The sequence below is a fragment of the Mustela nigripes genome, chromosome 15, assembly GCF_022355385.1.
Source record: "Mustela nigripes isolate SB6536 chromosome 15, MUSNIG.SB6536, whole genome shotgun sequence".
NCBI lineage: Eukaryota > Metazoa > Chordata > Mammalia > Carnivora > Mustelidae > Mustela > Mustela nigripes.
Window position 1 is genome coordinate 74,047,468 of NC_081571.1, and position 61,980 is coordinate 74,109,447.

At 50.6% G+C, this 61,980-nt stretch overlaps 2 protein-coding genes and 1 pseudogene across 3 annotated transcripts; 1 reads left to right on the plus strand and 2 right to left on the minus strand.

The window, feature by feature from the left end:
- Positions 1-14,586: 14,586 nt before the first annotated feature.
- ZIC5 (Zic family member 5) lies at positions 14,587-24,448 on the minus strand. The gene is made up of 2 exons (XM_059377711.1): positions 21,764-24,448; positions 14,587-17,371 (listed from the first exon to the last, which is right to left on the minus strand). The coding sequence occupies exons 1-2, from the start codon at positions 23,310-23,312 to the stop codon at positions 16,929-16,931; spliced, it is 1,992 nt and encodes a 663-aa protein (XP_059233694.1). The 5' UTR covers positions 23,313-24,448; the 3' UTR covers positions 14,587-16,928.
- A 9,365-nt stretch (positions 24,449-33,813) lies between these two features.
- Positions 33,814-38,614, plus strand: ZIC2 (Zic family member 2). 2 transcript variants are annotated; one of them, XM_059377525.1, is made up of 3 exons: positions 33,814-34,971; positions 36,801-36,964; positions 37,190-38,614. In XM_059377525.1, exons 1-3 carry the CDS (start codon positions 33,900-33,902, stop codon positions 37,535-37,537), a joined length of 1,584 nt encoding a protein of 527 aa, XP_059233508.1. In that variant the 5' UTR covers positions 33,814-33,899; the 3' UTR covers positions 37,538-38,614. The 2 variants fall into 2 exon arrangements, with proteins under 2 accessions (XP_059233508.1, XP_059233509.1); XM_059377526.1 differs by having other exon boundaries at positions 37,153-37,283.
- An 11,250-nt stretch (positions 38,615-49,864) lies between these two features.
- Positions 49,865-61,980, minus strand: part of LOC132002692 (asparagine synthetase [glutamine-hydrolyzing]-like) — a 45,947-nt pseudogene continuing 33,831 nt past the window's right edge.

A 61,980-nucleotide genomic window follows, 5' to 3' on the forward strand; every position in this document is an offset into this window, starting at 1 on the left:
GATCCTGGGACTCCAGGATCATGACCTGAGCCGAAGGCAGTCGTCCAACCAACTGAGCCACCCAGGCGTCCCCTATTTTAATTTTTCAAATATGCTATCTGGTAGCTCTCTTGTTTTCTCTATTTATCATGTTTCTCTCTCTCACTAAAATTAAGTTTCTTTTTTTATTTTTTTGAATATTTTATTTATTTATTTATTTATTTGACAGAGAGAGAGAGAGAGAGAGAGGGAATACAAGCAGGGGGAATGACAGAGGGAGATGGAGAAGGAGAAGGAGGTTCTCTGATGAGCAGAGAGCCTGATGTGGGGCTCGATCCCAGAACCCTGGGATCATGACCTGAGCTGCCCAGGCACCCCCTCGCCCCCTTTTTTTGAAAGAGGGCCACTGATGGGACCATAGTCATCTGCTGATCCTATTATATCAGAAAACATGAGCGAACTGGTTGCTAAACCGCAATATCACTTCCTTCCTAGTTTTGTTTTGTTTTATTTTATGTATTTATTATCTTATTTTATTTTATTTCTGTCCATTATTTCTGTCCAAAAAAAAGGACTTGAACTCATTGGGTTCTACCCTTAATTTTAATGTAGAGGAATTAAAGAACTTGAACTTTGTTCAGCTACACGTTTCAGAGAGAAGGCAGGCCTGCCGCTAAGAGGCCAGGCCCAGAGCTGGTCGCAGAGGCGGCCACCCCAGTGTCAGGGACAGACGGACACTGCTTCTGTCCCGCGCCGCGGCTGCGTCCTTGGCCACCCGGAGCATCAGCGTCCACTCTTTTCAAAAGTGGAGCCAGACACAGGATCCGTCCCCAAAAGGAAATACCAACAACAATATATAGCCTCTCATTTCTTGAAAGGAAAAACTGATTTCCTTTGACTGTTTAGTCTAATGAGCAGGAACCTGGGAACCTCCGGCTCCATCCAGTGCCTCCTGAGGGTGGGGAGAATTCTGCAGGACTGGCAAGCCATCCAAGTCGAACGCGACAGGAGGTATGACTGAGAATTTCTTTAAGTTGCAGACAATTCGGGACATGTCGGTCTATTTTTAGGCCCCCCCCTTACATTGCTTTCGCCCCATGGACAGGACTGGAGGGCCAGAAGGCCCCCCGCCTACAGGAAGAGCTTCCGGGGCAACGAAGAAACCAGCAACCAGAGGACGAAGCCCGTCCTAGCCAAGGGGTGCTCTTGGCTGTCCTCCCAGAAAGGCTGCCTGAGCAAAATGGAGGCCGGAGGCAGCTTCTGGGCCTGAGGGCAGCTGGCTTCTAAGCCCTGGGTGGGGTGGAGCACCCCCCACCGCCGCCCGCCCCGACTTCTGTCCCTGGCAGGTGCACCAGACAGAGTTCCCCGGTACAGGGCAACTCAGCAGCGGCGGAGAGCAGAGGCCAAAGCTGGGCTTCGGGGCGAGGGGAGACCACCGCGGGGGAAGAAGATGGGGTTTGGGCTGGGAGGGACCGCCTCGGGCCCCGGAGCGGACTGACCCACGGAGGCCAAGGCTCCTGGTTTCTGATCACGAAAGAGGAAGAAGCTCTCTTTCTCCCAGCTGCGGGAGCTTGAGGGGAAAGGGAGATTGGAGGGGGGCGTCCTTTCGAAAAGATGGGGGAGTTAAAGAAAGTGTGGCAAGAACCAAAAAACCCACAAAAATTAAAAATCCCAGAGCCGGGAAGGGACAAAGAAGCAGGGAGGGCCGGGGGGGGGGGGGGGGGGGGGGGGGGGGCGCTGGCCACAGCCCAGAAACCTTCGCTCAAAGGACTCGTTTGAGTTTAATCCTCCCCCAGGACTGTGGAAGGGGGAAAAGAGGAAGGGAGAAACAAGTCAAAAGTCTCCAGAGGAAGGAGCTTTGTGTTGTAAAGGGCTACCTCTTGGGCCTGTCCCCAATTTTCTCGGTTTTGTTCCTGGTTTAAAAGAAGTTTTATGTCACCCATGAGAGTCTGCATTTTTGTGGGATTCAAGTATTCCTTAATTAGGTGTTGTCTCTTTACAGAAAGAAAAGACGCCTTTTATTTCATTTTACTTTGCCATTTTAATTTACTCCCTTTCGTGTTTAATAACTAGGTAGGGAAATGTTAAACAGCTGCTGTGAAATATTACCAACGCTGCTCCCTGGGAATGTTGAGAAGGAACTTTCTAGAACCATCTCCCTCCCAGAGAGGAGTCCCATGGGAGTGGACCCACAGGTCCCAGCTTCGGTAAAGGTGGAAGGAGGGGGGGGGTGCCTTTCGCTCCACCCCACCGGGTCAGCCCTCACTCCAAAGTGGGCTTCAGGGGCGGAGGTCTGAATGCAGGGGGAGCGTGAGGGGAGCTGAGAAACACAAACCCACCCCCTCCAGATGCCCTGTGCCTCCCTTTCCTCAGGCACCCCCTTCCGACGAGTGCGAACACAGACACTACCTATCCTACCTATCCGGATCTAGGGGATCTGCCCTGGGAGCCTCGGGGAAAATCAGGAAAGAAAAAAATCATCATAACAGAAAAGCAGAAGTGGCCAGGAAACATCTCTGCTTGGCTTGGTCTATTGGATGCTGCCTTTCTTATTCTGCCCTACGTCTGGGCAAGACAACATACAAGGGATGGGGCTGTAGTTTTTACACAGCTAGAAAAGTGGACGGGAGGGAGCGACCCTCTGGCCAGGGGTCAGTAGCTGGCTGCAAACGGCCCCGGCTTCCCCAGGGATCTGGAACACAAATTTGCAGGGCAGCACGGGGCACCGGTTTCCGTCCCCCGAGCTGTGTATGACGCTTATACGCTCATTTTGCTGGTAAAAGAGCCTGTCATAAAATGTAATACTGACTATAAAACAAATCAGCGCTTTGAAACGACTTGCTTCAGATGTTTTCATAAATCCCTCATGGCTCAGGCACTGCCTGCTATTGATAATATTAATGTGTTAATAGTTCCTCTGAAGCAGCAGCACTGGGTAGGGCTGGACACACACACGCACACGCGCGCGCACACACACACGCACGCACGTGGGAATACCATGTAACAGGAAGACACAAGGCTTTGGCTCTCCCTTGAATTCCAGCTGCACTTGGTTGAACTCTTTGGAAAGCCAGATCCAAGTGAGAAACACGTTATTTAAAATTATTGGCCGGAGCTCCCCTTTGGTTTACAGTGTTTTCCATCGGTTCATAAAAAGCTGTATTATATAGGCATATACGAACATATAAAAGCATGCAAGCACACCTGTGTTCCCAGCAGCATCGCTCACAACAGCAAAAGGCGAGAACAACCCAAACGTCCGTTGACAGAAGAACAGATAAAGCAAATGTCATCGAGCCACGTGCCGGAGTATCACTCAGCCATGAAAAGGAAAGGAGATCTGACACCTGCTACAACACGGATGCAGCCAGTCACAGGAGAGGGCCACCGGCTCCACTTCTGCAAGGAGCCGGCGGCGGCGAGACGGCACGGAGACACCAAGTAGATCGGACGGTATCAGTGGCTAGAGGAAGGGGCTAGACAGTCTCTTTGGGAAGATGACAAAGTTCTGGAGATGGGGGTTGCTGATGGGTACGCCACACTGTGAACGTGCTCGGTCCCACAGAACTGCATGCTTAGCCATGGTTCGCATGGAAATTTTCATGTTGTATTTATTTTACCAGAATTTTTTAAATGGGAGGAGAAAAGCATGTGAGTGATGGGTAGGAGGCTTCTCTCCAACCTCCCATGCCCTCCCTGCCTTGTAGCCCTCCGCACAGAGCCTACAGCTCTGTCCCCAGGCCCCGGAGCTGCCAGGGACACCGAGCCACGTTGGGATTCCTTTCCCCTTAAGAAAATGGCAAGTGTGGGGGCACCATCAGTGGATGGAACATTCGACTTTCCATGTCAAGGTTGCGAGTTTGAGCCCCACGCTGGGTGTGAAGATTACTTAAAAATAAAGTCTTTCTTTAAAAGATTTTATCTATTTATTAGAGAGAGAGAGAGAGAACACAAGCCGGGGGGAGCAACAGGCAAAGGGAGAGGAAGAAGCCGGCTCCCCACTGAGCAGAGAGCCCGATGCGGGGCTCAATCCCAGGACCCCAGGGTCATGACATGAGCCGAAAGCAGACCTTTAACTGAGCCACCCAAGTGCCCCTTAAAAATAAAATCTTTTAAAAAGAGAGCGAAGGGGGGAGGTTTTGTATTTACACTTCCCCAAGACACCCAAGCAGCCCAGGGAAGCCTCCCCATGAAAACCCCACTTCTACCTCAAAAGGAACTTAAGGAACCAAGAATGACATTTTTTCATGATGCCATTTCTCTGCTCCTCTCTAACAGGCATCACTCAGGTCGGAGAAATCTCAGAAAATCAACGCTCCCATCTCCCTGCCTGTGGCCACAGACACTGAAGTGTTTTCGAGGTACATTTCTGTGGGAGGCGGAAAGGGGTGGCCCAATCTGAAGCCAGCACTGACCCAGAAGTTTCCCTCAGTAACACAGCAGACACCAGACGCAGACCCCAGGTTTTGTTAACTTGTTCTTTGGGGTCGGTTTATTTAAGAAATGGCCAGAGCACGGGCGGCGGTGCGGCTAGCTCCGATGGTCAAACATGTGACTCATGATCTTGTGAGTTGGAGCTTCGCGTTGGGTGTAGAGATGACTTAAAAATGAACTCACAGGGGGCGCCTGGGTGGCTCAGTGGGTTAAGCCGCTGCCTTCGGCTCAGGTCATGATCTCAGGGTCCTGGGATCGAGCCCCACATCGGGCTCTCTGCTCAGCAGGGAGCCTGCTTCCCTTCCTCTCTCTCTGCCTGCCTCTCTGCCTACTTGTGATCTCTCGCTGTCAAATAAATAAATAAAATCTTTAAAAAAAAAAAAAAAAATGAACTCACAGGGGCGACTGGGCGGCTCAGATGGCGTCTGCCTTCAGCTCGGGCCGTGATCTCCGGGTCCTGGGATGGAGCCCCACGTCAGGCTCCTGGCCAGCTCAGCGGGGAGCCTGCTTCTCCCTCTGCCTCTCCCTCTGCTTCTGTGCTCTCTCTGTCTCTCTCTCAAATGAATAAATAGAAAAAAATTTTTTTAAATCTTTAGGGGGGGCGCCTAGGTGGCTCTGTTAAGCATCTGCCTTCAGCTCAGGGCATGATCTCAGGGTCATCAGATCGAGTCCGACGCCCGGCTTTTCCCTTGGCAGGGAGTCTGCTTCTCCCTCTCCCTCTGCCCCTCCCCACCAATCATGCTCTCTCTCTCTCTCTCTCAAATAAGTAAGTAAAATCTTAAGAAAAATCTTTAGAAAAAAATGGCCAGAGCAGGCAAACCCTCGCCCTCTCCCCCTGAAAGGAGAAAAACATGGGCATAATCCTTCTCATTAAAAGTCTCCCTGGGCTCGCCTTTCAATTTCCCTTATCCTCCATTACCCTGAGCCAGGCGGCCAAGAGCTCCTGGGTCCCCTTACACAGGCTTTGGCCCAGTTTGCATCTGCAACACGTCGGTGCCAGGTCCCCTGCAGGTCGGGAAGATGAAATCCACAGCTGGTAGGAGATGCGTGTTCAGAGCCTCCACAGAGATCAGGACAGCATGGAACACGGTGCCTATTAATTATAGGCTGATGGGCCCAATGGCAAGGACCCCCCCACACACACGAAACGGGGAGCCCACCAGAAGGGTCCTACACAGCCTACAGGGGGAGCCCCACAGGAAAGAGGTGGGGAGCAGAGCACAGGGCTCCCCCTATAGAGGGAGGGCCTCAAGTGGGATGGCCCTAGGCTTCAGCCCAATTGAGGCAGCCAGGACTTAGAGTAGGGAGAGAGATGCATAATGCGAGTATCACTAAGAAAACTTCATAGCCAGCATCCGGAATTTCTAAATCAACCACTTCACCAAATTCCCAGGCAGCCCATAAAATCCTTGCGTGATTTGCTTCCTTTCTCCAAATGATTTTATTAAACAGTGTTGGGGGGGGGCGGGGAGTAGAGAGAACTCAGGGGTGAATTACATTTTTATTTTATTTTATTTTATTTTAATTTTATTTTGTTTCCTTCAAGTCTGTCCCGAGCGTGGTTAGGTACAGGATGGGTAGATGTGTAGGCCCTAGTAACTTGCCACGTTGGATTTAAATGTGCTACAGTTGTGTGTGTGTGTGTGTGTGTGTGTGTGTGTGTGTGTGTGTAGACTTCTGTGATCTTAATATGCACAGGCACTCATTATACCAGAGTAGAAACATGACAACTCCAAGAAGTATTTGTGTCTACAGTATTTGCAGATAAATTCCAAAAAAACTGTATTTTGCTTTCTGCATACACTTTGTTTTTGGTTGTGATTCTTCTGGAAGCCTGACCATGTTAACAGCTTCGGCCTGGACTCGCTGGAGGGGCAGGGAGAGTATGCAAAGCTGCAAAGTGCTTTCATATTTAAAAGGATTCTCAGGGATTGCAGACCTGTAGGTTGATGGTTTTTTTCTGGATCCATTTCCTGTTTTTCAGGCTAACCCAAGGTCTGGGACTATTCCGGGGTGGGTTGGCAGCAGCTGGGGGTCTCAGCAGGATCTCTGCAATTCGAGGGGGCTATTCCCAGACAGGATCGGAGCCACCGCCCGCCTCTTTCTCATCCTGGTGTCCAGCAGTCACTAGGCTGCCCAACACCCAGGGACTGAGGCCCAAGTGACCTGCGAGTCAACTTTACAAAGAGGAGGCTGGGAAGAGAAACATAATGAGTTTAGGACGGTGAGACCCTAGGAAAGGAGAAAAAAAATGGGAGACTGAGGAAGCTGGAGGCTTAAGACACCCTCCTAGGAGCCCAAAGAAGGAGCTGGCATGGGTTTTGGCTTAGCAGACTGGAGGCCTGGGAAGAGCCCATGTCTGGGTCCCTGACAAGCTAAGCTGCCTGCCTCAGGAGCACAGCCCCAGCAGGCTGCGTCCAGTCCCCCCAGAACAGCCCCTGTCACCACGCAGCCACCCACTGACATGCTCTCTGAGCCCACAGAGCACAAACATTCCAAACAACTGATTGAGTCTGTGTAGAAACCACAGGCCAGAAGATGACCAACAAGGCAGCAAGCACCTTTACACGTTCACTATCTCCAAATATTTCACCGAATCAACCGTGCCTGGCCACAAAAACCAGGGGGAGAAATGTAAGACCTTCTCAAAACCACAGATACACGAGGGGCCCACCTAGGAGGGTAACCTCAAGGACCCCCCATGGACCCAGAGCTTCTGGAAGCCCAGTCGTGGGCTTTACCCACGGGCCTTTCCCTGACCTCGCAGGGGTCCCCACTGGTCCCCTTCCGGGAGAATCGGACCCTCATCAACCCTTCCTCTCCCCGGGCCTTCCCTGGCCTCGCCGTTTCCTGAGCTGGGATCTCCCGCAGAAGGCGAGCGTTTCCCGTGCAGGAGGGGCTTCTCCAACTGGGAGCGGAAACCGGGTGTGGGGCACGGATGCAGGGACGCAGGGGCGCACCGCCCCCCGTTTCTGGCCCAGGAGGCGACATCGCAAAGGTCCGTAGGGTGCTTGGCCGGCGCCGCGGCGCGTGGGGAAGAAGGTTACAAACGCGAAAGGCATCACGACTCCGCGTGCAGCCGCAGCTCGCGTCGCTCCGCACGCTGGGGCTCTGGCCCGGCTCTCAGCAGCTCCCCCTCCTCTCTAACGGCTCGGCTCCTAACGTGGGGGCCGGCGCGGAGCCGCGCCCCGGGCTGCAGCCCCCAAATTAGCGCGCTTCTGCAGCGGGGACACCCAGCGAGCTGCCTCCGCGCGCCAGGCCGGCACCTCCCGCCCGCGCTCGCCTCCCCGCCCCGGCAGCTGGGATGGATGTGATTTCACGCACATCCTGCGCACACACACGTGCGCACACACGCAGTCGCCCTCGGCGCCGCCCGCACACCGCACGAGCCTGGACGCTTTCCTTTTGTGCTCGCTTCGCAGGACGCGCTTCCCTGCCCCCGGCTTCCGCTTTTCGCCCCTTCCCCCCCCCGGCTGCGCCCCGGGGGGGCCCCCCCCCCCCCGCAAACACACCGCCCCGGGCCTGGCTCCTGCGCCCCCGCCCCCGCGGGGCCCCTCGCCCGCTCTGCCCCGGGAGAAGGGCGGCCGCGGAGTCGCCCCGCGCGCCCAGCGACGGCCGGGGTCGGCGGGCAGCTGGGGCCGCAGGGCTGGCCTCGGGCCTGCGCCCTGTTTGTTTTCCCTTCGCCCCCTGAATGCTAGATTAAGACGTAAAGATTACCCGCGCCGAATAATGCCGGGAGTCAACACTCGAGCAAACAAAAGTGCTTGCACAACTCCGCCAACCCCGCTGGGACCCGGGCCGCGGGCTGGGGGGAGAGAACGCGCTCCTCGCTGCTAATTACAAATAAATGATGATGTGCTCACTAAGTAATTGATTTAATGAAGTTCCTATGAAACTATTAAACCCGGGTGGAGGTCAGGCTGGAGGCGCCCCAGAGCGCCCATTGTGGGCTGTTTAACTCCACCAGGCTCCTCGGAAAGACATCGGGGCTAATAGGTGAAGTCACAGCTGCTCGCGCTGACTTCTCGGAGCGCCCGGCCGGCCGCGGGCACCCTCGCGCCCTCCTCCTGTCGCGCCCTCGTGCCCCGTCGCCCGCGCCCCGCGCCGGCCAGCTTACCCACGCCACTCCCAGCCCCGCCGCCGGCTCCCGAGGGCCTCTCCAAAGGGATCCCGGGTCTCGTTAAGAGCGGGAAGTTGAGCGCCGAACTTGTGCGCACCGCCGGCAGTCGGCGGCGTCCACCGCCGCCCACCCCTCCCTCCTCACCCCACCCCCGCCACTTCGTGCAGGAACTGCAGCCAGTGTGCCACGCAGGGTGCTCGCGCGCTCTTGGCAAGGTGCCTGGAACCCGAGCGTGTGCCCAGTGCACTGGCTGGGGCGGGGGCGGAGGGGGTTGAGTTGTACATGAGTGTGTGTGTGTGTGAGAGAGAGAGAAGAGAGAGAGAGAGAGAGAGAGAGAGTGTGTGTGTGTGTGTGTGTGTGTGTGTGTGTCTGTGCGCGCGCGCCCGCGCGCCCTTGCGTTTCAGGCCAAAAGGCCACGTTTTTACATCCCTTACCCTGGCCTGCGGCCTGTTCGTGCAAAAAAAGTAGAGGCAGGGAGAAGAGGACCGAAGAAAAAGGTGCAAAAAAGATCACTCAAGGGGGCAGTTGGGCAGCGGAGCCTTCGTCTCGGGGTTTGCAGACCTGCTGCGGGAGGAGGGGGCCGGTCTGGCACAGCCCTCTTGTCCCCACCTCCCACTTCTGCCAGCGCCCTGACCCGGCCCGGCGGTTCCGCCCCAGAGCGACGCCTCCGGTTCCCAGTGGGGCTGACTGTGTAGGCCGCAGGCCCGAGGCTCTGGCTGAGAGGCCCAAGCTACCTCCCTTCCCCTCGGGCACGGAGCTCAGTCCCTGCAGGAAGGTGGGATGGCTCTGGTGGGAACTGTAACCTCCCCTTATCCCCGAGCCTGGGGGGGGGGGACCCCTGAGGGGCCACGTCCCCTAGTGGAAAAACAGACATTGAGAACGGATCTAAAGTTAAGGATGCTAGGGGCGCCTGGGTGGCTCAGTGGGTTAAGCCTCTGCCTTGGGCTGGGGTCATGATCTCAGGGTCCTGGGCTCTCTGCTCAGCGGGGAGCCTGCTTCTCTTCCCTCACTGCCTGCCTCTCCGCCTACTTGTGATCTCTCTCTCTCTCTCTGTCAAATAAATAAATAAATAATTTTAAAAATTAATAATAATAATAATAAAGTTAAGGATGCTAACCCCAGCGCTCAGCAACGAGGGCACGACGAGCATTTGACCGCATCTCCCGACCCCTTCCGGGCACCTTGTAATGAAAGGGAAGGCCCAGGTCCATCTGGAACTCCACACCAGCAGACACGGCTTCCCGTGGGGGTTCTGGCCGCAGAAGTCAGTCGGACAGGATCCCCTGCACCCCTTTCCCCAGCTGAGTCTTGTCTCTCCTTGTCAAGAACAGAGTCCACAAAGTTTCTTAAAAGTACCCGTTTCACTTATGTCACAGTGAGTTAGCCGTAAGCTTTTTTTTTTTTTTAATGTTAGTAATTTCCAGCTGCTGAAATCAACTTCCATTTGATTTTGAGTCAAATGCTTGGCATTGGGGAGGAGGGGATGTTTTGGCGCAGTTCTTGGCGCCCTTAAAGAGGACTCCAGTGTGTCTGGGCCTTGGGTCTTCCCACCGCCTGGAGGGGATATTGACAAAAATCTTGCTTGAGGCCTCAGTTTCGCCATCTGTAAATTGGAGCGGAGATCCTTGGCAGAGCTTTGTGATCTGGGCAAGGGATCTTAAGGGAAAGAAGGAAGTCAGTAAAGAAGCCTGTTTGCACCAAGTTTTTGCCTTTCTTTGTATCAGCTAGGCCCTTTGTAAAATAAGGCCCGGCCTGACCGCCTAATGCATTTTTGCAGGACGCGCGGGGGTGCGGGGGGGGGGGTAAAAGAGCAGACCAAAGTGAGTGTCCCCACCCTGCGAGTCCCGCGTGACCCTCCTGTGCTAAACAGCACTCCCCCCCAAACGGGCCCGAAGTGGTGGGCGACGGCGCACTAACCTCCCCGGCCCAGGGCAGCTGTTCCCATTTTGTTCCCGCCTCCCCTCCCCTCCCCCCAGGCCCTCGTATTCCTTTAACGCCTGCTGAGGACGGCCTCCCCGCTGCCCTTCATGTAGGATGGGCCCTTCTCTTCAGCCTCCAAATGAGAAGTGACATTTGCACTCGGCTCAGCCAACGCGTGAGCACAGCGCGGGGACACAGGCCCATTGACCGAGCGCGGCCGAGGGGCCCGCGGGCTCGGCGGCATCCGAAGCTGCCTTAATTAATACCATCTTAAATAGTCCGGCAGCCACCGAAGACAAAGTTGAAGAAAGACTTTAAGGCTGAGTGCCCCTCGACAAGCTCTTTTTCCCCGTGTCATTCAATATTTAATGCGCCCGCTTCGAATGCTACTACTGGTGTTCCTTTCTCAGCAAGGACATTATTTTTTCACGGTGCCCATAGCCAGGGAAAGCCCTTTAGGCAAAGAAAATCAAAATGTTTGTTGTTTTGGATGACTTATAACTGTTGTTTAACACAAGCACTTTCAGCAAAGTGTAACAGGCGCAGCCTCCAAAGCAAACAACACAATCCTTGTGACAGAGTCGGACACAAAAAGCACATTGTCTTGCGGACTACCTCTTTTCTCTGGTGCTAGATGGGGGCCTGTCTCCGAGTGAACACCACGATGCCATTTCACTTTTGAACTATTGTTTCTGAGTTATGCCATGTGGCCAAAAGGAGCGAGAAGGGGGTTGTTTCCAGGCTCATAAGACAAACGAGTTGCCTTTTCATTGAAATCCCCCCGCGATCCTTGAAAACGGAGTTTAAATGTCACCTCCGCCTTTCTAATGGGCACAGGGCTGGAGGCGACCCTTCAAAGCGCCCGGGTGATAAACGACCCTTATTAAATATAGCGGGGACCGCTGGGAAAGTCCCGCGCCCGGGCCAGCACGTGGAAGAGCGCCCCTCGCTGGAGGGCCCCGGAGAGGCCCGGCCTCCCCTGCAGCCCGCGAGGCCCCCCGTGGCCGGCCGGGACCCGGCTCCGGCTCGGGGTGGGGGGTGGGGGGAGCCCGGGTGAGGGGGGCCAGTTGTAAGACAACTTCTTATCTGCCGCCCCCAACACGCCCGTGCGCCCCCATCCCCAAGAGGCTCGGCGTGAAAGCTCGGTGCGTTTCCCCCTGACTTCTTTTTGTCCGTTGCCGAGTGGCGTCTGCAAGTCTGAGCTGCAAAGTTACTGATTTGCAGGCTGCATGTTAAGGCAGCCCATGTAAGTAATTTCTCCGGGCACCCCAGCAAAGGAGAACAAATCGCTGACAAAGGCGAGCGCTTTCGATTCAGCGGCGTCGTTAAGGCAACCCCGAAGTATTCCTCCTATAATAAGTTCCACTTCAAAGGGTTTCTCATTCAGCGGTGACTGCTTCGCACTTTTATTAAGTCCGGGCTTTTTCACTCGGAGGAATCATCTGTTTGGTTATTTTTCATCGTGTTTATTTTTCACCATTCACACAGTACTTGTATTAAATAAACAAAGAACAATCGCTCTGCAAATAAAAGTACTTAGGTGGGGAGAGAAGGAAGAGGAACTGGAGCCCGGGCGCCCCTGGCTCGGTCCCCGCCTCTGAGCGCACCCACCCCACCCCCACCCGCCCGCTGTCGTCCTCTCCTCGCTCTCCCTCTCCACTTTCTCGCCGGCTAGGAGGATCCAGGGCAGATCGGAACAACAAGTGGGTGAAAGACCCATGGTATTAGGGGTCGTGCGTCTCCGATTAGACGGGCAGCGTTATATGTAATACAGATATTTCCGACGAAGTGAAAATTGAGCGCGCTAAGTTGGCATGGAAGTACAGGTCACTGCAAACTGTATCTTAATAGAGTGTCTCGAATCGCTGTCGAGCCTCTGCCAGCGAGTCCCCTGGCCCAGCCCATTGCCATAGCAATCCTGACGCTCCTGTGGGTGTACCAGAAAAGCAGTAGTTTGAATTTCAAAGAACATGCCTTTGAACTTCTCCCTGCCTGATTAGGCACTTGTGCCCTGTGTGAATGTGTGTGCCCGGGGAGTGTTTGGGCGTGGGCGTGGGCGTGGGGGGGTGCTGACTGTGAGTTCTCGTTGGCGCAGGGAAAGTGCTGGGCTGGAGACCCCAGTGCAGAGTCACCGTGGGTCTCCTTAGCCATCCCTCCAACTCGGGAGGCTGGGTTTTCCTGGCCTTGTGTCCGTTTTGGTAGATGGTGGGTAGCCTGACAGTATTGGTAAGTGTCTGGATTGTTTGTTTCTCTTGTATTCAGCTTCCTTTCCTCTCTGACTTAGATGATCACTGGAGGAACCAGTTTATCCTCCCCCTCGGCCCCCAGTCCTATTTCCTAACCAAACTGGGCTAAAAAAATAGTTCAGAGGGAACATCTCTCTCCCATTTCATAGGGAAAGAGATGACAGACCGATAGATTAGAAGCTGGTAGGTAGGTAGGCAGAAGGAACCACTATGATCTCAAATAACTTCCCCCAAATGCAAGATTTAGTAAATGACCAGGTTGCAGTACAGACCGGTAGGCTGATAGCTGGGCCTCACTTTCAAGGACTTCGGGCCTCCTCTCCTGTCCGGGGTGCGATCCCTCTTGTGTGGCCATCTCCAAACTCCTTGAAAGAATAGAATTCCCACCCTCAAGCTATTTCTCCGTGATTTAGATTTTTGGAGCAGGAGTTTTACCAAAGAAAATCCTGGATGGGGAAAAGATATATCTCCCCTACAAATAGCCACGTACTGGAAGATTCTCCTAGCCCGGAAAACAAAAGGTAGATGATTTAAAATGTTTGTGAGGGCCACAAGGGCGACGTTTTGCCGAGGAGAGATGAAGTCTTTGATGATAGCCAACGTAGTGTCAATAGTGGCTTTCTTTGAGACATATTCAGATGGGAACGTCTTGCTTGCCAATTGCCATAGAAATCTTAACACACCATGAAGATTGTCCAAGCGCCAAGCCTTCCGTTCTGGACTAAATTACTTTGAAGTGGCGCGGGACGGGCAGTGGTCAATTTTAACTCTATAGACTGGACAGAGAACTCTGGGAGTGGGAGATTGTGCGTTTTAAAGCAGAAAATAAGAAGGGGAAACTTGTTTTATACACTCTATACAAGGTTCTGCTCATTGTCAGATATCTTTTATCTTTTATATTTCCCATGAATGATTCATGTCTTGGTGGCTTTGTGTCACCCCTTTCACGAGAAACTTCATTAGAGAGCTATAAGTTTTCCCATTGATTGGGGCCCTTAGCCAGGAGTGTTTTTCACTTCGTGCACTGGTTATCGTCATCTGGCTTAAAACAACTCATTGCAACGTGTTTCACCTTCACTACATCGGGCAAAGCTGACTTTCAAAAACCACCATAACCTTATGGAGAACTGCTTATGGACGTGACTACCAATTGTTCTTTTCTTTTTTAAAACTAGGTGCCTTTTATCAGTTTTGTACCAGCTAAGTGAAAAAAAAAAAAACAAAAAAAAACCAAGCCCACAATCAAATCAGCCCTGTTCGTGTGGATATGTGGATAGCCAATTACAGGAGTTCAAGCCACTGGGATATTTTGTGGCCATGAGTCTAATTTCTAGCTACCACCTGCCTCAAAATGCTGAGCTAGGCTTCCCAGATCAGCTCCACTTGCAAATAAACCTGTCGAACTGGAAGCCGCCCCCCCCCCAACCCCCGCCCCCCATTACCTGATGGTGAGAGGCATTTGATGCCCACCATTCATACAGCCTGTTAAACTCCACACCTATCCCAGCTCCTGAGTTTACCTTCTTTGTGTCTGGAAGCCTCTCCCTGTCCCTGCCTCTTTTCTTCATTCTTTTTACCTTTTTACTTCTGAGGCTAGACACCAAAGAAATGCTCAGATTCACTTCCCAGGTTTTCAGTGATTAGGATCACTCAGGATATTATTAACCAATGAGTGCAGTAACCCCTAAGATTTATGCTGGTGTTACATGCAACTTACTCGGCTTAGTCTTCATAAATACACTGCATTTTCTAGATTAGATTGTAAAGTAAACCAAGCTATAAAAATGTTATGGAGCTCAGGAGAACCCACTGTCCTCTGTTTAGCAACCTGTTCTGTTTGTACGAGAATGGCAGAAGCACGCCATTAGGTAAAACATAAACCAGACATAGGAAGAATACCTTTATTAAATTTTTAACTTCATAATCATTCTTGCTTTCTTTCTAGTGGAGGTACACATTTTTAAGTTTTCATTTTCGGTGTATTGGGAACCAATAAATCTGTGGCAGAGCGACCCTAGGCATGGCAAAATACATAAAATACATATTCCTTTGTTTCATAATAAATAAACCTGTAGCATAATAAAGAATAGTGCAAACTACCATTGAAGAAGTTGTATAAATAAAACAACTCATTATAAATCAGGAATATTTTGTTCTAATAAGTTTACGATACATAAATTATCCCCCCGAAGTCCATATCTACTTTGTCTATTTGAAAGAGCTCTGAAAGTGGGTATATGAAAAGCAAATAAACTTTAAAAATGTAGAATTATTTTATATTCAAGTTTTATGGTCTTTTTCTTTATAAAGGAGGGTCTGCATGTTTCATAGTCACTGTAACAATCTGAAGACAACATTGAAAGGCTTTCAAAGTGACAGCACCATGCACTGTACTAGTAATATAATATATCTATAAACTATATATAATCTCGTCAACACAATGCAAAAAAGACATGCAGGAAGAGTCCTGGTTTTCACATTACGTTGTTCATTCAAGTAAGCTTAAAAATATATTTCCCCATTTTCTTTCCTTTTTTCTTCTTTTTTTTTCCTTAAATAAACCGTGGGTCTTAAACGACAATCTTTCACCAAAATGTATAACAGAATTCTTTGGTGTGCTTTGAACTCTTCCAGGAAAAAAACAAAGGATGATGTCTGAAAATAAATTAATTCAACTGTACAAATAATAGTGTTCACACACGTTATTAACAATGACAAGACTGCATCAACCACTCACAGCACACAAAACAAATTTCTACAAACCCTGGGGAGGGGGTGTCTTCAGGGTCTCTGAGGATAAATTAGTGCTCTTTAGTATAGTTGTATGATGTTTATGATGGGCTAGATTTTGCACGAGATGTGTTGCACGGACTGCAAATAAATTGACTAAGAGTTATTGTCCTAGGTCCTTGACCTTTTTTATCCTTGCTTGACAGCTCTGGCAAAGGTCACACATTCATCAGTGTTTGGTGGTAACTATAAACCTTTGAAAAAATTTTAATATGTACAGCAACTCCCTCCCCTCTTTTAATGTAAATCGTACACTTCACACACTGTCGTTTTCAACTGGGATCCAGTTCCGTGTGCTCGGTGCTCAGGTGGAGGGAAAAAAATGCACAAAAATGCAGTTTCGGGCATTGAAAAATAAATACTTTTTAAAAGGTTGATACAACAGTATAAAAGAGGGCTTGGCCTGTTTTAAAAACATCAGCTTTCCCTAAAATAGGCATGTTGCCGACATCACACCTCCTTAGACTTATTTGCCTGTTAATTTTGGCAATCCCAAACACTTAACCAAGACTTATTTTTTTATTACATGAGAAGTTTGGACCCAATCAAGAGGCAGCATCTGAGATTTCAGATTAAAAAAAAAAGAAAAAAAAAACCCACAGAGAAAAAGGAGAGCACTTGAATTTCTTCTATTTCACAAAAAATCACAGTTGCACAGTTGTCTACTGCAGCAGCGCTTCTCTCCACTTGTGCTGGAACAATCACAGTAGCACAGTCAATGGAGACATGTTAAGTCTGCTGCATCTTTTTCTCTTTCCGTCACACAGGCAGGGTACTGGGGAAACAATCCTGTATAAAAATAGTGCGTTAAGAGGAGATCGTAAGAAAAGAGTGGGAATTTCAAATGACAACTATTCGAACTTAAAGGGTTTTTACAAATAGTTTTGGACACAGGTACAGTCTGAGATCTGTTGGTGATGCAGCAAGTGTGTGGCTTACAATCAAGAGGCCTTTTTAGACTTAGGGCCCAAGGAGGAGGCAGAGAGGCTCCAAAGCAGCCCAGGTTGTGGTGGTAAAGGCATTCTCGAGGCACTGCGGGAAATGCAGAGGGCCTTGTTGCTCTGTGCAGTTCTGACTTCATGCTTTTTCTCACTCCTTCCAAAGTCTACGGATATTGCATTGGCAGTGTGGATCTCGATTAACCCTTGGGACATCTTGCTCCTAGCCCTGTCCCCCTGCAACGTACAAGTCCGGTTTGATTGTTTTTTTTTTTTTTTTATTTGTTTGTTTTCTAAGAAGAAGAAAGAAAAAGCCCAAATATCTTAATTAAATTAATTAAATGTACAAACACCATAGGGTTTCAAACGGAATAAATAGGGCTAATTAGACCCGGTGGCAAGTCTGAGTCAAGGGTTTGTCTCAGGCTCGGCATTGTCTCAGGTTAGGATACGGTCCAAGGACTCCCACTTATGACTTATTATTATTATCACGAGTAAATTCTAACGTATGGTCCGCGCAGCCTCAGAGTTCCCATACATCTCCTCGTCTTCAGACTCCGAGGTGCTTCCATTGCTGGAAGGTGTATGAAGGTGACTGGGGGCTCCGCTGGCCTGGCAAACATACCACTCATTGAGGTTGGTCACCTGAGGGGACAGAGTGCTAGAGCGACTCCGGGTTGTGTCCAGCACAGGGGACAAGGGGGCACCCACTGGAGTCCCCACTGAGGAGTAACCAAGGGCTCCTGGAGAAGGCGGGGGGGACTTGCAGTGAATCTTCATGTGTTTCCTCAGAGAGCTGGGGTGAGTGTAGGACTTGTCACAGCCCCGGATCTTGCAGTAGTAGGGCTTGTCGCTGGTGTGGACGTGGGAATGTTTCTTGCGATCGCTGCTGTTGGCAAACTTCCTGTCACAGCCATCAAATTCACATTTGAAAGGCTTTTCCCCTGCAACAAAACATAGGGAAGGTCAACAGTTGCTTTTCAGAGACCCCTCACTTGAGAGAGAAATCTTGGAGCGGAAATCTGGAGGCATTTTCCCATTCTCTTGAAGGCCAACTCCCCAGCCTGGTTTCCATTCCTAATCCCTATGTTCCAGAAGGCAGCAGGGTAGGGATCCTTCAGGGATGGGCCTGGAGGCTCTCCCTGGACCTGGGCTTGTGAGAGGCTGGATGTCAATCCCCGCAGCACCACAGGGTTGGGGGTCGGGAGTAGGGGGGTGGGCACTGGAGGGGGTAAGGGTAACATGGGTACAGCGAAGTCTAGGAGGCAACATGGAAACCAACCAGGACCCCAGTACCCAGGTTCTCACTGCCCTCAGGGTCTGTTCCTGCAAAAATACAAGCAGATCCCCTGTCAAGATAAATGCTGATAAAATGATTCTTCCAAAAGCCACAGCTTGGGGAAAGAATACAAGAAAAAGAGAAGGAAAGTAAGCAAGTCCACTAAATTAAAAGTGAAGTGAGGGGGGGGTGCCATAAAATTATAATAATGGCATTTTGTTTCAGAGCGGCCCCAGGGTTCCCCTGATGGGAAAAGAAATGAAATAAAAAAGCCAAATCCCGTTCTCTTCAGAAACAAAGGCACCTGTGAAACACACAATCCCATCGCTTGATTTTTTGGAAGCCTGGCTGCGTGGAGACTAGGCCCACCGCCTCGCCTCGCCTCTTCATTCTACCACCACCGTCCCTCCCAGCTGGCAGGGCAATTAAGAGCCTGAGGAAGGGGATCTCAGCAAACATTAGCAAGGCCCTCAAGGCCCCACCAGAACCAAGCCCACACCTGACGTTCCAGGGAAACAGATGCTGACAGCTTCCTACCTTACTGAACAGTCAGAAAAGGGACTATTTACCAGTCTTTGGCCCATGGCCCCTTGAAACTGCTCTAACCACCTCAGGGATGCCATGCCTTTAAGCACAAGGCCCCTAGTGCAGGAAGTGGAAATCCTCAATAAGACAATGCTTAATGGAAACCCAGCCATATATGCAGGCATTCAAGAGCAAGAAAGGAAGATAGTGAACAGTACGGATTTTCCCGCTCACCTAAGCATCTACGAACTTGATGGACTCGAGTCAAGACTGACCAAGCCATCTCAGACACATTATTGTTCAATAACACTTCAATAATATTGTTTGTTCAATAATATTTACATGATTTTAAAAATAAAGTTGAATTTCTCTACGTTCTAGCAGCTATTCTGCTGGTTCACGAGGTCCGGCTTTTTCCTTAGTTTGGGATAATATATATATATTTTTTAAAAAACAAACAACTATTAAAAGCTGAATGTATATAAATTTTTGTGAATTTTCTTATACAAATATTTTAGTGCGGTGTGGTTTTCGTTTTCGTTTTGTTTTGTTTTAATTTCAGCAATGCTAACTGCTTTGATGCCAGAGCATATTATTAATAGGACTGGAAGTATTCATATGGCTGGAATATAACTTATCCCACCTGGAAATACTGTCTAAACATGAAATTAGGTTATTATTTAAACATACGGGTGGCATGGATCTACAGGGGAAAAACACAACGTAACACAATCATCCCAACCTTCTCAGCAGATGACCTGCAATGCCAACAAAAAAATGTTAAATCACTTTTTATCAAAACATGTTATCTGTCCTGATTTCTGTGTTCTACTTTTAAAAACTGAAGATAATATTAACTTAAAGGGGCATCATTTACAAAATTATAATCGGCCTTTCTTCAATACGTAGGCCTAAGCGGCTTTACTCATCCTTTGGAAACGGGCAGTGTCGTCTGGAGTTCTCCCGCTTCGGTGCTCCCTGCGTGTCCCGGGTCGGGAAGAGAGCGCACCGCTTCGCCACCGGCCGCCTCGCACTGCCCACGACACAGAGAAGCAATTAGGCCCGGCGAAGGGAGATGTGGGATGAGGGGCGGGGGAGTGGGAAAGGAGGGATGAAGGAGGTAGAGGAAGAAAGCAGGGGAGGGTAGTAAAGGTGATAGGACCGCCTGTCTTCCAGGCGGCCTAAGAGGGGCACTGAGCAAATTCTAGCTCACTGGGGAGGGCGAGAGACCCCAGTGTTTACATTTCAGATTCTGACCGAGGGGTCAATCAGAATTTAACCACTTGCAGAATTCGAGAGAGTAAGGGCCGTGCATGAGCTCCTCTCCTGCCTACCCGTTCCCTGTCCCGGAGGGAACTCGAGTCCGGCCCGATGGAAGGTTATAAACCGAGCTGGGGGCACGTGGGTCAGGAAATGGGCCTTCGGGAGCGGCCGGGGAATCACTCCCTTTGCTTCGTTTGTTCCGGGATCCGGGACAACCCCCAAACGCGAGAGCGCCGCGGTAGGGATGGGGGGTCCCCCGATGGTCCCCCTGCCGCACACAAGGCGCCTGGGCGAGGCGGCCCGTGGACCCGACGCTGGCATCGCTCCCCGCGGCCCGGGCGAGAACCGCAACCCTGCGCACGCCGCGGAACCAGAAGGCAGCTCGGGCCTGGGCCCCCCAGCACCCGGGATCTCCGCCCCGCCGTGCGCGCGCCCCTTTCCCCGGGGGCCGCGGTCCGAGGGAGCGGGGAGCCGGGCACCCCCCAGTTCCTTGCTCCACGCGTGCGGAAACGGCCCCCGCTCCGGCCGCAGCCGACGAAAGCCCCCCCCCCCCGACCCCGCCTCTCTCCGAGGCCTGCAAAGGCGGGAAGGGCCCCGAGACGCAGGCCGCAGGCTCTGCTCTCGGGGGCCCACTGGGGCCGGGGCTGAGGGCAGCTCCACCTCCTGCGCCCCGCGTGCCCCCTTTAGGGTCCTGGAACCCTGTCCCGGCGGCAAGGGCTGGGCGTAGGGGCAAACCGCTAAGAGGGTTAGGGACCTTTTACAAAAGCCTCTAGGGAAGTTTTTCCTTTTGGAAAACTCCTTAGGGCGGACCGATCCCGATTCGAAAAATGGGAATGGGTCGTAGACTTCCTGGGAAGACTTACTCCGGCCCCTCGTCGGTCCACGTGAGGCCTGCCAGGTGCTGGCAGACAGGAGCCCGGCCCCGGCCCCGGGCCACCCCGACCCGGCTCCCCCCGCAGATCCGCCTGGCGCCCCGGATGCCCTCGGCCCCGGCCGCCAGCCGGGCGCTGGGCCCACGCACGGCGGCTGCTTCCTTGCCGCCCAGCGCCGATAAATCAGCTAAGTAATTACTGAACGTAAACTCCAGTTACTTAAGTGTCCTCCGAGGGGTAATATCGTCTGTCCCTATAAATCCCGACCGCTCGCGCTCATCAGCGCTTCCGCCCAACGCGCTCGTGCGTTCGACGGGGACACACGACCCACAGGAAACACCCACCCGCCCCGCCGCAGCCGCCTTCACGGGGTGGGGGTGGGGGTGGGGGCAGGACTGGGGCTTGGATGCGAGGGGTCGCCACAGCGCCGGGGGTTTGCCCCCAAGTTCCTCCGCGGGGCCAATGCCCGCAAGAGACTAGCTCTCACCCTGTCCTCCTCCAACTAGAACCTTTTCTGGAAGGACAGAGAGAATTTCTCCAGCACCTTCTAGGGCACGTGTGAGTGTGTGACAGAGCTGTGTGATGCTGCGAGTGTAAGCATGGGTGTATGCGAAGGCGTGTAACTGAGAAAGTGCGTGAGGGTGTACGTGGAGGAGTGTGCCAGCATGTGGGTGTCCACGAGGCAGAGGTGGGTGGTATGAGACACGGGTGTGTGAAGTGGTTTGGGGGCGGTGTGGGGTGTGTGACTGTGGGGGGGGGGGGGGGGGGGGGCAGGGGCGCATTCCTTTGGCCTTGTGCACCACGCCCCGGAGGGACGGGACCCCTCCCCTCCTGTTAGAGCCGCCTAGAGCTAGGCCTAGAGGCCTCAGTACTGGAGTAAATCCCACGTGCCCCCTCGCACGCCCGCTCTCCGGAGCACGGCGACCGCAAGGGGTCCGCCACCGAGTCGGGAGGCGGGAAGAGCTACCGGGGCGGCTCCGGCCCCCCTGCCCCATCGCCCTCCCCAGGTTCCCGGGGCCGGGCGAATAGGGGCTGCCGACCGTCCTGGGCGCCTTCCTGCTCCGACTGCTGCTGCTTCCGATCCGGGGCGGCGGCGGCGGCGGCTGGAGCGCGTTGCCGGTCCCGGCCGAGGGGCTGCGGACGCGCTGGAGACTCCACCGTGTGGGAACCCAGCGTGGGGCCTGTGTGTGCTATCGAATTACTTATTCGTAGAAAAAAAGGGGGGGGAGAGAAAAAAAAGAAGTCACATGTCCGGGTTATACGTATGCGAAGAGAAGCAGCAGAAGGAGGGAAAATGAAGGCGAGCAGGAGGAGGAGGAGGAAGAGAAGCAGCGGCGGAAGCGGCGGCGGCACGGGAGGCGGCGGCGGCGGCGACGCGGCCGGGGACGGACACCCACCTGTATGAGTGCGCTTGTGGATCTTGAGGTTCTCGGAGCGCGCGAAGACCTTGCCGCAGCCCGGGAACGGGCAGGGAAAGGGCTTCTCGCCCGTGTGCACGCGGATGTGGTTGATGAGCTTGTATTTGGCCTTGAAGGGCTTGCCCTCGCGCGGACATTCCTCCCAGAAGCAGACGTGGTTGCTTTGCTCGGGGCCGCCCACGTGCTCCACCGTGACGTGGTTCACCAGCTCGTGCATGGTGCCGAAAGTTTTGGAGCAGGGCTTGGCGCCGCCGGCCGGGGGCGGTGGTGGCGGCGGCGGCGGCCCGGTCAGCTCGTCGGGGTCGATCCACTTGCAGATGAGCTCCTGCTTGATTGGCTGCCGCATGTAGCGCAGGAAGGCCCCGGCCGCCCCTGGGAGGTGGGGGTGGTGCTGGTGCGGGTGCTGCGCGGGCGCCGGCGCCGGCGGCGGAGGCGGCGGCGGCGGCGGCGGGGGCGGCGCGTGGTGCTGCAGGTGGGGTCCGGGCCCGGCCGCCGCGGCCGCTGCCGCTGCTGCCAGGTTCAGGTTTAAGTTCACCGCTCCGTAGCCGTGCAGGGCGGCGGCCGCAGCCGCCGCCACCGCCCCGTAGTGCGCGTCCCCGGAGCGCGGCGCGAAGGGCGGCTCGGTGCGGCCGTACAGCTCCGCCGCGGCGGCTGCTGCGGCCGCCGCCAGCCCCAGGCGCATCTGGCCGTTGAGCGGGTGCGTGTGGCCGCCGGGGGCTCCCGGAGCGTCGTGCAGCGCAGGAAAGAGCGCCGGGCCCCCGCCGCCGCTGCCGTCCGGGCCCGCGTAGGTGCCGCTGGCGGAGATGAACATGCCGGCCGAGTGGGGAGGCGGGGCCGAGTGCTGGGGGGAGCCGGTGCCAGACCGCTGCTCCCCTCCAAGCGGGACCCCGTGCATGGCCGCCGCGGGGGCCGTGGCGGAAAGGTCCCTCCGGAGGACGAAGTCCCTGCTGTGGCCTTTGCCGCTGCTGCCGCCGCCGCCACTGTCGGTGGTGGTGTAGCCCGAGAGGGCAGGAGGAGGGGGAGGGGGAGGAGGGGGGGGTGAAGGGGAGGGAGGAAGAGGAGGGGCTGGGGGCGGGGGCGCGGAGGGCTGCGCGCGGCTGCTGCCCCCGCCACCCGGGTAGGTGCGGACGCCGGGGTGCGCGACCGAGAGTGCGGCGCGGGCGGCGGCCGCCGGCGCCTCGGGCTGTGCCGGGAGCGCCTGGGAGGGAGGGCTGAGGCCGAGCGCGCTCGCCTGAGCCATGTGCTCGGGTCCGAGCGGAGTGATGGCCACGCCGGGGTCAGCGCTCAGGTCCCGAGGGCGGAGGTGCGTGGCTGTGGCGCGGAGGTGGGAGTGGGCGGGCGGGCTGGACAGCGCCGGGAAGCCTGTCATATTCTGAAGCGGCCTGGCCTGAGCCGTTGCCAAATCCGCTAATCTCAGCGCTGGCGGGTTCCTCTTGCTCAAGGGGGGCTCCATCAGAACCGCACAATCAGACCCATAGACCCTCACTGGGGGGACTTTTTTTTTCCCTCTGCCCACCTTCAAAAACATGTATATATTAGGCTCTCTTTAACTTCTTTGTCCTGGCCTCCTAACTCTGCTTATTCCTGTTCCCACTCTGTCCTCCAGCGATTGGCAGAGCGAACACCACATTTGAGCTGCACAGTGGGACCGAGATTTTGGAAATGGCACGGGTGGGATTGGAGGGAACAGCGTGATTGGCAGCAGCCCCGGCTGCCGGATTGGCTCCCATTCAGGCCTCGGGCCCAGCAGGGATCCGCCCCCGTGCTCGCAACCGCCTTCGCTTTCTCTAGGCGCCCCCTCCTCCCCTGAAGCCCTGCGTCCCCGCCTTCCAGGGGATGCCCAAGTTGCACTTGGAGAAAGTTTGCGCTGGGCCTGCGCGCGCAGCGCCCCGCGTTCCCATGACGTGCCTTTCGGAGAGCGTGCGCCGGCACGCGGCCGAAGGGTGCGGCGTGGGTAAGGGCTGGGGACCCCCCCCACCCGGGGACAAAAGGCGGGAGGAGGAGAACCCCCAACTTCAAAAACCCCCGCCTCACCGCACGCAGCGTCTCCTCCAGCGTGCAAACACTTTCCACCTCCTCCGTTGGAGGAGCCCTGGGCTGCTCTCTGGAGGAGGAAGGTGAACAGAGTGTACCTGTCGTCGTACTTGTAGAGGGGATGCTAGAAACTTCTTATCTGGGAAGGACACCCACTCTACCGAGCGCTCCCGTAGGGCGCAGCGACAGGCGACGAGATGAGGAAGGATATTAAAGTCCTATTGGTTGCAAAACTATTTAAGTGATTTGGCTCCGCGAGACTCCAGGTGAAGTCAAAATAAATCTTTCCCGAAAAGGAACCGTTTTACCTCGACTTTTTAGCTCATGCAGCCCTTTTCAGCGTGGTTCAAAGGAGTTGGCTCGAAGTGTAATCTCACTGCTCGTCGGTTCTAGATCTGCCACTTCCAATTAGATCTACGGGGATGGGGGTGGGAGACCATCGGGCAGCGGTTCTAACTTTTGCCTCTCTGAGATACAGTGGCAGAGCAGGCCAAACGGCATCTCTCCAGAGGGAAGCAGCTAAGTAAACAATGTCCTTTACGCAGAATTTCTTTCCGGCCCAGAAAGCACTCCATATGTGTGCCTCAGTTTCATTGAAAGGACCACAAATTGAAATTGATACAGTAAAATGAATATTTTAAAATCAAGCAACACCTTTGCTATTTATTCAGCAATAGACTAACCCTAATAGAGTAGGCGAGTTGTCTTATTGGGAAAAATATATAAACTGGCTTTAAAAAAAAAAAAAAAAAGGCAAGCCCCATCTTTTCCAAAGGATTTGTTATCACACCTCTTTAAAAAGAGAAATAGGTTCCTGCATCACTTTGCAGGGGGAGGGTGGAGAAATATGGCACCTCCAAACTTTAGGGTTGTTGCTGCCCAAAAGTGTCACTTCAGTTCTTGAAAAAAAAAAAAAAAAAAAAAAAGCATCTTAAAATTTTGTGATGTTCCAAGATGTTCAAACATTACAGTCAGGGGTTTTAATTTTTATTGTGTTGCCCTGCATAAAATTATTTGTAAAAAAGTGATAATGACTAAAACGTGATTTCCCCCCCTGCTTTGGGGATACAAAAAAACAAGTTACCAGCTTAATTCGTTTGCAGTCCAAGTAAAAATAGACTGCATAAAGCCGTCATCTTTATGTTCCTGGGAAATGGTCCTGGGAAGTGGTAAGAAATATTTTCAAAAGAACTGATTTGATAGCCCCACTTGTATCGGTCTGAGCAATGTTCAACAGGGAACTTCCCTGTGAGCCTTGGGAGTGTCATTCCTCTTATAAAACCGACAAGCAAACAAAGAAAATACTACAGTCAAATTTCAAATAGGTTTTTTTCTCTAAGGCTCCATGAAGCTCAAATACGGGCAAATAAGAAAAGCGTGAGTGCAAACACAACGGAAAAAAAATTAATAAACAACAGCGACAAAATCCGCATCTGTATTTGGAGAGGATGAGTCCTTTTACAATTTTCCTCTCAAAGATTTAAAATGTCTCAAGCCAACCAGGCAAAAGTAGCAAGGGCTGCCTTCTCTATGGATGGTTTCTGGGAAAGCATCATATCTGGATTTGTCACCAGTGTCTTCATCCTCTCTTAAGAACATTTCAAAGGAGTTTCCCCTTATTTGAATTCCTTGGCAACCATCATCACTACTTCCATAACAGCTTTGCATTCAATCCTGCAGGTTATAAGTAAAAAACAAACTAAATAATGAACGAATAAATAAAGAAGAAAATAAATATAACCCGCCTTTTAATATGGGTTGTTGAGCATTTTTATTGTGCAATAAAATGGGTACCTCCACCCCCTTCAAAATAGCTTTTCCTCAAAATTATAACTGCTTTGTTTTATTGAATTGCTGAAATTTAATGGTTTAATGGGTGAAGGCATGAAGGAAAAGGCTGGCTGTAAAAATGTGAATAATGGTGCAGCAGAGCCGTGCGGAATCTGGAACCCGCCTCCTTGTACAACTCTTGTCAAACACAGTGTGATATGTATCTGTCATTGATTTAATATGTCTTAATTCAAATACAGCTCCCGGATCAATTTCTTTTTATGGAAGCCTTAAAAAAAGAAAAGACTTTCTTAGGAAATCATAGAGATTTGGGTGGCGATTGGAAAGAGGGAGATTTACAAAGTGAGTTTAATGAATATTTGCAAATTTATGGCCAAACCCAGACTCTAAAAAGATAATTGACTCAGGTAAATCGACTTGAGATGCTAATTCTTAAAAGAAAGAACTGGGAGCAAAATTTCAATCAACACCAATAAGGAGCCAATAAACTGCCTGCCAATTAAACCTGAGAATAGGCCTAGCTAGATGGTCACCAGGAAGGCTCGCAGTGGATTTCCGGGATTGCCTTTCTTTATAAAAGAGCTTTTTATTTTGTAGACGCGCTTTTTGTTATTGTGATGACCCGCCTGACCCCAGGTGCGCCGTTTCTTTTTCAAGCCATTTGGGAGCCAAATCAAACCCCCTTAACATCCCGAGTTTCTAAGGACCCAATAACTGTGTCGCACTTCCTAAATAAACACCAGCAATTTCCAGGGCATTGAAGAAAATAATAATAATGGTTTAAAAAAAAAAAAAAAAAAAGGCAGCAGAGTGTAGAAGTCGTTACGCCAGTTCCCATCTGTGGTTGGAGCCCCGTGTTTCCGCGGTGGCGCGGGTTGTCAGGGCCGACCCTAGAACTCGTGCCCTTGTCCGTTTTTGCGGCGGAGGTACTGGTGTGGGGGCAGAACGTGGCAGTCTCTGGAAATGCCCTTTCTGGGGTCAACAGGTGCTCTTGGGGAGCATCGATTTTCAGACTTCCCTGTTGCACCCGGAATCCCAGGCTCCTTGCAGAGCCAAACAAAGGCAGGAGGAGGCCGAGGAGGTACCGTAAACGCCGAGCTGGCCCGAACCCGGCGGCCCCGCCGCGCCCAGCTGCCTTGAGGCAATAGGACCCGGTCCCGGGGATGCCGGGGCTGGCGCTTCTGGCTCCCCGCTGCGCAGGGCTGGTGGTGACCGAGCCCCCCCCCGGAGCCCTCCGTTCCTCGCTGAGCACAGCCAAGTTTCCTTGTGATGGGTGTGGGCGATTAATAAACTCTAAGGGAAGTGAATTGGACATTTCCTGGCTTTTGAGCCTTTGTCTGATTGTTTCTGCCGGCGGAGGGAGGGGGTGAGCCGGGGCCGGTGAGGTGGACCAGAAAGGATCTGGGGGACCCACTGAGCTGCTTTTTATTGCCCTGGAGATCGCTTTACCTCTCGCCAGTCCCGCGTGGTTTCCGCGAGGGCGGCCTCCTTGCCGAAGGACCGGGTGCCCGGCGGGCTGGCAGCGCCCAGTGGCATTTGGGCCGCGCCAGAGGCACGCTCAAGGGCGAACAGGGTGCCCTGAATGGCTCCGGGGATCAAAGGAACCCAGCCCAAGGGCGCCAGTGGGTGCTCAACAGGGAGGAGGAGGGGTACTAGCACACCCTGGAGAAGGTGGGGGAGGAGAACACCCAGACCTCTCCAAAGCCCAGGCAAGGTGGGCTAAGGGGCCCGCAGAGGTTCCTTTTCACTGAGCTTCGCCATGCCGGAAGTGATGAGGACTTTGGCTTCAAGGCGTCTCTCCTATCCGGCTCCCTAGGCATCTAGGCGGTGAGGTACTCGGCCCCCTCTCTCGGCCCCTGGCCCGGCTTGCTCGGCAAATACCCCCGCCCTCCCGCCTTCACCACTCGCGGTCTAACCTCCTGGGGGCTTCGAGCCAGTCCGGGGGGCCTGGGTGCTCCCAAGCGCCGGGCAATTCTCAGCCCTCTGAGCGTGTCTTCCAGGCTTGCCTCTCCTTCCCGCCCCTCTGAGCTGGCCCTGGCTCCTCAGGCTTCACGGATACCTTTTGGCCTAAGAGTAATCTAAAAATGTGCTTCTTGCTAAAGTTTATGATCCCCTGTTCCATATACCTGGAGACTTAATGAGGATTTTTTTTTTATTTTTTTAATTTTTTTTTTAGACATAAGACTGAGATTATGTAGCTCTGACTACATAAACGTTGGATCTAGGGTTTGTTTATTTTGGATAATCAAGAATGGAGACCCATCCCATGTCTCCCTGACCTTAGTGCTTAAAAGCCCTTGAAAAAATATGGCTTTCTTTACTTTCCCATTACTAAAAAATAAGTTGAGTAAAATTGGCCTGTCATCAAATATTCTCATTTGGTTATCAATCATTTTTACCTTCAGAGATGGGGGTTGTAGAAGAATGGCCTTTGACCCACATTTGACCATCAGGTAATTTCTTGGGAAATGCCTAATTCTTGTGCTTGAAAATATGCTTAGAAGGTCAAAGCAGGAAGGACAAAACTCCCTTATGTGTTCACGGTTCATATAACCATCCAATATTTATTTATATTGGGTCCAAAATACGCTTCTTCTCCCTTTCATTCTTTATCTTTTAGGATGTTTGGGGACGGGAACTGAAGGAGGAGCCCAGGTTCTGTGCAGTGGTGGTGGTGGTTGGTGGTGTTTTTAAAATCTCAGATTTTGTGGACACTTTCCCCTGTTCCACACCCCTTCCAGTATCTATACCTCAGTATTTGAAGAAGCTGTTGAGACAAGTCAAATAGTGACACGTTGACGGATTTACTTGTGGAAGCAATATGGTTGACATATGGCATTGTTATTTATGAGTGACAGCATAAATTGTATTACAAAGTCTATTGCAATAACACTGCAGTTTACTGGAGAGCTGCTCTCCTGTCACCAGTATTCAGCCTCCCTGGAAGTAGTTCATTTGGGAGCCCAAAGGATAACGGTCCTCAAAATAATTAAACACATTCATGTAAGCTAATGCCTCCTGTTTTCTGGTTTGTTTTTGTTCTGCGGCAGTAGAAACACTCCCATCAGGAAAGAGGGGACAAAGTCAGGACAATTAGTTGTCTTCCTTTTGCAAAACCACCACCACTGTCACACAGAAATGTTGACTGTTTTTTCCCTATGAGTCCCTAACGACAAATAGACCAACATTTGCATTCCTATCACTAACAGGCTGGTGAGCATATATTTTATAGGGAGACTTTTTATAAGCCCAGTTACAGAACAGTAAATTTTAACAGTAGGAAGAAGAGAAGTTCTTCGAGCAGACTGGACAGGGCTTTATCCTCGGATGCCTCCCCACCTCCATTCGACCTCCCCCTTCTTTAAAAAATGGTATTTAAAAGTTACAACACTGGCTGAGATTTTCATGATTTCCCCTTCTTTTACATTACAATTTTTTCTCTTTTTTTATATTACCCTTCTCTGAAGCTCTGACAAAGAACTTTTGTTCTAGGTGGGTTTTACAAAGGAGGCGCTCCCACCACACATGTGGTCCTTCATGGGTCAGGGGTCGTCTGGCCCAGGAGTGGCTGGGAGGGCGGAATCAAAGGTGCTCTGCAACTTAATATCCTGTTGATGATCTTGTTGAATTTATGAGTCTGTGATACAGAGGATGGTGCCAAAATCCTCTTTTTTTTTTTTTTTTTTTTTTTTTTTTGGTCTGGTGTGTATGGACAGCTGATTCTACATTTGTTTCTCTCCTTTTTACTCCCATTCCCACCCCCTTTCCTTAAGAGGAAATTAAAAATTTAAATAGTAGGGCCACTGAGTGTTTCTGCTTCCCAGTGTAAAGGTCACTTGTGTTTGCTTGTTTGTTTTGGGCCTCTCCTGACTACCGAGATATACCTGTGTGTGTGTGAGTGCACATATACACCGGTTTTATGTGTATATACACGCAAAATCCTGGTCATGCTACAAAAGAAGTCAGTCAACCATTCACAGAGGCCCACAGAATGCAGTGAGGTGCTCAGCGGATGACTGCCCGCGTGTTTGAAAGGATCTGCGGTTTTTGAAGACACCCCGAATTCCCTATTGCACAGCGGGGGCAGGGGTGGAGATGGACGCCAGCCGGTGCGCCCAGGGGCCGGCCAGGCGGGGCCATCCGCATACAGCAAAGCCCCGACGCGCGTCAGCCCCAGGGCCCGGGTCGACCCGGTGAGACTCAAAGAACAATTTTGGAAAATTTACAAAAGAGGGAACCTATTTGCCCGATGGAGACAGTTGTGGGTCCCGTGGGTCTGACGCTGCCAAGGCTGGCCCTTCCAGAAACCTGTTGAAAAACTGATCACTCACAGGGCGCAGAGCGCATCTTAGCCGCTTTTTTCCTTTCGGCCAAGGAGCCCAAATCTACTTTTGAGGCGATGACTCTGAAAGCCTGGGCAGGTTTCTCCCCCCTTGCTTTCTGGCTGTCGTCTCTCTCTTCCCTTTTTCTGCCTTAAAAATAAAGAAAGAAAGAATACTGTGTCACGGGGGAAAGGGGTTTTGCGGTTTGTAGAGAAATAAAGCACTTCTAAGAGGGGACGGCGACATGACTTTGAACTTGGCTCAGCTCCTCTGTGTCCTGCAGAGAGAGGAGAACTGGAGCCGGGAAAGAACAGCCGGGAGGGCCCAGCCCGCGGCCTCTCCCGCGGGAATTAAGGAGTCGGCCCCACCACCCGGCCGCGCGCGGCTCCGGGCATCCAGCGCCGGCGAGCGCCCGGCCGCGCCAGCCCGAACCCTGGACGCTGCAGAAGGGGAATCAAAGCGAACGGAGAGAATGGGGCCGAGAGGGGGGACAGACGACTGGGGAGGAGGTGAGAACGCGGGACAAGAGGAAAACTTGCCGTCTGGTGGCTTGAAAAGGAGGGAAGCGAGGTTTCTAGATGGGAAAGAAGACCATTCTCTAAGAAAATATTTTGTTTAGTCAATATTTTTGGAGTAAGCTCTTTCAATGACGCCCCACCCCTATATAAATAGATGAATGAAGTAAAAAAGTGTGAAAGCCTGTATACTGGGGATTTTTTTTTTTTTTTAATTGATACAATGCAGCAGGGCAGCCTTTCTCCTTGGGAGACTTTTCTCTTTTCTCGGTCTCTCTCAGTCTAATGCCCTCTCTGCTTAGGGATACAGTTTGGCACTTGCCACCCCACCCCACCCCGAGGTGTGTGGAAATAAGGAACATTTCCTCCTTTCCGGTAAGGGGAGAATCTCCAGCTTCCAGACAAAAATCTTGGGCTTTCAGACAAGATGACCCAGGTTTCCCGACTTCTTGCCCCCCCTCTAACGGCAATGGGGTGGGGGCGGCGGGAGGACACTGGGCACCTCCGGGAAGGGGCTTCGGCCAGCTCCGACCTTCAGAAGCCCGCTTAAGCCGAGAGTGACAGCCGGTGACCGCCGACAGAGCCCGGGTTCTCCCAGCAATAGCGAGCTAGAGCTGTCTTCCCGCGTTTTTGTTGATTTCATTTCAACGTGAAAATTTTAAATGCATGTTGGTTATCTTCTATTTGAATTTTATTCCAACTCTCAGAGATTTGTAAATAAAAGCGGTTCTCTAGACAACTAGGCGAAGAAAGGCGCTGGCTTCAGGCCTTTCATTCACACCTCTGCAGCCTCCGGGCCCGGCGTACCCTCTCCGGTTACCTCTGGGAGTGCAGGCTTTCGGCAGCGGGGCAGGAAATGTTCCCAGCCGCCAACCGGGATCCCGGGGGTGAGGGGGAGCGGCTGTAGCCCCAGAGCCGCGAGGCGGGCCTGCCGCGGCACTGGGAGCTGCCCGGCCCCGCCACCGCCCGAAGGAGGGGTTGGTGGTGTTCCCAGGTCCTGCAGAAGGAGTGGTAAATATCTTCTAGAAGGTTTAAGCCCTACCAGTCTGGAGGCTTCTTCTCGGGAGGCCCTGAGCCTGCCCCTCCGCCCAGCTCCAGCCCGAGCCTTGCTTCGCCGCGCGCCTCCGGCGTCCCCATACATCCCACCCCACTGCGGCGGCGGCCAGGGCATCTGGGCATCCACCCCGAGGGTATCACTGCCTTTAAACGACTTCCAATCAACCCCCCCTCCCTCCCGGGGGCCGCTGCCCAGTGTTTACTGCTGTAATCGGAGCAGGACGCGAGCGGCGGGGGGAGCGGAGGGCGCTGAGCCGCGGGTGGGGGGCCACCGCCAGGCAGGGGGCGGTGTCTGGGTGAGTGTCCCAATAGTAGGAGAAAGGGGCATGTCTGGCTCTCCCGAGGCCCACCATCCAGCACCTGTGTTTTCAGTGCCACAGAGTAAGTGTAAAGGAGGGGAGGGGAGTAGCTAGGGAGAGGGCTAACCGACCCCGGGCCGGGTCCCCGGGCCGCTCCCCGCCGCGCGCTCCCGCCTGGGTCCGGGGCCTGGAGAGTCCCGGCTCGTGGCACCTCCCGCCCGGCGAACCCGGTTGCCAACCAAGTTCTCGAGTGGCCGCGGCCGCCCGCTCTCGGTGCCCGCCGGGAGCGGCCCGGGTCCCCGGGGAGTCGGCGGCCTCTGCAGAAGGGCGCGAGTGCAGGGTGCTGTCTCCTCCGGACCCGGCCAAGGGCACGGCGACCTCGCCGCCCGGGCCGGCACTACGCGGGCCTCCCGACTCCGGGGACAGCCACGGCCGGGCGCGAACGGGAGCCGCAGCGCCGGCCGCGCGGGCGAGGAGCTGTAGGCTGGCAGGCCCGGTTGGCTGTGACGAGCCGCGGGATCCGCGGCTGCCGGGGCAGCAGGGAGCTCCGGGAGAACGCGGGAGGAGGGGCGGACCCGCCGCGGGGCGGGGGCGCCGGATTGACGGGGCCTCGCCGGCCAATGGTGGCGGCGGAAGGGCGGGCGGGGCGGGAGCCGCCGTTAAAGGGGCGGTGTGACCGGGAGTCCCGGCCTGGAGCGGGAGGGAGAGCTAGAGAGAGAGCGGGAGGGAAGGGGGGAGGCTGGGGCGGGAGACGCGGGGGCGAGCGGGGGAGGGGAGAGGAAAAGGAGGAGACAAAAAAATTAAAAAAAAATAAATAAAAGGCTGCGGCGTCGGCTGCAGAGCCCACCGAAATAAACAGAGCGGAGCCCACCGCACCCGTGAAGGGGGGGCGGGGAGGTGGGGTGGGGACCTGCTTTGGCTTCTTCGCACTTGCTCGGATCTCGGACTCCGGTCGGTCCTCGGGAGCGCGGCTGCCCGCTCCGGGTCCAGCGTCTGTGGCCGACGGGCGAGAGGCAGCGAGCGAGCTAGAGATCACTTTTTTATTGTTGTTATTGTTTTTCAGCCCAGCCTCCCCTCCTCCCCTCCCTCTGCAAGCCTTCTCCCCTCCCACAGCCCCCGTCTCTCCTCCTCCCCCGCCTCCTCCTCCTGCACAACTTAAAGAAAGAGGGAGCGGCGCGGCAGCTTCCTTCATCTGGGGGAATTCGCGGCTGCTGCAAGTTTACTACGCGAGGCGCAGCCAATGCCAAGCGCGGAGGACGAGGAGGGCTAAACACCGCGGCCGCTGCGCCGAACAATACCCGCCGCGCGCGGGGCGGCGCGAGTAGGGCCGCGGGGGAGGGAACGGCCGACCCAGCGCGCAGCGGAGAAGGCGCCCGGCCTCCGCCCGCCGCCCCAGTGCCCCCGCCGCGGTCAGGTGGAGCCGTGGGCGCGCCGGGCCGGGGCGCCCAGCGCAGAGCTCGCCTCCGTCCCCTCCTCGTCCGCTAGCCTAGCCGGTGCACAGCCGCCGCGCTCGGGCACAGTGGCCCCGCCGCGGCTGTGATTTCATTCTGCGGGCGCCGCTTGGCGCTGCCGGGCCCGGGGCCCGCGGGGCGTGCGAGCGAGTGAGTGTGTGCGTGCGCGCGCGGGTGCGCGCAGGGGTGGGGGCCGCGGCGCTGCGCTCGCCCCCCGTCGGCCCCCCTCTCCACTCCGCTCCCCACACCTCCCTCCCGCTCCCTCCTCCCGCCCGCCCTCCCCTGCCCTGCCCGCCCGCCCCCGCCGCAGCTCCTTTAATACACTTTGGTTCTCCGCCTGGCTTTGGACTCTTCTCCTCCTCCACCTCCTCCTCCTCCTCCTCCCGCGCCTCCTCCGCCGCCGCCTCCTCCTCCTCTTCCTCTCCGCGCCTTCGCTCCGCGCCCGGCCGCCCGAGGCAGATCCAGGCGGCGGCGGAGGCGGCGGGCGCACGAGCGCGGCTCCCGGGGCTGAAGCCGCCGCCACCACCACCACCGCCGCCTGCGCTCGGAGCCGGGCGGCCGCCGGACGCACCGCGCGCGGGGCGGGAGTGGGAGCGGAGGAGGTGCGGGGCTCGCCGGGGCCGGCGGGGCGGGTGGGCGCGCTGGCCATGCTCCTGGACGCGGGGCCGCAGTTCCCGGCCATCGGGGTGGGCAGCTTTGCGCGCCACCATCACCACTCGGCCGCGGCGGCGGCGGCGGCCGCTGCGGAGATGCAGGACCGCGAACTGAGTCTGGCCGCGGCGCAGAACGGCTTCGTGGACTCGGCGGCCGCGCACATGGGCGCCTTCAAGCTCAACCCCGGCGCGCACGAGCTGTCCCCCGGCCAGAGCTCGGCGTTCACGTCGCAGGGCCCCGGCGCCTACCCCGGCTCTGCCGCGGCTGCCGCTGCAGCCGCCGCGCTTGGGCCCCATGCCGCGCACGTCGGCTCCTACTCTGGGCCGCCTTTCAACTCCACCCGGGACTTCCTGTTCCGCAGCCGCGGCTTCGGGGACTCTGCGCCGGGCGGCGGGCAGCACGGGCTGTTTGGGCCAGGAGCGGGCGGCCTGCACCATGCGCACTCGGACGCGCAGGGCCACCTTCTCTTCCCCGGCCTCCCGGAGCAGCACGGGCCGCACGGCTCGCAGAATGTGCTCAACGGGCAGATGCGCCTAGGGCTGCCCGGCGAGGTGTTCGGGCGCTCGGAGCAGTACCGCCAGGTGGCCAGCCCGCGGACCGACCCCTACTCGGCGGCGCAGCTCCACAACCAGTATGGTCCCATGAATATGAACATGGGTATGAACATGGCAGCGGCCGCGGCCCACCACCACCACCACCACCACCACCCTGGTGCCTTTTTCCGCTACATGCGGCAGCAGTGCATCAAGCAGGAGCTCATCTGCAAGTGGATCGACCCCGAGCAGCTGAGCAACCCCAAGAAGAGCTGCAACAAAACTTTCAGCACCATGCACGAGCTGGTGACCCACGTTTCCGTGGAGCACGTCGGCGGCCCGGAACAGAGCAACCACGTCTGCTTCTGGGAGGAGTGTCCGCGCGAGGGCAAGCCCTTCAAGGCCAAATACAAACTGGTCAACCACATCCGCGTGCACACGGGCGAGAAGCCCTTCCCCTGCCCCTTCCCGGGCTGCGGCAAGGTCTTCGCGCGCTCTGAGAACCTCAAGATCCACAAAAGGACCCACACAGGTAACTGCGGGCCGGCTCGGGATGGGGCGCGGGGAAGAGAGAGGCTGTGGTTGGTTGGCTGGGGGAAACGCGCAGACCGCCAGCTCCTGCTCCTGCTCCGGGATGGGAGGTGTTTTTGTGTGTGCGAGACAGCCAGCGGCTTGTTTTTGTTGGAGAAAGAAAAAGAATATTATCGGGCTGGGTTTTTTCCATGAACGGAAATTGGGTTTTAAATGGTCGGTGTAACATCAAATGTATGTTTTGAGGGGTGTAATCCCTTCGTTTGCTCAGCCCCGGTTAATAATTTCCGTTCTAAATAGAACGCACAAAATAAAACTGCTCTCCAACTCGGTGCCCGGGAATCGAGCCTAGAGAGGATTTTGCCAGCTTGTCTGGATGTGCTTTTCTGCTCCGACTGCGTGTCTGTGTTTGGGTGGCTTATGTGTTTTCCCACTTCTTGTACTCGCGGTCCAAAAATCCTTCCCGGGACTGTTTTACCCTTAAATGAATCTGTTGTGAGTCCAAGCTGTAAGGTATTTCTCATTAAAAGAAAGAAAGAAAAGAAAAAAGAAAAAGGTGTTTTTAAAGCCCATTTCGGGGTAGATCACGGGGCTTTACGGTGGGTTCGCAGTAGTTTGTGAAATTCTGTAATGGGTACCAGAGGGTTTGCGATTCCAAACTTGGACCAACAACCCGGTCAAAGAAAACCCCGGGGCACCACGGCCCCGCAGGGCAATCGCGTGAGAAGAGGAAGCTGCAAAAAGAAGGCGCCTCTAGACTCATAGATTATTCATCTCTGACCAGGTCCCAGCCAAAATCGTGCCAGACGATTTCCTAAAAGAAAGCCAAATGTTTTAGCAACTTCCCCCGTCAATATTTACTCCGAAGTGGGGATGCGCCAGCGGCCTATTGTTCTCTTCCGGGAAGGGAGGGAGCCGAGGTGCGAGACAAGCTTTTAACAAGGTTTAAAATTTGAGAAATTTATTTGCATGAAATGCTTTCGAGTCCTGTGTCTGAGCGGATGTCTTTAAAAAACAATTTAGGTGCTAATGGAATTTAACGTTAAATGCTCCCCTTTCCAAGAGGAACGTTGTTTGAGTTCTCACACCTCTAAATGACTCCAAGCATTTGGAATTCTGGCAACAGGATGCAGGGACCGCCAGAAAATTAAACAGGGAGATTTTGAAAGGCTTTGCTGAGCAGCCCCCCCCCCCCCCCCGCCCCAGCCTGTGCCTTTGCCTTGGCTATATGCTGTTTTAGCTCTAATATTTGCCTTTTTCCCCGACCTATTTTAAAATGACTAGAAGTGAGACTAAGAATAACGGTTAATTTAATTCACAGAATTTTGGATGAAAAATACTGGCTCAGTCATGATCCACAGCTCCATCCCCAAACAACATAGCAACTCCAAATGTAATTGCCTATTGGCCCCAGAGACAAACCGACAGCAGCCCAGCAGCCTGTGTGATTTTGATAATGCCCTAAATATTTTGTCATAATAACAGCTTCTCCATGGCCAGACCAATTGTTAGAAACTGCGAGTCCAAGGAGTCCTGTGGAAAGGTGGGCAGGGCCGGGTGCTACCTGAGATTCATTATAAATAGGAGGAAATGGGTGTCAGTCTGGAAGAGAATTAAAATATGAAATAAATAAGCAGGAAGGGCAGGTGGGAAGGCGGTTAATTTCATGTTAGTTCTGCCGCAGAGACAATCCGACCTGTGAGGGGACCGACCCAGGCCCTTCCAGGTCCTCTTTAACTTCGGGAAGCGGCCTTGCTCCTTCCAGAGTGGGTGGGGGCTCTGGGGGGCTCTGGGTGTGCGGGCAGCAAGTGCCGATGTTTCTGTCCACAGGGGAGAAGCCGTTCCAGTGTGAGTTCGAGGGTTGCGACCGGCGCTTCGCCAACAGCAGCGACAGGAAGAAGCACATGCACGTCCACACCTCCGATAAGCCCTATCTGTGCAAGATGTGCGACAAGTCCTACACGCACCCCAGTTCGCTGCGGAAACACATGAAGGTACCACCGGGGAGGCCGGGAGGACTGCGAGGCGGCCGGACCTCGGTGCGGGGCCGGCCTGGACAACCCTGGCCAACCTGGGAAGGCCAGGGTTCCCTGGGGACCCGACGGTGTGGAAGTAGGGGGGGCGTTTCTGGGGGTCCTCCCCCCGGGAGCTCGGGCCCCACAGCAGCTGCACTCACACCCAGTCCCCTTTGGTCTCCCCTCCCGGCTTTTGTCTTGCAGGTCCATGAGTCCTCCCCCCAGGGCTCGGAGTCCTCTCCGGCTGCCAGCTCGGGCTATGAGTCCTCCACGCCCCCGGGGCTGGTGTCCCCCAGCGCCGAACCCCAGAGCAGCTCTAACCTCTCCCCGGCAGCGGCGGCGGCAGCCGCGGCAGCCGCGGCGGCCGTGTCCGCGGTGCACCGGGGCGGAGGCTCGGGCGGCGGCGGCGGCGCGGGCGGCGGCTCAGGCGGAGGCAGCGGCGGGGGTGGCGGCGGGGCGGGAGGCGGGGGCGGCGGCAGCTCTGGCGGGGGCAGCGGGACAGCCGGGGGCCACAGCGGCCTCTCCTCCAACTTCAATGAATGGTACGTGTGAGAGGCCCGGGGCCTCTCTCCCTCTCCCTGTCCCCACCCTGGCGCAGCCCTCCGGGGGACCAGCGCCAAGGGCACCCTGTGATGTGTTGTTAAAATTATGAATCTGATTTTTATGATGATGAAAATGATTTTACCAGCAGAAGGATTTTTAAAAGTTTTTTTAAAAAAATAATCTAGGCATGAAAAGCAAAAATACCCCTTCCAGAGTCTCAGAAGCTGAAAACTTAAAATAAGAAATAAAAAAATTAAAAAAATAAAAAACCCATAAAAATATTGAACAAAACCCCATCCTTAACCACCTCCAACCCCACCCCCTTTCCTTCTCACCCAGTTCCCAGTCTTCTGACAAACTGTACATAGCAAACTTCTTCCTTCTCCAAGGTGGTTTTACTGGCTTCTTGGTGTATAGACGTTTGTCCATTTGTAACTCTCCGGATTGCGTTCCTTCCTGCCTTTCTTCCCTTCCCCAAGTGATGGGCTTTTTCTTTTTCCCTTTTTAGTTTACCCGGTTTCTTTTTAAGTAATGTGGAAGAAAATGGTTTATTTTGTATTGTGGTATTGAATATTGTGTTCCTTTTTATGAGGCAACTTGATTGTAAACTTCATGCAACTATAGACTGGAAAAAAACCGAGCCGTGCCAAAGTCTCCCTTCTGTTTCTTCAACACATTCATCCACAGCGCGCACACACACACCACCACCAACGCTTGTGAATGTATTTTTCTGTTAGCTGGGTTTACATGTGATGTTTTAGTGCTTTTGCAAGTTCAATTTGTTAGTTCCTGTATGAAAGATTGTGGGGGAAATAAACGTCGTGCCGTTAGCTTTTCCGTAATAACACCCTTCCTTCTGTAAATACCCGTTACCATATTTATCCATTTGTAATTAAATTATGGTATTAACTTGCTACAGAGGAAACAATATTTATAAAGAATGTTTCTTAACTATAAATATGTACAATTGTGGGCATAAACTGTTTCAGATTTTTTATTTGAAGGTTTTAAGTGGTTTGATCATTTCTTGTGATATGTTTTGAGAGTAATGCATACAGAAATATAATAAAATGTGTTGAAACTGCATGAACATACTATTTTTTTCTAGCAAAGTTATTGAAGAAAACGGGAAGCTGAGGGTTGATGTGGGTATGGTTCGGCCGCCTAAATGAATAGGAGGTACCACCTTGCGTTCTGGGGAGGGAAGGTATGTGTACGCACAGAAACCAGACCAAACTGCCTCTTTGGCAGAAAGTCTCAAAATTATTTTCTATGTCCTTTGTTTGTAGCTGAGAGTGAATTAAATTTTTGGAAGGGCCCTGTGAGGAATGGCAGCAGGAACCTTCAGAGTTTCTAATGGCTCCATTATCTGAGGGAATGCCTTTCTTTCAGCTATTTGGACTGGATTTAAGAGCACTAAACATTTCCTTATTCTTTGTTTTCCCTCTTCCCTGCCCCCCCCCTTTCCTCTCCCTCCCTCTGAAAAGCTGAGGTATAGTTATTTTTAATTGCACGTTTAAAACTGAACTGAGTACTTTGTTTTTGAACTTGGCCCAGTGATTAGAGCTTTAAGGGCCCTTTTCTACCAAAAGTTTTTTCTTGAAATTTTAGAGAGCTTGCTCAAGAAATTTTGCTTATCTTCACAAAGCTGTGCACCAAAAACTAGAATGTCCAAGAGAAGGTGATAGAGAGTACATTTGAATTTAGGAAAGCAATAAACCGTTGCCCCAAGACAAAAGAGAATCCTTCAAGAATTCGGTAAGATAGAATAAGAAAAAGATTGAAATGGTCAGGTGGACGTGAGTGAGGCAGAGCACCAACCGCCAGCTTTCCTCCCCTGCCCTGTAAGAACTGGTCTGGATTTCAAACAAGATGCTCTAAGGAAGAAGGTAAAAAATAGTTTTAATGTTCTAAGGGTAGGAATGGGGGAAATTATTGAAGTCCCTGAGACATCAGAACATCTCCATCTCTTACTCAGGATCCTCGGAGATTTTCTTACAGTCCTTGAGTCACCCTCCACCCAAGTATGGCTGCGACCCTGGTGACACCTCCCTAGGATGTCCCAGTGAGCTCTCTGGACCCTGCGGGGGGGTGGCAGGAGACCCTGGGCACCGGTGTGTCTCTCCTTCCCCTTCCCCTTCAGGCAGTGGCCTAAGATGCAGGGTCCAGCAGGCCGCTGTTTGGAGAGCAGGGCAACCCTGACCTCCCGGAGGCCACCTATTCAATGGGGAGGAAAAGACTCCAGCCTGGGGTGTGCATGCCTGTGTGTGTGTGTGTGTGTGTGTGTGTTCCCCAGAGGGTGACAGAGGCCTGGCTAGTCCTCCCCAGCAGCCCAACGAGCTGCCCAAGCACCAGCTCCTGAAGCAATCAACCCCCTATTAAATTCAAATTTATAACCCCTAATAATATTAAGGAAAATTATTAAAATAATTGGCATATGTTACTGATCCTTGGGAGAGTTCATTGAACACATTATAAGCTGTGAGGAAAAACTTATAGTTTTTCAACCCCCCCCTTCCCAACCCAGGCCACCTCTGGAGGAGGGGGCAGAGGAAATCAGTTTGAATATTTATCATAGCTTGGGCAAGAATGAGATGGTCTATCCTAAATGTTTTAAACTTTAAAAAAATTTTTTTTGGTGAAAATTATTGGCTTTGAGGCACACCACCCCCCACCCCCGCCCCCACCCCCTCTAAAGGGAAGAGTGGCACGGAAGTAGGGGGGCAACTTTAGTATCAACTCAAGGTTTGGGGCTTCTCTTCTCTCGTTGGGCAGAAGAAGGGAAAAAGCAAGAAGAGGCGGACGGCCTCGGTGTGCAGTCGGCTGGCCGGCTTTCCAGCGCTGAGAGCTGCCGGAGGGCCCTTTCGGTCCGGGGGCGCTGATTCTAGTTTTCAGCTGGAAATAAAAATGGGAAGGCGCCTGGTGTGCGCAGGAAGATCGCAGGCTGGGAGCGGTCTCCCGGGCCGCCCGAGGATGTGAGGAGCGAACCGGGGCCGCTTTCCTGCAAAATGGCTCCCAGTCCTCCGGCCCTTGCGTCGCACCGCTTTGTCCACGCTAGTCACCGAGCCGGTGGTGTGGCCCACTCCACGCCTTTCTCTCCCGCCCTTCGAATCTCCGAGACAGGATGGGGGGAGGAGGAGATGGCCAAAGTGGTCGAGGGAGTCAGAACTGCTCAACGTGCCAAGCGCGAGGGGGGCTGGCGGCCCAAGATTCTGCATCGCCAAGAGGCGCCTGGGCCTGGGGGGTGGGGGATGCGTCCGTCTCCCCCCGCTGTCTAAATGGACCTAAAGTCTAACCTGCCCTCTTCTGGACTCCAGAACTAGAAAACGGAACCCCATCTTCGCTTCCCTCAGGGAGCCAGAGCTGCGCCACTGGTTCGCTGCCCGCGGGGAGTCCCACTGCCTCCGCCTAGGGCCGGTTTCTGCCGGTCACAGCCATCAACTTGAACTTCAGAGCGGCCAAGCTCGCTCCCTTTGCGCTCCGCTCCATCCACCACCAAATTACTCCCCTCACGCGAGAGCCGCTTTATCCAGAGGCAGCTGGAACCCTCTCGGGAGGCCCATCATTATTATTATTAATTATCGTGATCCTCACTGCATTATTAATGACCACAATGATAACTGGCATCGGTATCAGCTTTTCCCGGTTCAATGAAGTCCCCCATGACCCAGGCGGGGAGGAGGTCACTCTTGGAGCAGAGGCCGGGTTGATTCTGCTCCGGGCGCGAGCAAGGGGAGGCTGCTAAGGTCGAGGCCCCGCGCGACGCGAATGGAGGAAACAGGTCCCAGGCCCTGCACACCCCGTCCCCGCTGTCCCAGCCCCTTTCCTTTCGGCCGGCACCTTCTCTCTTCCTCCTCCTCCCCACCCCCTGTCCCTTTTGTCTTTTTCAGACGGATGTTTTCGGGATCCAGTGGTGTATTTGCCGGCCCGAAACTGTGAGGTCTAGGGCAGATTACAGACTGGACCGGAGTTTCGGGCTTCCCTGTGCACTGCGCGGTTCTCCCGCATTCCAGCGGTGGCTGGGAAAGCCTGGGGTTTCCGAGTGATCGGTCGCCCGGCCGAGTAGGCAGGACTGACTGGGGGACGTGTGCTCTGGTCAGTCCCTGGTGAGCGCAACGGTAGCACACCTGGACATGCAGGGGCCCGCCAGGTACTGCCTTGGGACTTCTCTGTATCAGTCCACTGACCTAACCCAAAGGGCGGGCCAGGCCTGTGTCCAAGAGCAATAAGGCCTCAGAACCTCACCAAGACTTGGTTGAACCTTTGGGTGCCTTTTTACTTAAATGGGCACGTGCCCCAGAAAGCGACCCACGGGATCCAAAATGTGCGTTCAATAAGTACTTGAAGGTTGATTGATTATATAGTGTGATACCGCCTTGGTGCTACAAAAACTTGGAGCTCCTCGGCCCACTGCTACCCCCAGCAGACCGCAATGAACGGTTTCTATTTTTAACTGGCAGCTTAGAACAGGGCTGGAGACGCATGGCCCTCCTCGCTAACCCCCCTCTCCGTGCCCTCAACAGATTGTTGCAAGGGTTTTATTTTAGGGAAGAATCTAGATCCTTCCAGCCTGGATCCAGTGATGGGGTATAAACCCTCAGGTCGTCCCGCTGGGCTCCTGTGAAAGAACAGGCAGTCTTGGCAGTTTGAACAGGGTGTTACGAATGAGAACTTTTGTAAACCATAACCAGGGCAGCCCAAGGGTTCGAGTTCACGGTCAAGGCTGTGGCAAGACAGCGGCCGCAGCTTCCACGCCCCGCTCCGCCCCCGCTCCTCCGCGGCCCAGACCGCGGGCCCCGGCACGCGAAGCCAGGGTCCTCCCACTCCCGCCCCGCCCCTCAGGACCCAGTCCGGGAACTGTCGGTGCTGGGGCCACCTCGTCGCCCTTGCACGGTTCCCTTTTGTTCCCAGGGCTCCAAGAGCTTTTTCAAGAGGTGACAACTCGCTTCGTCTCCAGCCCGGCATCCTGCCCTTGTCCGGCATCCCGCAGCCACCAGGCCGGAGCTGGGGTGGTGGGGGCCGCATTCACTTGCGTGCGTGCACACAGACAGACCCCCTGCATACACACACATTCTCGTTCACAATCTCTCTCCACGCCTCAACACACACACACGCTCACTCACTCACTCACATATGCTCGCCTCCTTCGGCATCCCCCAGGCGCCCACTCGCGTGGGTGGGATGGACCTGAGCTGCAGAGATTGGGGGCGCGTGGAGGGAAGACGCAGCAAGCGATGCACCCTCACCCTTCCACCCTTCCCCAGCTTCCCCCACCCCCTAGGGCCTCCCTCCGAAAGCCCCCCACCCCCCCACCCCTTTCTGCCCTGAACTCTCCATCCAACTTGAATTTGAGCATCCACTGCCTGGGCCTTATTCCCGAAACCCGCACTTGGAGCCACCAGTGTGAGACAAGTTAGGTGGGGGATCCCCACACCCAGTCCGGGTCCCTCAGCCCACTTCCCTGGGAATGGGACAGGCCAGACTGCCCGTCCTCCGCACTGGACACTCGCTGGCTCCCGCGTGTGCGTTGGGAGGTCGCTCCCTTACTTCTCCCGTAAACCAGAGGGAAAAGAAAGAGTTTTCTAACCCTCGCCCCCTTCCTCCAAGCCCTGCCCTTAGCCTTTTCTTTTCCTAACCTCTGGAAGCCAGTATTTCTCTGTCCCCGAGGCCAAACCCGGTGGCCCAGGGGAGCAGAACAAGGCGCCACGCCGCCAGAGAGGTTGCGGGCAGAAATAATAATAATGTTAATAATGTCAGAGATAATCATCCCAGTTAACGCTCCCTGACTGGGTTGCTCCTCAGAGGCTGGCGGAGGCCCGGGGCGGCCACAGACAGCGCAGGGCTGGGAGTGGGCGTGGGGTCCTCTACAGGGGAGGGTGTGGCAGGGTTCTTATGTTGCCTGCCCCCCCTCCCCATCTTGGGTCTGGAACCAGGCCGAGCCTGCGACCGCCTGGCCAGGAGCCGCGCTGGGCCTCTTGCTTCAACAGCGCGCGGGTCATTCTTTCTCTTTCCTTTCTCCTGGCCCACCGGGCCCACAGTGGTTGGCGTGGCGGAGTGTGGTTTCTCGAAACTCTTTGGAGTCGGTCGGGTCTGTTTGCCCGTTGCCCCCACCCCCATCTCCCCAACCCAGGCTTGTTCCCCCTCCCTCTCCCTGCCGGCAGATGAATGGTGGCTTTAATGATCCCGGGCGCGGCGATGGCCCGGCGGTTCTGAAGATGCTCTGACCTGTAGGGAGGGCGCGAGAGGTCAGGCGCACGCAGGGCCGGGTTTGGGCTCCTCCCAGGCCCACGCTGCTCCGATATTGATCTTGGGAGAAAGATAAACAGAAAAGCTGGACATTCGGTCATGAATACTAATGAGCCAGTGTAGGACTTTTAATTGCTACGGACTTCCTCCTACCTTTTTCCAGTTAATTTTTATTGCAGACTTCGGAGTCAGTCTTTTCGAGCTTCGTTTTGTCTCCCTCTCTCCCCGCCCTCCTTCTTATATTTTCATTTGAAATGCCCAGGCGAAAGAGACCCGCGTCAACTTGACTTTATCCCTTTTCCCAGTGCCCCTGTGAGCGCGAGAGCCCACAGCCCGCGTTCCCAGCGGGGAGCTTCTTCTGCTCACTAATTCTGGAAATGTAGGGGATCCTATAAAATAAATTGTTTCAATGTGGCTTTGGCGAGTCTGCTTCTTGACTTCCTCACCCTTATTGTTTCAAAGACTTCGTGTGTCCTTGGCCTTTAAACTTCCTCTTGACAATTGCATCTTTTCTCCAGGCACTCAGCTCCTTTCTACTCCAAAGGGGTGTACTGCAACCCCAAACGTTCCCGTTTCTCCTCTCCAGGATCTGACACTGCCTGTGCCAACCGCAGTGTCTGAGTGTTTCAATCTAGCAGTGAATTCTTAGGCAAGCTCATTCATCAGCTTACATAATTGCCGTGGTTTCTTTCATACCTGTAAGCAGCAGTGAACACTGAGACAGGCACCTAAGGGAAGTTCCAGAACCTACTTCTGCCTCCATTCTTAATATGCATTGATAACTCAGTTATACTGTTTTTCTTAAAATAGACCCATTTTTAGTTGAATTTTCTCTTGAAAATATATAAATGAACTGTAAATCCCATAAAGCAATTTCAGCTATGTGATCAGGAGAGGAAAAAAAAAAAAATGCAAGCCCATTTCTGAAACAGACTCTGCAACGCAAGGCAAAACCAAAACATACCAAAACAAACAAACAAACAAACAAGAAAACAGCTGTATTAGGGTAATTTCCAGTATTATTTTGATCTTCAAAGTTTGGGACAAAATCAACCCGCATTTCACATCATTGTCGATAGGTCCCAGCACAGAAGTCTCCTGAGGACTGTTTCACTTACACTTTTCAGTCCAAACTTTTTTCTTCACACAATGATTTATTATGTAGGTAATTTTAGGGGATACAGTTTACAGCTTGAATTATTAGACTGAACACCTCTGGCTGACACCACGACGCCTTTTTTTCAGCCTGCAGCTGTGAGTCACAACCCCATTTTCATACCCAACCGCTGCACATTCCTCCACAATGTATATTTCCTTCTTGCAAAGATCAAACATGCTTTGGTCAAAGTGTTTATTTTAAAATACAGGAAAATTAAAACTAAACACAGCTCTACCGAAAAATCCCCCAATGTATCATATTTTTCCTCCTCCTGTGCCCACAAAAAAGTAACAAGTTGTAGCACTTTCTGGAATAAAATTTCAAATTGAAGGGGAACACACAGGCACATACAGACTCGATTTTCATTTTATTATTGAAACACATTAGGAAACCTCCCACTTCTCTTCATGTTTGAATACTGCTTGGATGTCTTTAGTTTTACCATAAAAATATCACAAGCAACAACAGCAGCGTATCTTTCAGAAGATGCTGACGGGCGTCTGTTTTATTCACCAACCTACGCATAGATTATTTCTAGGATATTTTTCTATCTTAGTATTTTTCTTTCAATTATATCCTCCAGAATGTAACTTGAGGGAGAGAAGGATATTTTGAAGTATTTACCAACGGGAAGGAAGAAAGAAAAAGTAACTCAGAAACATTTCCCAAGCATCTGGGTAGGTTTTTGGTGTGCGCATGTTTCCTTTTTCCCATCGAGTTAAGGTGAAAAATGACAAGGCAAAATCATTCTTTTTCAGCATCAAAATCATGTGCAGTGGATTTTAACTGCAGATTTTGATGGACAAGTTGTCCTTCTACAGCCTACTATCTGCTGCTTTTTTCAAGCTTCTCTGGATTCCCAAATGACAGGGGTATGGACCTTAGCCACTCATCTCCCAGGCAGTTTACTCAGCTTCTCAAGCCACGCAGCTCCTTAACGGGGCAGAAACTGGTAGGCTGTTTTTAATCAAGTCTGGAAAGCAGAATCTTTTCCCTCTGACGACTGTGCCCAGGGGTGGATCCGGCTTAATGTCTGGCGCTGCGGGCTGCAGGCTGGGCCACCCCTTTTTCAGACACAACACCAGAGAGGGGTATTTTGAAATAATCGCGTGTGGCAGAAATGTTTAAAAACTAGTATTAACCCTTCTTACTTCCCATAGTTCTGAACTAGAAGGCAAAAGAAGCCAAAAGGAAATCTGAAATGATATTCATTTACCTGCCTAAGGCAGACCAGAAACTGCAGAGACTTGATGCTTTGGGAATGTACTCTGCAGAGTCTTTCAAATTAGATGCTGCTTAAGATCCACCGCAGTAAAAAATGTTTAGTGATTTGATTGGGTAAGGCTTTTCTAGATATTAGTGACAATGAATTAGGCTAGAAGTTTCTTTCTAGAGAGAATTGGGAGGGCATATAGAAAATAATCTGTATGTGAGCCTCTTCTTCCTGTTCTTTAAGGGCAGATAAATTATAGTGCATAGTATTTGGATTTTTTTTTTTTTAACCTTAGATAAATAAATAAATAAATCTAGCTCTCACATGTTATTGAGAATTCTTTGCAAGAGTGGAGAATCAAGGATTTTCAAGATGAAGAACAAAACAAGGAATCAGATAAAATCTTCCCTAAAATACATGTCTTCCTCTGCTGGGTTTTTGAATGATCTCTTTGGTGATTGTTTGTCCGAAGTACTTACCAAGTTAAAACAAATGAATATTTCCCCCTGGATAGTTTAACTTCTGAAATACAAAACATTTCTAAAAGTTCTAAATGAAAATCAAAGATTTTTTATAAAGACATAGTAACAATATTTCTCATCATGGCCAAACAAATTTGTGGACTTCCTTTCATCTTTGGTAAATTATCTGATACAAAAAAAAAAAAAAAAACAAAAAACAAAAAAAAAAAAAACACCTCACCTTGAAAATATCAACTTTTCTGTCAATGTTATGAGAAGTTATTTTCATGATATGCAATTGGAATTTTAAAATTTCATTTCTTTTTTTTTAATCCAAGAAAATTAGTTAAAAAAACTGATTCAGACTAGGACATTATCAATGAAAAGTCCTAAAGTATAAATCAGACATACCTCCGCTACCTCCCAGTACATCCATAAACACACCCTTCCTGATAAAAGAAAATATCTGAACTAAAGAGAGCAGTCCTATCAGTTATCTGACTTCAAATGCTTTCTAGAAAAGTCTATTATGGTTATTTTACAATATAACAAAACTGTCATCTAAAGTTTCAAGGTGACATTTTTCTAAATTTTTACTAACTTACTAATTCAGAAATGTAAAAAATCATTGATTTTATTGGGCAAAGTATTGCGTCATCTGTTAACATAAATATCTCCCATATAGTGCTCTTGTAATTTATGTAAGTTCTGTCCTTTTTGACAAGAATTCATTTGTAGTCTAGTATTCTCTTGTGCACCCCCCCCCATTTTTGTAGTTAAAAGTTGAATGCTGAGCACTCTGAGGTTGGAAACCCTACCAACTGCTTTTTCTGGAAGCATCTGAAAGATGCTACTTTAGGTGTCCTCTCTGCTAAGCGGATCTCAGAATTAAATTAGCTTCATCACTTGCCATTATTTTTCTAAGGTTTGTGGTCCAAGTGGCAGCCCTCTCTGAAATATACCGTAGGTTCTGTCTCATAGTGGCAAAGTTCCTATCTTTGCTTCAAATTTTGTTCGTGTTTAAAATACATTAAAGTCAGTTTAAAAATAATTTTTAAGAGAGCACTTTCAAGAAGCACTTCCTCTCCTCCTGCCAGACAGCGCTGCTCCCCAACCTCTTGGCTGGAACCCTTGCTTTCGATTTGTTTGTTTCACGCATTTCCCTAAAGAACCGGGCTCTTTGCGCTATTTAATTCTGCTTTAAAAATGCATCGCTCGTGCCTTGGATCTTTGTCTGAAACAAATTGCTATCGAAAGTGTATCAGATTCGTTCCAAATATGGAATTTAAATCAATATTCCCATACTAGAATATTTTTAAACTTGAATATTTTAAAAATTGTTTTTGCCATAAGAGCCCACACTTTTGTAATGTATTTTCAATTGAAGAAGTGTTGCCTGTATTTCTCATGATAAACAAACAAAAAGTAACGATTACCGTCTGCTTAGACCTTCCTTTATTATTATTTTTAGCCCGTGTATCATTACCTAACTGGTATGTGTTATTCTGTCCAGCTCTTGATGATCTAGTTGAATTCTAGACATTGTGCCAAGAAGTGTATTTGAAGCAGATAAGTAGGTATAATACAAATGCGTTTTGTTAGACCTGATGGATGCTATTTTTCTTTTAATAGGTTTGTAGCAAACTAACACAATAACACAATGTATTCCTTTTCAAGGTACATTGTTGAAACAGGTCTATTAAGAGCGCGTTGAGCTATTTCTCGCTTCTATTGAACAGTCTGTTGCTCAAACACAACAGCCAACAAACGCCAGCTGCCTCAACAAAAGTAGAAACCTAACCCTTTTATGTAATGTTTTAACAGAAAGGGTAGCTCTGTTTAATTAAAAACATTGATGATTCAGTGAAACAATGGAAACTCAAGTTCAAGTGGTGCTCTATTGATTTAGGATGATTTTTACTAGCAATGGGTATAATTCTTTCTTTTCTTTTTTTTTTTTTTTTTTTTTTGGCTCTCTCTTGTGTAAAGGGGTTCCTTCTTGTGGCATTATTTGGGTGAATAGGAAAAGACAGAGATGGCTATTGCCTTAGAAACCTGATTAACGCACGCCGCTTTGAGGGTAAGGTGTTTAATTTATAAGTGCACCCCATATTTTTTGTCAGTTTATTCGCGGTGGGGAAGCTTTGAAAGTAGCTCCTCTCAGCAGGTTAAAAAGTGAAGTCTGAGTCCTGGCATTTAAATGTCTTTGTTATTGTGTCAAGCAAGTTGTTGAAAACCGCATGCCCGGAATACTAAGGTTGGGCAGCTAGAGGAGGCAAGTTGTGCGTGCGTGCGTGTGTGTGTGTGTGTGTGTGTGTGTGTGCACGCGCGCCCCTGGGCGCAGGGCTGTGTGTGCTAGGACAATTATTTTCATCAGCTGCTTGTTCGCCCGCGCCCGACCGCTCCTCTTTGCAGAACCGACGGCCTCCGGGCTTTCAAGTTTGAAAGCGAAGCAGGAGGAATTCCTCCATGGAGACACTCTCCTCGGGAGCGTCGAACTCTCAGTGCCCTGGGGAGCGGGCCTCGGTCAAGGGTATCCGAGTGCCCTCCCTCCCCCGCCCCGGCAGTAGAGCACTCGAAGGCCACGAGATTCCGGGTTTCGCCCTCCAGCGACCTCCGCGAGGACAGCCCCGAGCTTCGGGCGACTGCCCTGGGGTCAAGGTGGGCGGAGGCAGGTGCTTCCCTCCGCCCAGCCGCTCTGCAGCCGGCGCCGTTCTGGCCGCGCCGGGCGGCCGCGTTTCGCGCTCCTTCCTCCCAGTCCGGCCCGGAGGCTGGTCTCCGCCCTTCCCGGACCCCCGAGTGCGAGGGATTTAAGAACACAGCTTCCGTCGTCCTCGCTCCCGCAAAACAACCGGCACGAGGGCCCGGAATCCGCAGAGCCGGCCTACAGGCCGCCCCCAGGGTCTCAGCCCGGGTTCTTCCCCGAAGGACGCCCCTGTCCGCCGCTGAGGGAGGGGGCGCGGTGGGCCACGGGCAGCGGCCTAGTGGGTCCCGTCCAGCGGGCAGACGAGTCCCCGGGATAGGGGCGGCGACAGAGCGCCTTGGGCATCAATTGCTTTACGCGGCCATCCGGCCGGCGGCCTTGCAGCAGCTTCCTCCGGGCCGGGACAGGCCGGGACAGGCCGCGACAGGCCTCGACAAGCCTCGACAGGCCGCCACAGGCCTGGGTAGAGGACTTCCGCCCGTTCCCGGCATCCTGTGCGCCCGGGGGTCAAAGGGCGCGGGCCCCTTCCGGCCGCGGGGGTGACACGCGCTCCTCAGGCCACGCGCCCTCTCCCCCAAGGCTGCGGGCGGGTGGCCGTGTGGCCTCTGGGCCGCAGGTGGCAGCGCGTCAGGCCCACGTTCGCAGGAGAAACTGGGGAGAACGTGGCCAGAAAGGGAACCCCGAGGGAAACATCCACATGGGCCCCGCAGGCCTCGAGTGAATTGTTTAAGCTGTTCCCGGTGTTTAAAGAGGTTTTCCAGTTTTTAAAGAATGTTGTAAAAAAATATCAGCCCTTGTTAACTCCCTCATTATATGCTTTTTCTCCTCAGCTGAACAAGCCATATTTCCTGAAACTGAAGAGCTATGGAAGTGTTTAAACATGTGTCAAGTGTCTTATAAATAATACAAATTCATGAAGAAGAGGAGGAAATTTAAGGGATACCTGAAGTTCTTGGCAGGGCTGCGTTTCGCCGTTGGGTTATTTTTGGCTGCGGAATCGTAGGAAGGAAGCTACCGGGGGATTATGTGGCTCCTCATGGAGCCGGTCCTTCCTCTGGTTCGCGTGGAGTCTGTGCGCTTCTCCATCTAGCAGGACCTTTGTCTGGTCCATGAAAGACGCTCCCGGGCTCGGCAGAGTCTGTCGGATCGAGAGGTGGCACCCAGCTCAGTATTTGGGAGTCACCTGCCTGTCTTTTCCTCTCAGCTCCCACTCCCTCCTGTGACATTGCTGTGACATCCCGCACCCCCTTGTTAGAATGAAGGTTAGTGCTGCTTCTGGTGGTGGGGGGAGTAGGAGGGATGAGGTCTGGGCTTTAATTTGAGATCTAGGTGAGTGAATCGCTTAAGTTTTTCTATTTGTTCTCTTACCTAGAGAAGCTGAAAAAAGATGTCGCCCTCACACGATTTGAGAGCCTCTGAGAAAACGTAAGTACAGAGTGTTGTTTGACAGTAAAATGACATATGTTGTTTTAAAATTAGATTGAACTTCAGGGTTACCTCCAGACTTCAGTTCTTTGGATGACATTTTTCATATTGATCGTCATTCTGGGAAAGAATTCTGTGGGCTTTCTATTTCTAGCCATTTTAAAATGTCTAAACGCATGCCAGGCATCCCTTCCGGGTATAGCGTGTAGAGCGTTGCTGCTGCTTCTGGATAGAGCTGGTGATGAATGTAATGTGCCAGAGCTCTACAGTGTTCATTGCTGATTATCCATCTTTGTTGTCAGAAGGTTCCAAAATACTCCATGGATGGTTTTAATATAAAGAGTCTTTTTCGTTATTTATAGTCCTTTCTCTCCTTAGAACCTAACTTTGAACCTAAAGTGGTCTGAGCTGGGAATAATGCCTCGTCTCAGGAACTATGGTACATTCAAAATTACTCATCTCCTCTAAACACCAAGACTTTGTTTCAAGATCAAGCTACCTAATCCTCTCTTGGCTTAAGATAATAAGTTTACTCCCTGGAGGTTTTTCAGTTTCTCTTGTAAATAGATTTCAGGTGGTTGTCTTACTATTCTTTTTTTTTTTTTTAAGATTTTATTTATTTATTTGACAGAGAGAGAGAGGGATCACAAGTAGGCAGAGAGGCAGGTGGGGGGGGGGGTGGGAAGCAGGCTTCCTGCTGGGCAGAGAGCCCGATGCAGGGCTCTATCCCAGGACCCTGAGATTATGACCTGAGCCAAAGGCAGAGGCTTAACCTACTGAGCCACTCAGGCGCCCTGTCTTACTATTCTTTCGGAATTGCTCTGACATATATGAACCTCAGTGACGGGAACAGCTTAGATGGTATAGTTGGGGAAGAGTTGGGACTACTCCCCTTCCCAACAAATCCGCTCAGAATCAGATCTACATGCATACTGATGAATTCCCAGGTTGACAGAGGAAGAGTTTGCTGAGCTTAACAAATAGCTTTTTGATGTTTAAACAGTCCCTAATAAGAATGCCAAACATCTGTTGAAAGCCAAACAATAAGTAGTGAACAGAAGAGTCAATGCAGAGATAATTTACTCATTTGTTATTTGTTCTTAAACATTAGCCAGTTGTCAACAAATCGATATCCAGGTACCCTTTGAGCCAAGTCTCTGTTGCTAAACTCAGATAGGACATTTTGATCTTTTTCTTTCTGTGCCACTCCCCATTCTGTAAGAGAGCATGGGGCCTCTTTATAGGAAAAGATGTACAGCATTTACTACAGTATCAGATAGCTTGTTCTCTAATGGTGGAGTTACAGTAGTTAGGTAAAATGACTAAGTAATACAAAGTAAATAATATTAGAGTATGGAAAATGACTAAATAATATAAAGCATAATGAGTACCTTAAAAGAAATGTTTATACATTGTTCAAAGTGTTCAAAGATAGATAAAATAACACCAGAAACTGTAAAAGCAACAACATTTAGGCTAGCGGTATACTTCCCAATATAAACAAGAGACGTCTAAAGACAATGGACTACAATTTCAAAAGGGGCTGAGAGAAAATAACTTTAACCCAGAATGCCATACCCAGGTAAGCTGTTATTTGAAAATGAGGGCTAAATAAACATGTCTTCAGACCAAACAAGGTGGGAACTTATCACTCGCCTTTGATAATGATTATAGGGAGTTTTAGGAGGTACAGGAGGAAAAAAGTTTGTTGAATCCAGAGGGAAAGTGTGGGCTGCAAGAGGAAATGGTGCACAAGGAAGTTTTTCATTGACATGTGGGAAATCGAACAGTTACTGCATATGTAAAATAACATGATGCTGGCTAGTTCAGGGTGTTTATAACATAATGGCCAACACCACTTACCCAAACGGAGAGAATCTGCTATAGCAGTTGATGATAGAAACGCCTAGCAGACTAAGAACAGAAGGCATCTTCCTCAAGCCAGATAGAGCATCTGCAAAACTCACAGCTCACATAATACTCAAAGCTAGAAACTAAATACTTTTTCTCCTCAGATTGGGAGTAAGATAAGGATGTTAGCTCTAACCACTTCTATTCAACATTGAACTGGAGGGCCTAGCCTTGTAGCCACTTGCAGTAATTCCAGACAAAAGAAAGAAAAGGCATGAGGATTGGTAAAGAAGAAATAAAATTTACTTGCAGAGGATGGCTGTGTCAATTGAAGATCTGAATGAATCTACAAACTATCAAAAGCAGTAAGTGCATTTAGTAAGATTAACTAGATACAAGGTCAAACTACAAAAATTCACTTGTATTTCTGTATGCCAGAAAGACACAAATGGAAAAAGATATTTTAAAAATACCATTTGTGGGCACCTGAGTGGCTCAGTTAGTTAAGCGACTTCCTTCGGCTCAGGTCATGATCCTGGAGTCCTGGGATAGAGTCCTGCATTGGACTCTCTGCTCGGTGGGGAGTCAGCTTCTCCCTCTGACTCTCCCCCTTCTCATGCTCGAGCTCTCTCTCTCTGAAATAAATAAATAAAATAAAATAAAAAATAAAAAGACTACTTGTAATAACATAAAAAAAAGAGAAAAATATCTAACACAGATACAAAGAGGGAAGTAAGTATTAATAATGAGTACAGAAATGAATGCACTGGAAATCAAATTGGGAGGTTCAAGAAAGTGAAAGTTGGTTCTCTGAAAAGATTAATAAATTAATAAAGTACACAAACTTTTTTTTTGTTAAGATTTTATTTATTTGAAAGAGAAAGTACAAGCCAGGGGGAGGGGCAGAGGGAGAGAGACAAACCTGGTCCCCCCTCCTCCAGCAGGGAGCTAGATGCAGGTCTTGATCCCAGGAACCTGAGATCATAAACTGAACTGAAGTCAGATGCCCAACCAACTGTGTTGCCCAGGCACCGCAATAAAATAGGCAACATTTTAATTAATTTTTAAAAATTGGGGAGACTGGGTGGCACAGACGGTTGGGGGTCCGATTCTTGGTTTTGGCTCGGGTTGTGATCTTGGGGTCCTGGGATCAAGCCCTGCATCAAGCTCCACACTTGGCCTGGGGTCTGTTTGGGATTCTCTCTCCCCCTCTCTCTGCCCCTTCTCTCGTGCTCTCTCTCTAAAACAAATAAATAAATAAATTTAAAATTCAATTTTAAAAGGCACAAATGGGGGCGCCTGGGTGGCTCAGTGGGTTGAGCCGCTGCCTTCGGCTCAGGTCATGATCTCAGGGTCTTGGGATCGAGTCCCGCATCGGGCTCTCTGCTCAGAGGGAGCCTGCTTCCTCCTCTCTGCCTGCCTCTCTGTCTACTTGTGATTTCTCTCTGTCAAATGAATAAATAAAATCTTAAAAAAAAAAAAAAAATCTTTAAAAGGCACAAATGTATGGTGCTAGGAATTTTTAAAGGAGACAAACTGTAGATATATCAGAGGTTTCTTTTTTTTCAAAATGATAAGAGAATTTAGGAACTTAAGTATTATAGACAATTTCCTAGGATAATATAACTTATCTAAAGTGAGTACAGCAAATACTGCCAATTAACAATTCAAAATCCAGCCTTCTTCATCCTTTATTAACCTACCTCTGATTTTGTTTAGAGTAATGTGCCCAAATACAAATACTTCCCTAAATACTTTTGTGGCTAGATGAGTCATGTGACACAGTTTTGGACAATAAGATGAAAGCTTTTCATTTTTCTGGTATGGGTGTTACCTCCTTCTGGTTCAGTTTCTTTCTTACCTAAAAAAAAGTGAAAACTGGAAATACAAGCAGCTATTCTGAGTCCAAAGGGTATCAAGCACGAGAGGAAGACCTGTAAGCTAAGGGTAGTGGAATGGAAAGTCAGAGCCGACTTTCCTGACAGCAGCATTAGGGACTTTGTCGTCTCTGGACAGTCTTTATCTAGCTTTCTTGTCACGTGAGGGGAAAACGTGAGTTGTTGTTGTTTTGTTTTTTTTTTAATAGGGAGTCAGCTTTTATTTCTAGCCTAATGTATCCTTTACTTGATGCATTGCCTCAAGAGGAAATTGAAAACCGTGGGAACATACGTCCATTAAACAAATGGAATTATTGTCTTAAAGTTTTCCACAGTCGGTGAAATGGCTGCCTTTGGCTCAGGTTGTGATCTGAGGGTTCTGGGATCCGGCCCCTCATTGGCTTCGTGCTCCTCTGCCCTCTCCCCTGCTCCTTTCGTGCTTTCTCTGCCCCCTCTCTTTATCAAGTAAATAAATAAATCTTTATAAAAAATTAAATTTTCCACGGTAAACCATACAAGGCCCATAATGCTTCTATTTATTTATTTCCCATAATGCTTTTATTTATTTTCATTAATTAAAAATTTATTTATTTATTTATTTATTTATTTATTTGACAGAGAGAGGGAGAAAGCGTGCACTCCAGAGCACAAGCCGGGAGAGCATTAAAGGGAAAAGTGGGATCCAGCTGAGCAGGGAGCCCAGTGCCGGGCTTGCTCCCAGGGCCTTGGGCTTAAGACACAGGCTTAACTGACTGAGACACCCGGGGAACCCCCTAAGTTATTTTTCATCCTATTTGCCAATACAGAAAATCTAAGAAAACCAAACCATTAAATTTAATAAGAGAATTCAGGAAATTCTAGGTTACGGGATCAGTATGCAGAAGACCAGCAATAGTCCTATGTGCCAATAGCAAACAAGTTGAAAATCCAGTTAAAAAATACTATGTAACGGGGCACCTGGCTGGCTCAGTTGGTAGAATATGCAACTCTTGATCTTGAGATTGTGAGTTTGAGCCCCATATTGAGTGAAGAGATTTGTTTTTTTCTCTCTTTATTTTTAAAATATTTAAAATATTTTTTTATTTGAGAAAGAGAGAGAGAGCAAGAACAGGAGGGACAGTAGGAGAGAGGAAGAGAGAATCTGAAATTGACTCTGTTCAGCACAGAACTCAAAACGGGGTATGATCTCATAACCCTGAGATCCCAACTGGAACCAAAACCAAGAGGCAGACATTTAACCTACTGTGCCACTGTGGCGCCCCTAGAGAGTGCTTTAAAAAATTAAAAAAAAAAAAAAATTTTTTTAAAATACCACAAGAAATGGTGAAACAGCTATAAGGGACCTTGGGATATATGTAACAGAAGATGTTGAAGATCTTTATGGAGAAAATTGTAAGAATTTATTTAAATACGTAATGTGTAGACACAACATGCTCATGAGTGGGAAGACTTGATATTTTTTTTAAAGATTTTTAAAAATTTATTTATTTAACAGACAAGAGATCACAAGTAGGTGGAGAGGCAGGCAGAGAGAGAGAGGAGGAAGCAGGCTCCCCTGCGGAACAGAGAGCCCGATGTGGGGCTCAATCCCAGGACTCTGGGATCATGACCTGAGCAGAAGGCAGAGGCTTTAACCCACTGAACCACCCAGGTGCCCCAAGACTTGATTTTATGAACGTGTAATCTGTTCCTGTATTAACTCATGCATCCCTTGCACTTCCACCCTAAGTCATAATAGTTGTGCATGTGTATGCATGTAATTTGATAAGTGGTGTTAAAATTTAAATGGAAGAGGAAAATGTCAAGAATTGCTAAGATGATTTTGAAAAATGAGTGATTTGTCCTGCCAAATATAAAGATTTGATGTGAAATTTTAGCAATTGTACTGTTGTGACATTGGCACAAGCTTATAAGCAATGGAAGAGAGGACAGTCATGTACCCTGTAGTAATTTGATATATCACACAAGTGATATTATGAACCAGTGGGATGGTATATTCAATAAATAGTGCTGAAACAATCAGCTAACTCCATATAAAAACTATAAATCCTTACTGCAGGGACACCTGGGTGGCTCAGTTGGTTAAGTATCTGCCTTGGGCTCAGGTCATGAGCCTGGGTCTTAGGATGGAACTCCACATCGGGCTCCCTGCTCAGTGGGGAGCTTGCTTCTCCCTCTATTCCTAGCTTGTGCTCTCTCTCACTATCTCTGTCTCTCAAATAAATAAGTAAAATATATTTTTTAAAGATTTTATTGTTTATTTGTCAGGGAGACAGTGAGAGAGGGAACGAAGCTGGGGGAGAGGGAGAAGCAGGCTTCCCGATGAGCAGGGATCTTGATGTGGGGCTCTATCCCAGGATAACAGGATCATGACCTGAGCTGAAGGCAGACACTTAATGACTGAGCCACCTAGGTGCCCCGATAAATAAAATTTTAAAGAAAAAAATCCTTACCCCAACTATGAACAAACCATATCCCACAATTAAAACTTTAATCTCAAGGAGCACCTGGGTGGCTCAGTGGGTTAAAGCCTCTGCTTTCGGCTCAGGTCATGATCCCGGGGTCGGGGGATGGAGCCCCGCATCAGGTCCTGGGAGAGAGCCCCACATCGGGCTCTCTGCTCTGCGGGGAGCCTACTTCCTTCTCCCTCTCTCTGCCTGCCTCTCTGCATACTTGTGATCTCTGTCAAATAAATAAATAAAATCTTAAAAAACAAAACAAAACAAAAAAACCCTTAATCTCAAAAACAAAACTTGAAGATTTTTAGGAAAAAAATACAGGAGGAGTGCCTGGGTGGCTCAGCGGGTTAAGCCTCTCCCTTCGGCTTGGGTCATGATACTAGGGTCCTGGGATTGAGCCCCACATCGGGCTCTCTGCTCCAAGGGGAGCCTGCTTCCCCCTCTCTCTCTGCCTGCCTCTCTGCCTACTTGTGATCTCTGTCTGTCAAATGAATAAATAAAATCTTAAAAAAAAAAAATCCAGGAGAGTATCTTTATGATACTTTGATATCCTTTATGATACTTTATGATATCCCTCAAGAGGGATTTCTTTCTTTCTTTTTTTTCCATGAAGCAAAATTCAATTTAATAAGTATTTAAGTGTCTTTTTATACATTTATTCTTTCAAATACTATAATTAATTGCATGCCTACTGTGTGCCAGGCACTGTGCTACATAGTATCAGCATCCATAGGAAATTATAATTTTTTAAATTAACATATAATGTATTATTTGTCCCAGGGGTAGAGGTCTGTGAATCATCAGACCTACACATTTCACAGCACTCACCGTAGCACATAACCTCCCCAATGTCAATCACCCCACCACCCTATCCCTAACCTCCTCCCCCCAGCAACCCTCAGTTTGTTTCATGAGATTAAGAGTCTCTTGTGGTTTGTCTCCCTCCTGATCCCATCTTGTTTCATTTTTTTCCTCCCTACCCCCCACAACCCCCTAACGTGCCTCTCAAATTCCTCATATCAGGGAGATCATATGATAATTGTCCTTCTCTGATTGACTTATTTTGCTCAGCATAATACCCTCTAGTTCCATCCACGTTGTCACAAATAGCAAGATTTCCTTTCTCTTGATGGCTGCATAGTATTCCATTGTGTATATAAATACCACATCTTCTTTATCCATTCATCTGTTGATGGTCATCTAGGTTCTTTCCATAGTTTGGCTATTGTGGACATTGCTGCTATAAACATTTGGGTGCATGTGCCCCTTCAGATCACTACATTTGTATCTTTGTGGTAAATACCCAGTAATGCAATTGTGAGGTCATAGGGTTCTAACCCTAACTCTATGCTGTTTTCCAGAGTGGTGGTACCAGCTTGCATTCCCACCAACAGTGTAGGAGGGTTCCCCTTTCTCCGGATCCTTGCCAACATCTGTCATTTCCTGACTTGTTAATTTTAGCCATTCTGACTGGTGTGAGGTGGTATCTCATTGTGGTTTTGATTTGTATTTCCCTGATGCTGAGTGACGTGGAGCACTTTTTCATGTGTCTGTTGGCCATTTGGATGTCTTCTTTGCAGAAATATCTGTTCATGTTCAAGAGGGATTTCTTATACTAGACAAGGAACAGTTTTCCTAAAATAACTATTGATGTGTTATCTAAGAAATTCTTTTTTTTTTTTTAAGATTTTATTTATTTGACAGAGATCACAAGCAGGCAGAGAGACAGGCAGAGAGAGAGGGGGAAGCAGGCTACCCGCCCAGCAGGGAGCCTGATGTGGGGCTCTATCCCAGGACCCTGAGATCATGACCTGAGCCAAAGGCAGATGCTTAACGAACTGAGCCACCCATGCCCCCCTAATAAATTATCCTTATACATGTTTGGCTAATTTGGTTAAGTTTCTTAAAAAAAAAAAAAAAAAAAAAGCTCTAATGCAGTAGCCGATTAGGTTGCAATTAAACTCTCTCTCACATAATAGTTTGTGGTAGGAAGGAGATGGACTTTGCTCTGTGAAGCCATCCTGGAGATCTAGACTACTTACACAGCTTTGTTACCCTTAACACGAAGCTTGTAAGCTGTTCTAGTTTTTAACACTTAACATGCCAATATGAAGGGAGGTGAAGAGACAGTGACTGAGCAATGTGTGCCTCGTATCTGAAGCCTTATACCAGAAGCAGCACACATTATTGCTAGGTGCATTCCATTATTGGCAACTGAGTCACTGCGCTGCAGGGGAGCCTGGGAAATGTAGCTGAGTTCAGTAGACCTATGTCTGGCTCTAGCTGTTATTGTGGAAGAAGGGGAAAATGGCTGTTGGGGTCACTGGAGTGGATGAGATGCTCACTACAGCTTGCTGTGATAGGGATCGTGCCCCCACTTTCTGGTCTCAGTGCCCAGTGGCCAATACTCAGTAGAAATGAAGTAGTGAAAATAGGCCGCAATGCAAAGTCTAAGGTAGGCTTACCCCCAACAACAACAAAAAGAGCCTTTTCCCCCTTTATAAGCATGTAACTTTATGACCAAATAGCATTAAAGAAAAAAAAAGTTAAAAATCCCAACACTTATATAAATATTCTTTGGAAAAGTTAAACTCGAAAGCAACATAGTATAAAAGGTAGACACGGGCCCCTGGGTGGTTCAGTTAGTTAAATGCCTGACTTCAGTTCATGTAATGATCTCAGGGTCCTGGGATCGAGCCCTGAGTCAGGCTGCCTACTTAGCTGAAAGACTGCTTATCCCTCTGCCTCTGCCCCTGCTTGTGCTTTCTTTTTCTCTCAAATAAATAAATAAATAAAATCTTTAAAAATTCCATAAACACAACATTTTCTCGCTACCATCAGTGTTTAAGATATAAACTAATTTTTGTGATGACCCATTTTAGCAAATTTTCTAGGTTATACCACTTCCATTTTTAAAAAAGATTTTATTTATTTAATTGACAGAGAGATCATAAGTAGGCAGAGAGGCAGGCAGAGAGAAAGGGGGAGGCAGGATTCCTGCTGAGCAGAGAGCCTGAAGCGGGACTCGATCCCAGGACCCTGAGATCATGACCTGAGCTGAAGGCAGATGCTTTAACCCGCTGAACCACCCAGGCGCCCCAAGATTTTATTTTTAAGTAATCTCTACCCTTATCACATGAGGCTGGAACTTAAAGCTGCAAGATCAGGAGTCATAGGCTCTACCATCTGAGCCAGCCATATGCTCCTATTAAAAGTTTCTTCATGGGGCGCCTGGGTGGCTCAGTGGGTTAAGCCGCTGCCTTCAGCTCAAGTCATGATCTCAGGGTCCTGGGATCGAGTCCCGCGTCGGGCTCTCTGCTCAGCAGGGAGCCTGCTTCCTCCTCTCTCTCTCTCTCTGCCTGCCTCTCTGCCTACTTGTGATCTCTGTCTGTCAAATAAATAAATAAAATCTTTAAAGAAAAAAGTTTCTTCATTGTTATTCCAAAGTGGTCTCATATTTTATTTATTTGAGAGAGAGAGAGAGCATATGCACAAGCAGGGGGAGTTGACAGAGGGAGAGGCTTGACATGGAGCTCAATTCTAGAATACTGGTATTATGACCTGAGCCGAAAGCAGTCACCTAACTGGCTGAGTCACCCAGGTGCCCCATCTTAGTTCATTTAATTAAGAGAAAGAATGTCTTTTTTTTCTTTTAATTCAGTATAGTTAACATACAGTGTTTTATTAATTTTAGGTGTACAACATAGTGATTCAGCAGTTCCACACGCTGCCCAGCGTTCATCACGACAAGTGCACTCCTTAATCCTCATCACCTGTTTCAGCCACCCTCCCATCCCCCTCCCTTCCGTGACCGTCAGTGTGTTCTCAATAGTAGAGTCTGTTCTTTGTCTTGTCTCTCTCTCTCTTCTCTCCAGTGCTATTTTGTTGTTGTTGTTGTTTTTAAATTTCACATATGAGTGAAATCATATAGCACTTGGGTCTCTCTGACTGACTTTACTTAGAATTACACTCTCTAGCTCCATCTGTGTTGCTGCAAATGGCAAGATTTCGTTCTACTTTATGGCTGACTAATATTACACTGTGTATGTATACCCCATATTCTTTGTCCATTTATCTATTGATAGACACTTGGGCCACTTCTGTCATTCACTAACGTAAATAGTGCTGCTAGGAGAATGCTCTCTTCCCTCTCTCACCACCTTTCTCTCTGTCAAATAATAGGCAGAAGAAGAAGCAGGCTCCCTGCTGAGCAAGGAGCCTGATGTAGGACCCAGTCCTAGCACGCTGGGTTCATGAGCTGAGCTGAAGACAGATCCTTAACTGACTGAGCCACCCAGGCATCCCAAATTTATGGATTTTTAATTCTTTTTATTTTAATGAATTTAAACAAAGCAGTAATTGACATTGCAAAAAGTTGTGTACATTACTTGAAGTTTTCGTTTGCCGTCTTCTGTGCAGTCTCACGTTGGAATTCTCCATTTGTGTATCAATGCAGAAATAAGAAAGGAGAGCGAGTCAACTACTTTGGCCCTTGAGATTAGGGAGCAATCTTATTGAATTATTAAAATACTAAAACAGGACATGATAAAATCTTTTGATTATGAATAACATATAGGGGCTCCTGGGTGGTGCAGTTGGTTAAGCATCAACTTGAGGTTTCTGCTCAGGTCGTGATCTCAGGGTGGTGAGATTGAGTCCCGTGTCAGTTTGAGACCTTGCTCGGTGCAGTCTGCTGGAGATTATCTCCCTCTGCTTCTCCCTCTGCTTGTGCTCTCTCTCAAATAAATAAATAAAATCTTAAAAAAAAAACCCACAAGGGACACCTGGGTGGCTCAGTGGGTTAAAGCCTCTGCCTTTGGCTCCAGTCATGATCCCGGGGTCCGGGATTGAGCCCCACATTGGGCTCTCTGCTCAGCGGGGAGCTTGCTTCCCCCCTCTCTTTGCCTGCCTCTCTGCCTGCTTGTGATCTCTGTCAAATAAATAAATAAAATCTTTAAAAAAAAAAACAGAAAAACATATACAAGAACAAATTATTTTTTTATTTTTTATTTTTTTAAAAGATTTTATTTATTCGTTTGACAGACAGAGATCACAAG

What these genes read in the sequence shown, in the direction of transcription:
- ZIC5 (XM_059377711.1), bottom strand. Translation starts at nt 23,312, where the DNA reads ATGTTTTTGAAGGTGGGCAGAGGGAAAAAAAAAGTCCCCCCAGTGAGG. An exon ending in CCACAAGCGCACTCATACAG is followed by an intron (nt 17,372 to 21,763) that starts GTGGGTGTCCGT and finishes GTTTTGTTGCAG; the next exon opens with GGGAAAAGCCTTTCAAATGT.
- ZIC2 (XM_059377525.1), top strand. Translation starts at nt 33,900, where the DNA reads ATGCTCCTGGACGCGGGGCCGCAGTTCCCGGCCATCGGGGTGGGCAGC. An exon ending in CCACAAAAGGACCCACACAG is followed by an intron (nt 34,972 to 36,800) that starts GTAACTGCGGGC and finishes TTCTGTCCACAG; the next exon opens with GGGAGAAGCCGTTCCAGTGT. An exon ending in CGCTGCGGAAACACATGAAG is followed by an intron (nt 36,965 to 37,189) that starts GTACCACCGGGG and finishes TTTGTCTTGCAG; the next exon opens with GTCCATGAGTCCTCCCCCCA.